At 37.1% G+C, this 70,871-nt stretch overlaps 7 protein-coding genes across 8 annotated transcripts; 6 read left to right on the top strand and 1 right to left on the bottom strand.

Annotated features, from left to right (window-relative positions):
* The first annotated feature begins 3,184 nt into the window (after window positions 1-3,184).
* LOC115964425 (uncharacterized RNA-binding protein C17H9.04c) lies at window positions 3,185-5,154 on the top strand. The gene is made up of 4 exons (XM_031083738.1): window positions 3,185-3,414; window positions 3,981-4,295; window positions 4,690-4,760; window positions 4,879-5,154. Exons 2-4 carry the CDS (start codon window positions 3,985-3,987, stop codon window positions 4,890-4,892), a joined length of 396 nt encoding a protein of 131 aa, XP_030939598.1. The 5' UTR covers window positions 3,185-3,414; window positions 3,981-3,984; the 3' UTR covers window positions 4,893-5,154.
* Window positions 5,155-6,475: 1,321 nt separating this feature from the next.
* On the top strand, window positions 6,476-9,621 carry LOC115973447 (septum-promoting GTP-binding protein 1-like). The gene is made up of 7 exons (XM_031093711.1): window positions 6,476-6,566; window positions 8,155-8,185; window positions 8,371-8,413; window positions 8,523-8,643; window positions 8,756-8,852; window positions 8,949-8,979; window positions 9,412-9,621. Exons 1-7 carry the CDS (start codon window positions 6,476-6,478, stop codon window positions 9,541-9,543), a joined length of 546 nt encoding a protein of 181 aa, XP_030949571.1. The 3' UTR covers window positions 9,544-9,621.
* A 7,728-nt stretch (window positions 9,622-17,349) lies between these two features.
* Window positions 17,350-20,980, top strand: LOC115977037 (zinc finger CCCH domain-containing protein 39). The gene is made up of 2 exons (XM_031098667.1): window positions 17,350-18,852; window positions 20,313-20,980. The coding sequence occupies exons 1-2, from the start codon at window positions 18,102-18,104 to the stop codon at window positions 20,573-20,575; spliced, it is 1,014 nt and encodes a 337-aa protein (XP_030954527.1). The 5' UTR covers window positions 17,350-18,101; the 3' UTR covers window positions 20,576-20,980.
* Window positions 20,981-27,219: 6,239 nt separating this feature from the next.
* Window positions 27,220-33,094, top strand: LOC115977039 (nudix hydrolase 19, chloroplastic). The gene is made up of 6 exons (XM_031098668.1): window positions 27,220-28,094; window positions 29,630-29,770; window positions 29,866-29,970; window positions 30,280-30,379; window positions 31,657-31,749; window positions 32,302-33,094. The coding sequence occupies exons 1-6, from the start codon at window positions 27,474-27,476 to the stop codon at window positions 32,592-32,594; spliced, it is 1,353 nt and encodes a 450-aa protein (XP_030954528.1). The 5' UTR covers window positions 27,220-27,473; the 3' UTR covers window positions 32,595-33,094.
* An 8,705-nt stretch (window positions 33,095-41,799) lies between these two features.
* Window positions 41,800-52,356, bottom strand: LOC115977040. Of its 2 annotated transcripts, XM_031098669.1 has the most exons (6): window positions 51,385-52,356; window positions 50,507-50,779; window positions 43,293-43,502; window positions 42,950-43,148; window positions 42,689-42,805; window positions 41,800-42,590 (listed from the first exon to the last, which is right to left on the bottom strand). In XM_031098669.1, the coding sequence occupies exons 1-6, from the start codon at window positions 52,087-52,089 to the stop codon at window positions 41,977-41,979; spliced, it is 2,118 nt and encodes a 705-aa protein (XP_030954529.1). In that variant the 5' UTR covers window positions 52,090-52,356; the 3' UTR covers window positions 41,800-41,976. The 2 variants fall into 2 exon arrangements, with proteins under 2 accessions (XP_030954529.1, XP_030954530.1); XM_031098670.1 differs by lacking the exon at window positions 43,293-43,502 and having other exon boundaries at window positions 51,385-52,089.
* A 3,986-nt stretch (window positions 52,357-56,342) lies between these two features.
* On the top strand, window positions 56,343-57,171 carry LOC115974251. The gene is made up of 3 exons (XM_031094513.1): window positions 56,343-56,567; window positions 56,647-56,872; window positions 56,977-57,171. Exons 1-3 carry the CDS (start codon window positions 56,343-56,345, stop codon window positions 57,138-57,140), a joined length of 615 nt encoding a protein of 204 aa, XP_030950373.1. The 3' UTR covers window positions 57,141-57,171.
* Window positions 57,172-57,706: 535 nt separating this feature from the next.
* Window positions 57,707-59,007, top strand: LOC115973456. The gene is made up of 2 exons (XM_031093724.1): window positions 57,707-58,039; window positions 58,477-59,007. Exons 1-2 carry the CDS (start codon window positions 57,707-57,709, stop codon window positions 59,005-59,007), a joined length of 864 nt encoding a protein of 287 aa, XP_030949584.1.
* The last annotated feature ends 11,864 nt before the right edge of the window (window positions 59,008-70,871 follow it).

Genomic DNA, 70,871 nt, shown 5'->3' on the forward strand with positions numbered 1-70,871 from the left:
TTTGGCTATAAATCGAGTCTTTAAGGGTCGGTTTTCTTATTCTGATCGGGTCTAAGTTGGTACTTTTTCCACGTGGCGACCACCTAGAAATCGAGTCTCTAAGACTCGATTTATATCTATATATCATTTACAATAAAAAGAAAAGATTTTGGCCTTTACACCTTCTCACCTTAACAACAAAGAAAATATTATTTTCGACGACAACAACAACAACCACAACGACAACAGCAAGGATTCCATCGACTTCTTTGAGTTCTTTAATGACCTCAGTTACTTTGAAAATATGTGTTCATCAGAGAAAAAAAAAATGGGTTGCAGTGAGATCGGAGTGGGTGGCTTCAGATCGACGTGGGACCATGGGTGGGTTGGTTTCAAGTCGGCGTGGGTGGCTTCAGCTCAGCATGGGCCGTGGGGCCGATACGCTCTTGCGGGTGGGTTCGCCGTTGGGACCATGGGTGAGTGGGTTCGCCATGTCTCGGATTTCGCAGTGTCATCCTACGGAGGAGGAGAAGGAGAGCTTGGCTGACGACGGCGAGGACGAGGAATTGCAGCAGACTTGGCGGAGAGCTTTGACGAGCTTTGCTCTGATTCGGATCTCCATCTGATCATCTCGAGTTTTAGATCCAATTCCGGATCTCGCGTCTCGTTTTTTCTATGCTCCGTTCGCTTCAACTCTTCTTCTTTGAGATCGTAGACTCCATTGAAATCCGGGTTTGAGATCGCTTCAACTCTCTTTGAGGATTTGGGTTTTCTTAAAAAAAATTTTGGGTGGATGGCTTGTACATGACTTAGACTTAAATTTTTTTTTTTTTTTTGGCTTATAAATTGAGTCTTTGAAACTCAATTTATAAGCCCTAAATCGAGTCTCTTAAACTCGAGATGCTAGTAAAAAATATAATTTAAAAACAGTGCCTACTAATTATATTGTTTGGCAAACAAGATTAATTTCCCATTTTGGCCGATTTTATTTTTATTTTTATTTTTTATAATTAGTCACAACAATGGGAAGGAAGATTTGAAAATTAGATATTTAATTATTATTTTACTGATAATAATTTAGTATTGGTATGCTTTTTCATATTTGATGTAATTCAGTTAATTGTAGTGCCAAAATCTAGTGGAATGATCAACCAATATTTCTTACGTTTATCCAATAATAAAAAGTAGTATTTCTTACATCCAAAAAAAAAAATGTATATATATATATATTGCTATTTTTCAATATATATCTAATAGAGTAATATTAGAGATATTTCAAAGTTTACTACATAAGGCTTACAAATGAACACTTGTCACACACACAAAAATATAAATTTAACATATGTTTTTGAAATCCACCTATCACATTAATTATCATATTAATTTATGAATATTTTGCAATAAAATTTGTAATAACTTTAATATTTTATGGGAAGCTAGCTACTTTTAATATATGTACCAAGTCATTGAAAAAAAAAGAATAAATAATAAGTTTGGTGGAAAAAAAAAAAAAAAAAAATTGGACGTTCCTTGATATTCATTTGTCACAAGCTTTTTCGTTCTACTTTTAGTTTTTTTTTTTTTAATTCCAAGTTTATTTCACTTTTAACAAAAAGTCAAATAAGTACATACGAACAGACACTTGGTTTGTGTGTACTCAATTAGGTCAAGTTAATCCCTTGTATCATTCCCATTTTACCATATATCTTGGAAAAGACTAAAAGCTATTTCATGATTTTCATGATCAAGAGTTGCTAATCCCATTTATAACTAAGCTAAAGGAAATACAACTCTTGCATATGAAACTAGTTTATCACACGTTGCAATCCAAGTAAGGCCTTTTCACAGAAACTCCTAGCCCACCACCACCAGGTTGATCTCCTGCCCAGCATCGGTCCGCCGCGATTCTTATTCTACTTATAAATTTACTTTGCTTAATATATATATATATATATATATATATATATATATATATACATCTATTCCCTTTTCTTACACAGTTTTAGGGAAAAGGGATTTTGCTAGCCAGACCCCATTTGTGATCTCTTGGAAATCGAGTTAGGGACAAACATGTGCAAGCCGCCAGGTAGGAGAAACAATGAAGAGCATATCATATTTCTCAATAATTATAGGATCACAACATATTCCACACACTTTGTCATAACTATTCTATGTCACATAATGTGATTGGTGCATGTTATTTTTATAACATTCCACCACTTCTTCTTTTTTTATCACTCGTACTCAATCATGTTGAAGAGTTATTGCAAAGTGTGTAGAATAAGTTGTGGTCCTACAATTTTTGCATATTACTAAATATGGTATTATCTATTATGTGCACATGTCAAAGCAGTGCCTAGCTAAAAGGCCTAGGTCGTCATGTCACAAACAGAATGTAGACATGCATATACAACGAAAAAAAAGCAGCTAACAAAGATTTGCTAATGGATGTGAATCTTCCGGGGAATGGCATTTCAATTATTGCCAAAAAGACACCCAGAATTTTGTTTTGGATGTGCATTAACAACAAGAATTTATTCCCCCGTGAATTTTTTTTTTTCTTAGTCTGCCCCTTTATGTATAACCTGTTTCACGTGGAACTGATCCTGGTCCAGCAAGAACTTTGTGAGCATATAATATATAGGGAAGGTCTATATGCCGACTTGGATAAATCCACGTAGGGAATTTTTTCTCACTCATTAGTAGACAATCTTTTTTTTTTTATAAACATTAGTAGACAATCTATACATGCTATAATCATAATTTCACACACGTTGTTTGCATTTTTTAATTATGTTTACATTTAACACATGAAATGGATGATGTATACGATGATATACACTAATGAGTGTGCAATAATCAATGTTGATCGTAAGCATGTGACGTGTGCACATAGGTATACACCCATGCTGGCTTTAGCACGTGCAAACCAGCCTTGTGAATGAAATTCTCTATAGCCACCTAGCTTTCAAAAAACAGCTCTGCCTCCCCCTCATAACACCTTGCTAGCTAGAAAATTAATATGGAGAAGGAATAATGTCTCTCAAGTGTTCTTTTCTGATAATGCATGAGGAATCGTGTAAAGAAAGGGTATGAGTGGAATTTTAGTCAACCTCTGTAAGCCCCCTCCCAAAGAATAATTCTAGTATAGCAGAGAAGTAAGAGAGAGTCTTAATTATCTAAATCTTTCGGAAATTTTTTTTTATACTTCTGGAACTTAAGGAAACAAACCATCACCAGGAAACGGAAAAGAAAATTCAGTACGCCACAAATAACACCTTAAGACCCTTACCAAGTAGTATATAAAGCCTTCCAACCCTAAACACCCAAACCACCAACTGTATTGACAATCCCTTCTATTACTAGTACAAACCAGTGCTTGCAGCAGGGTGCTACTTTAACACTACTAGTGCCAAAGCCCTTCATTTCCTTAAGGTGAGCTTCTTAATTCAGTTTATCCTTGCAATCCTTGCTAGTTTTGGTAGATGAACATTGAGTTCAAGAGCATAGGGTTTTGGAATAATGCTGCCTGACTTATAAAGTTCAAGACTTCAAGTAGCATGTTATGAGCTAAGGTGCAGTTTCAGCGGCCTAGCCACTAGGTGTACTAAATAAGAAGTTATCTCACATGCAATTAATAAGAACCCTCTTTAAGCTTCATAATCCTTTCCATTTCATTGGAAACGGTTAAGATTTTTTTTTTTTTTTTATACAAGATAAAATTCTACTCTAATCTAATTTAATTAAGTGTATATATGTGTAAAACTTCTTCCTAGAGACTTGAATCTCAGCCCTTTCCCTCATATCTTACAAGCACTTATACTTGTAAAGTAACCATCACACCAAAAGTGTGTGGTGATAGTATTTTTTTTTCCTATAGTATACATGTCAAATTATTTAAATGTTCTAATTATAGGGAGATACTTATTTCATAACTAGATACAAAGATGAATAATGGTTGATTTTACTTTGTTATCTCATTTTGTATGTTATCAATACAGAAAAATGAGCTGGTCAGGGGGAGATTGGATATGCAGTGCTTGCCAGCACTCGAATTTCAAGAAAAGGGATACTTGCCAACGCTGTGGATACCCGAAGTATGGTGGCCCCGACCCATCAACGTATATGAGCAACAGGACTGAGGTGTTGGCGGGGGACTGGTACTGCAATTGTGGTGCTCACAACTATGCCAGCCGATCAAACTGTTTTAGGTGCAGTGCATATAAAAATGATTATGCCGTGATGGGTTCTGGAGGTTATGGATCAGATTGCAGTGCCCCACCTGGATGGAAAAGTGGTGACTGGATTTGTTCTAGGTGATTTCACATACACTACTTGATTATGTTACTAATTTACTACATTATAACTACGCGTGAGTTTGGATTTTGGATTGCAATTAAAATTATAAATTATTTTACTATTCAGTTTATTTTTACTATTATTCATGAGCTCCACTGCACTTTTTGGCACTATTTATGGACTTTACTGTACTATTTCAATTAACTTTTATCTTCATCTACCGTACTTTCAACAATAATTTTTCAATTTCAACAAAATAAGCGATATCCAAACACACATGTCCAAGGCATTGACTACTAATAATTGCAGAACACATAAAATTTCAGAATTAGTGTGCACTTGCCCACTCTCTCATGCATTGCATTAACACTAAGGTCCTAGTCTAATATGAGTGCACTTTGAATTGAACAGATTGGGATGTGGAGTACACAATTATGCTAGCAGGACAGAATGTTTCAAATGCGGAACACCAAAGGAATATGGTAAGTAAAATTAATTCAGTCATTTTACTGTTTCCTGTTTCTTAACGGTTCATCACATCTTCTTAACAAATGCTACTTGTTTTCAGTTTTTTAACACATTTATCCCTTCTATTTTCAGGTGGTGGAATGTAACCAATAAGATTTTAAGAAGTTTCTCCAGTGAGATCCTCAAATTCTCTTTGCATCTGATCCCTCATTAGACACCACCTTTTTTTGTTCTACTTTCCTTCTGAAGATAATTAACCTTTAGGTCATGGTTGAGGATCTTTTCAGACCACAATAACCATGCGCTTGTATTAGAAGGGTTTCTAGCTTTATATGGTGCAAGGTGTTCTTAGATAGAGCTTAAGAAATCCCTTTATATCCTTGATTAATGGAGACACAAAGTGTACAATAACTGTCAAAATCTCTCTCCCTCTCTCTCTCCCTCTCTCTCTCTGTGCATGTGTGTAAAAGTTGATACTACTTCTGTGAGGTGGTCCAAAGAATGTGTAAACTAGTTGCCATGATCAACATATAGAAATTCAGGACTTGGTCATGGTATGGACCATTAGGGCTTTGGATTCAACTAATGCAAAAAAAAAAAAAAAACAAAACAAAACAAAAACAAAAACAAAAAAAAGGATCACAAGATATTAGAAGAATAAAAAAATATTCAAGGAACCCCATTGAGTTGTTCACTTCAAAAGACATACTTTCTTTCGGAGCAATAATTTATGATCCCTTTAAGCATCAAATCCTCCCCGGCCAGAAATAAATACAGATAAGAACCAGATGCCTTGCTTTATAAGCATAGGCGCAAAATCGAAGTTTAAAGTGAGTCAAATACTCAAATCCAACCTCCCCCGCTTTAGCCTTCCATTTTAATGATTAGCACTAAAATTTAGCCCTCAAAATTCACTTCTCCTTTGGCCATTGCATGCTAGCTAATGACAAGATTGGTATCGCGAATCTACATTTAATTATTTCCATTGTTTAGTTTTAAAAAGTTTCCATATTCCAACTAAATTAAGCTTAGAACTTAATTAGCATGTCTTAGGTTTCCCTCATTGACTAATGACAAATTTGTGTGCTCCTATATTATTGGTCAAAAAAGGTACTGCATAAATGTTATTGTCTTCACTCTACAATCCATCGTTTAGCTTTTAAAAGATTCTGGCTTCCTACTCTAAGTAATCTCTAAGTTTACGTGCTTTGCATATGTTAAGCAAGAGGCCAATATTAAATGCACTAGTTCCCCAGTGCACAGCAGGGGTTCATATGCAGGACCAGCAGCAACTTTTGAACGCCTTGCTTTTTCTTTTGCTATTTATATATTAGTTTTTCCTTTTTGGGTATCTATGTCAAGGAAAAAGGAGTCAAATTAAGGAACATATTATATTAAACTGTAGTCCTAGATTCGAACACAATGCCTCTGTCTAGCTAGGTTCCTCCATATCATCATATACGTATGTACATGATATACGTGTGGTTTTAAAAAATCAAAACAAAAACAAAAAGAGTTTGCAAAATGCATGCAACTCATGCATGTCATCGCTATTTCCTGAAACTGTTTATACTGCCCTTTGGTTGCTATTCTGATCTTGACCCTTCAAAATGTTTCCTAAGAGGAACCTCACGGTGAAGCATCGTTCTATTTTGATTAACTACTGGTGTTAACTGGCCAAGTTGAAGTAAACTTAGCAATCCAGCTGTCATGAAGTGGAGCAAGAAACATGCATGTTGGAAAACAATATCTGAACGGTATTCAACTTTATGTACAATCACAAGTTTATCTTGCTTTCTTCGTCATTTTCACTTTAAGAGGTAATCTTCTTTACATTTGCAGAAGCAATAATCATGAGATAGATGCTCTCACACTAACACAAAACAAAACTATCTCCTAAATCTCATGCATACCGTGTATCTTTTAATCCCTAAAAATTACGATCTATATAGAAACCCCATTACAAATAGTGTTCTCCTCTCCAAATACGTAGGTGGACAAGTTGGGTCAAAACCACCTATGTGAACCATGACTGAAGCAGATATTAAAAGAATTTGGTACAAGGAATAGGGATGAGAAAACACTCTCTTCATGCTAAGGTTGTGAATCTCAAGGAGGATATTTAATTGTCGATGTAATCTCCTAAACTAAGGGATTCACAATGGAGTTATCACTTAATTTTACTAAGAAGAAAACCTTAAAAAATATACCTCTTTAGTCTTTATTAATATGTTAAAAGAGTACATCAAATGCTTAAAAAATCATATGATTTTGGTCGTAAGTATAATCTGTAAATTAAATAAAGGTACACAACTTTATTTCATAATTACAATTTAAAAGAAGAACTTAAAAAAGAAAATTCAACAGAAAAACCTATTCTACATCCTAAATATTGGGTTCAGAAATTTAGTTATTAGGTGAGAAGATATTAGATATATCCACCATTGTCTAACCTAAGTTGGTCATTTAGAGTACAATGACCAATATAAACGATCCACTATTTCAACAAGCAAATAATTATAAAACTATTCAAAACAGCAAGTCGAAATAAATAACTCTATAGTCCAAGCTTGCATGAAGCACAAAGATATACAGCTCCGCAAGGAAAAGATATGAGGTTAGATATAAACATAAACTATAAATAAGCTGAGAAATCACAACATATGATGAACTTTTAAATAAAAATTTATATGCCATGTGAGCATGTTTTATAAAGTCCTAAGTGTGATCAAGATGATATATGATATGAGTGGTTCTATTTAAATCAAAACATAAAATCACTACAAAACATGCGGGTCTTAGGCCGCGTTTTTTTAGACCATGTTTGTAAAAATACGGCTACAGATGGGATAAAGTTGCATTTTTAGTGTTTATAGTCGTATTTTTGGGGGGTGGAGCTATTCCTGTGTTTAAAAAACGCAGCTATAGGACCTTCCTATTTCATTTTTTTTTTTTTTAATCTTAACTATGGCCACATTTATAGAATGCGGCTCTAGCTTGCCTAAAGCCGCATTTTATAGACGCGGCTTTAAATTTGGTCTGAAACCGCATGTTTAAAACGCAACTTTAGTTTGGGATGGGGCTGCATTTCTTAAAAGCAGCCTAAAAATTTTGCTTATAGCCGCAGGTTAAAAACGCAGCTTTAGGCTTTGTATAAATAGTAAACTAAAAACATTTTCAACCCTAGCCTCTCCCATCGCACATCAGCCTCCATCTCTCAAGCCCGATCTCAACCCTCACCCTCCATCTCTCCGATCTCAAGCTAGCCCTCACCCTCCACTTCCAAACCTTTCATCTCCAACCTCTTGACATTTCAAATATTCGCACACAGAGAGAGAGAGAGAGAGAGAGAGAGAGAGAGAGAGAGAGAGAGAGAGAGAGAGAGAGAGAGAGAGAGAGAGAGAGAGAGAGAGAGAGAGAGAGAGAGAGAGAGAGAGAGGTAATTATATTTTTATTTTTTGTTTTCAATTTTTGAATTTAGGGTTTTAAGTTTTGTGTTTAATTTGAATAGAAATTTAGGGCAAAGTTATTTAAGTTCTGATTATTTTATGTTTCTTTTTTTATTTTGCGGTTATTATATTTGAATTCTAGGGTTTTGAAATAGTTTGATTTTGAATGGTATAGGCTTTTGTTGGGTGATTACCAGATTGGTAAAACAAGCTTTTTGGTAAGTAGATTTAGTATTTAGTGATTAGCTTCATGAAATTTTAGCTTCAAAACATGATTTACTCCACCTAATATGGTTTTTTTTTTAATTATTTTTATTTTTTTTGAAGATCAAGTATGTGGGAGATGAGCAGGAAAAGAGAAACTTGGAGATGGCAGGATTAAATTTGATGGATAAAACTTTATCCGTACAAGGTGCCCGGATTTCATTGGAAATATGGGATGTGGGAGGTATGTTAATTAATTTTACTAATCTTGTTTTGATTTTGCTTTTGGTCATTATATAGTCATATTTTATAACTTCCAAGTAATATAATTTTTTGGTATATATATTTGGATGTAGGTGACCACAGATCACTGGACCATGTTCCAATGGCTTGTAAAGATGCAGTAGCAATTTTGTTTAAGTTTGATCTTACTAGCCGGACTACACTAAATAGGTATGCTTTATAATTTTTCTTGTTCTTTTAAATGAAAAATAAATCTCAATAATTATACTAATATTAGTAGAAGCTTGTGTTTTTGTTCATTTGCAGTTTTAGTGGATGGTATAATGAAGCAAGAAAACATTAATTCTGCATTAGTAGTTAATATCAGTTATTTAATATTGATGTATATGTTAGTTTAACGCATGGAAAAGGTTGTTGAAATAGAAAAGACTATAGTGACTACTCCATTAATGTTAATGAGGCTTCAATTTCTTCTATATGCCATTAATAATTGACATTTTGAAAATAAATTGCCTGATTGAGGAAAGAGAAAAAGACATGAAGTAAGATACAATAGTTTTTCTGTCATAATATAAATGTGAAAATGATTCTCCCCACAAAAGAACTTTGATTTCAAAGCTGATACCTGTGGCCTGCAAAATCAGTGCCTATGATTCCTTTAGTTGTCTTTTAGAGTTAGTGGAGCCCCAAAGTTCATGATTGAGCACTGTTATGAATATTGGATATGAATTTATATCTAATTTATATTTTCTTTTCTTTTCTTTTCTTTTTTTTGCAGACTGCAATTCCCATAATAATAGGAACAAAATTTGATGATTTTGTTAGGCTTCCCCCCGATTTGCAATGGACAATTGTGACTCAGGTAATTAAATATTTCCCACAAAATTGTTTCATTAGATAGTTTATTTTGGATATCTTTTCTAAAGTGGGATCCAAGTCCAACCCAATTTAACAAATGGGGTTTTGATAAGTTACATTAAAAAAAAATGCACTTGATTAAAAAGTTAAAAAAGCAAAAAAAGTAAAGTCCTTTAGTTAATCTTCTTGAATAAGAAAGGAATAATTAGTAAATTAATGTTGGCTAAACACTGCAGTAGCTTTAACATTATTGCGATAATATGTGATTATGTTCAACCCATATTCCACGTCCAAGCAGGAATATGAGAATGTTCTAGGAAAATAGGTGAAGACTTAAAAGTCTTCCTTTGTCGATCTTTGAGAATTGGAAATTTGACATTTGCCAAATAATTGAATAGCTATACAAAAGAAATAATTAGTCCATTACGGGTTCTTTTCCTATGTAGCAGATGTGCTCTAAGAAAAGATGAATCTTGGACTGGTGCAAATTGCCCAAACTACATTTTTTTTTATTGAACAGGGAATTTAATTATTTAATTTGATATCCATTGTTTATAGCATCGTCGGAATTTGTTCAATGCTAGTTGGATGTTTTGTAATAAGAGCTGGTCCTTGTGGCAACTTCAATATGGGGTTCTTATGTAGTTCTGTGTGTGGAATCTATGGTCGGGCAGTTGCTGTTTGTGCTTCACTGGGGAGATAAGGGCCAGTTTTTGAATTGAGTTGTGCAACTGTTCATGATCAATGTGGTAAATACAGACGGCATGATGACTGGTCTTGAAAGTTCAAAACTATTGAACATAGGTCTCTTTTTTGTTTAATAATGACTAAACTAGTTCCTTCAATCATTTTTATGACAGCTGTGTTACAATGGTGATGCATTCATGATAGGTATTGTTATCCAGGAACATCAGGTAATGGCATTAGGACAAGTTGATCTTACTCAGGTATGGGGGTTGCATTTCACAGGTAAGCACTTCAAATTTGACTAGTATTTTTCTGTTACTAGCAAATTTGCTTTCTGAATATGGTGCTGTTGGTATGAGAAGCTTAATTATGTTATAAATAAATGTCAAAAAGTTCTATTTTTGTCTATATTGTGAGTCTTGGATGCATATTCCTAGAAAGAAAATCATCACTTACTGACCATTTATTTGTAAAACAAATGACCATTAACTTTACATTTAGGTGTTTATATAATTGAATTTCTCACTTGATTCTTAATGACTGTAGTTTTTGCATGGTTTGTGTAGATGCCATGTCCTTTAGTAAATTATATGCTGATATGCCTATGCTTGTTGCAGGGGAAAGTTAGCTATAAAGATCACTGTGAAGTACTTCATATTATTTTGTATTCATATATTCAACTCTAGATAGTTGGGACAAATTCTTCAAGTTTACTTGTGTAGCTCTTGTTATGATATCATCACTGAACCAAGAATTGCTCCAAGTCATAGTCTAACTTTTTAATTTTAACTTGTTAAGGTATCTTTGGTTCATTGTCCTTTTGTTTTATCAATAAAGTGTAACCTTATCATGGTTTAGATTCTTTTTGTTTATGGTATTCTTTTTGTTTTATCAATAGAGACTAACCTCATCAGCACCACACGCACGCCTCATCAGCACCACATGCACCACACGCACTACCCATATAGCACCACACGCACGCCTCATCAGCACCACACGCACTACCTATCAGCACCACATGCACGCCTCATCAGCACCACACGCACCACACGCACTACCCATACAGCACGACACGCACGCCTCACACACACCACATGCACTGCCCATACAGCACGACACGCACGCCTCATCAGCACCACATGCACTGTCCATACAGGACCACACACACGCCTCATCAACACCACACGCACTGCCCATACAGCACCTCACGCACGCCTTATTAGCACCACACGCATGCCTCATCAGCACCACACGCATTACCCATACAGGACCACACGCATGCCTCATCAGCACCACACGCACTGCCCATATAGCACCTCACGCACACCTTATCAGCACCACACGCACCACACACACTGCCCATAAAACACCACACGCACGCCTCATCAGTACCACACGCACTACCCATCAGCACCACACGCACACATATAACTAGACACTCCTAACATGATGCTTGTGTAACTTACCAATAATAATAAACAATCTTGCACTTTTTGTCTTCTTGACCTCCATTGCTTGTTGGTCCAGAAAAACTATCACTTTTGCCCAAAACCCAAGTTTATTGGAAAGTGTGAAGTTAATCACTTAATCAATATTCTAAGACTTCTCATATGTGAGCCTAGAATCTCTCAATACATCTAGTTTTTTAACTTTAAATGGAAGATAGAGTGAAGACGAGTTTCAAACTCAAGATCACTTTTTTATTTTTTTTGCTAAATCAAACTCAAGATCACTAGCTTTAATACCATGATAAACTATCACTTATTCCAAATGCCTAAGCTGATGGGAAAGGGAAAATTTAATCACTTAATCAATATTCTACCAGCTCACTTTCTAACAACTTGAGTTTTTAAGATTGATAGTTACTACAGCTTCTAATGAACCACTCCGAATATCATTTTTTTTTTTTTATCCTTCAATTTGCTTTTGCTGTTGCTGATCTAGAGGGCTTTAAAATTGAAAGAAATGCATGTGGACATTATGATATTGCTTGACTTAAATGCATGCATGGTACTCAGTGTTCAAATTGAATGCTACCTGTATGATATATAGCTAGTGTAGGGACAAAGTTTGGAGCCCAAGCCCAAATGTATGGAATCCTGATCCAGTAAGCCCAATATAATGAATTTTGTAGAGTATGGATCAAAGAACTAGGTCTAGATGAATTGGACAACGGCTAGCATAGAGTTAAGAGTCAATCAAACACGAATAAAAACTATTATGGCCAGAAGACCTTCCGTCCGAGGAGACCAAAATTTGACGTACATATATAAATCACGATATTAGGATTGTTTAGCATGCTACAGTATTCTCTCTCGCTCTCTTTCTGCCCCCCGCTTCATAGGGGCTCTTCCACATTATATAGGTCCTTCCTGATCATCTAGACGTTACACTTGTTGATCACCTAGATCCCCACTTGAGTACCCATCTCATTAGACATCCCTTCCAGCCTTTTCTGAGTTGTGGCAGCCAAGGCAGCACTGTTCAAGGGTCTTCTCCACATTAATGTGGCCAAAAAAGTAGCTGCAGTGCATTTAATGTGGTGATGGCAGCTTTTCCTTAGATATTTTGGATTTTCTTCCCTCTCACGTATTCAGAGGGTGTACTTCAACTGCTTGAGTATACACTTGGTCTGCGTTTGTCGTGTCCAAGGAGGAGTTTCTCCTCAGACCTTCTTCCCTTTGTCTCCTATTGATGAGATTTGTAACGTAGATCATCTAAGCCATGTTTCCCTCCTCAGACTCGTTAGTGTCCTCGGAAAAGGCCTAAGGCCCAATACACTATTTTGGGCCCTAGCCCCCACAGCTAGCAAACATGTTGATTTTGGCTAACACTGTGAACCAAATGGTGCTTTATTGTTATAGGCTTGATTTCTTCAGTTACCTTTGTCAATCCCTTTTTTTTCTCTCAGAAAGATAGTTTCTTTTGGGAATGGGACTTTGTCATTCATAGAGTTTATCATGGCTCTCTCGTTTCAGGTTTTAAGATTTTAAATAAATATAAGATATAACTCTTCATGGAAGGTTTTTTTTGGGTGCAATGACAACAATTGAATTAGTAAGTAAATCATTTCCAATTGCAGTAATATATATTGCTGACACTTGTCAAATCCTTTGTATGAGTTGTATCTCATGGTGCAGATGTTACTTGTATGAGTTGTATCTAGTGGTGCAAGCCACAAGAATTGAATTGCATGTGTGCCAAGTGCTTGTGGAAATTACCCAAAGAGTAAAAAATAAATTAAAAGGAAAACAAAGAATAAGAAATTTGTGGAAGCTAATTAGTTTATAGCTTTAATAGTTTAGATTTGTGGAGGATAATTAGATTTGTCGAGCCTAAGTTTGCTTTAGGCTGCTATCATGGCACTTTTAGAGAGGGAAGGAATAAAAAAGGGATCTATTGCATCCATTTTGCATCTGTAGTAGTTCTATATGGTCACTACAACTGAAACAGGGCCATGTGCTGCCTAGAAAATAGGTGAACTTTTGAATTTGACACCTTTTCAAATGAAATTCACCAACGGGTATTGGCTTATTGCTTTGATAGTGAGATATTTTATCATAGAGGATACAAATTGTTTGCCTTCTTGGGATCTGTTGGTGGTAAGACTGGAATTTTCCATTATGAAATTTCCAATGTGTGGTATTATATATTCTTCTGCAAATTTCTATTTGATGAAAGTTGCACAAATTACAAATATTATGAATATCAGCTTGCTAAAGAGGAGAAGGCTCTTACGAAGACAAGTGAATCCCAATCATCTCATAGTGGTTAGTAGTTGAATCTTGATGAAATGGTTTTGGTGGTTCTTGGGTATGGATGCCAAATGCAATTTTTTGTTGTTGCTGTCACAAGCCTGCAGTTGTTCAACCAATGAAAATGACTTTGGTTTTATGTGGATAATGAGTTTAGAAAGCATGCCTGTGCAAAAATGTTGTCATCATCTCTGTTAATACTTGTGGAGTAATAACAAGATACCATATATATGACAATAATAAGTCATATCTGTGAAACAGCATTTATGCATTCAATTTTTTACATTAGTTTTCTTTGTTAAATGCAGCCAAGAATCATGTTATTATGTGATCATGTTTTTAGCTTATAATACTTACTAATTAGCAAGTAAAAGGCTACTGAATAACAAAGGAGCAAGACCAAGCCATCTGGCTTGGGGGGGGGGGGGGGGGGGGAATATATATATAGCCAAATTCAAAAACAAAAAAAAAAACAAAAAAGGGCTATAGCCCCGTTTTAAACGCAGCTAGAGTATGTTCCCTATAGCTGCTTTTTATAAACACGGCTAGAGTATGTCCTATAACTGCATTTCTAAAAACGAGGCCATTGGTCCTGGCCTATAGCCCCATGTGTAAAAACGCAGCTATTGGTCCTGGCCTATAGCCACGTTTGCAAAAATGCGACCATAGACCCCTCAGGCCTATAGTCACAGGTTTTAGGTCAGGGTTGTAAACATGATCTAAAAAAAACGCGGCTATAGGCCAAATAGTCTTATAGTCACATTTTTATGAGCTATAGTCATGTTTTAAAAACGTGGCTATAGGACTTTTTTTTGTAGTAAATACTCTCTTTTTTTCCTGTTATGATGCAAAAAAAAAAAAAATGTTAAAGCATGCTAAATTTCTATTTAAAGATGTATGGGAATGTTATTGTGAAGATCTTTTTTTTTTACTAAACCAAATGGGTTTGAAAATCATCGAGGAATGCGTTGTGAGTGTATGTGAACAGAATTGCCACTTATTTTTTTATGGACAAATTAAAAAAAAAAAAAAAACTTCATAAATATACTTTTTTATTGAATAATTGAATAAAATACTTCAATGAATCAAAAGAAAATAAAAGTTACACACCTTTGGTCCTAGTTACATTCTATAGAAAAGAAAATTGCAGTACTTTGAAAATATTTTTAAAATATTTTTCTTTCGTATAAAATCTTAATTTCTTAAATTAAATTCTGCATTGTACATGCATTCTACTAGTGTAATATAATATGAGGATGTAAATGCATAAAGATGTGACCAAACATATCACATCCAGATCTTAAAACATTAATATATATGTTAGTACATATTACTATATTAGAATCGTGACATTGAAAACCTATTCTAAAATATATTTTTGCATTTTTTAAATGATTGATAGTAAGTCAATAAACCCTAATTCTAAACAGATAAAGAATACTTGCATGAAAATTCCACATTGAGATTTGTTGATGGTCACAGGTGGATTTTTGGTGTTCTTCACTCTAAAGGATCACGCTTAATCTTGAACTTGTTGAAATTCCCACCCAATTAATATGATTTATTTGTAGAAGGATGATGGTAGTTGTGAACATATCTAGCTCTCCACTTATTGATTATGATGATTGATGCAAAGGATGAACCTTATGAAATTCAAGTGACTTGTGTGTGTGATGTGGTGAAAGTATGATAAAAATATGCAGAAAATAAAAAGAAAAATCATAACTATGCACTAGAGAACTCTAGCCTAAATATGTGAAAATTCGGTCCCTTTTGAGTTGGTATTGCCTCTCTATTTTTCCCTTTTTATAGGGGCTAAAAGTCGTGCAATTGATCGTAGAACATCAAATTTATCTCCCTCTTGAAATTCCAAAAAAATAATAATAATATAATAGGCACTAGTGATTATAACAGAAGTGCTTTATGAACTATGGGGGCCTTCTAAAAAATTTTATTTAGCCTTTGACTTTCTTTAATTCTTTTTTATTAAAAAAATTAGTATTTTTAGTGTACTTTGGACTCTCCTTTATCCTTGAGTAGTTTTCTTCTTCAAAAAATAATTAATTAATTAAAATAGTAAATGTTTTATCCAACAAGCTAAATTCAATTATTTTAAATTTAATTAAAAATAATTGAATTACAAAATTACAATTCTTGACACGTACATTTTTTTTTTTATATAAAATGTATTTTTATAAATTATTAAAAAAAAAAAAAAAAAAAAATCTCCCGACCACGACAACAGCAACCCTGTATTAATTGCATGGATTCCACCTCCACCAAACCTTCAAAATAAATTATGATGGGGCCACCTTTGATGAAGCCAACAAATCTGGAATAGGTGTTGTAATTCGTATAACAATCAAAGGCTTGTTATCCCTTCTCTAATTCAACCGTTACCTTCAGCATATCAAGCGGTGGAGATTGAAGCACTTGCAGCATTTCAAGCTCTTGAATTTGCTCTAGAGATTGGCATTCACCAGGCCATAGTTGAGAGGGATTCAGAGATTGTGGTACGAGCTCTAGCTACAGAGGTTTTTAATCTGGCTTCCTATGGTCTGTTACTTAAAAACTCAGTTTATCTTTCTAAACACTATTCTAAACTGCCCTACTCTCATACAAAGAGGAATGATAATAAATTGCTCACAACTTGGCAAGACTAGCTATCAATACAAATAACTGTACAGCGTGGACAGAGAATGTTCTACCATACCTGGTTGATACAGCCGTTATACATTAATAAAACTTGGATGTCTTTCCTCTCAAAAGAAAAAAAAAAAAAAACTATGGATATGCTTCTGGCTCTTTTCATAAACACTGACATTGTAATTTGCAAACGCTGCCGCTATAGGCCCGTTTCTTGCTTAGGAGTTTGGGCTAATCCATCTGTTTTTGGGCAAGTGTTGATTTAAAGCCCATACAAAATTAAAGCCCAACTGAAAAAAACAGAGAAAATCCCTGAAATCGCGATATAAAGGTTAAAAAAAAAAAACGAGAGATGCTATTTTTACAACAATTTTATAATATTTTTATAACAAATCACAAATGGTTAGTTATTATTAGTTCAAATTTAAAACTAACATTAAGATTATTTTTTTGCCCTAACAATAACAACCAGTAATAACCTGCCATTTAAGATTTGTTGTAAAAATGTTATAGATATATCATTTTAAAAAAAAAAAAAAAAATACAGTGCATACTTGGTCAGAATGACATGGCAGATATAAATAAATAACACTTTTTTTTTTTTTTGGAGAATGAATAACACTTTTATTAAGAGCCTTAATAATAAAATCTAAAAAAAATAAAATAAAATAAAAACTAACCTCCGATTAATTATGACTAAACCCGTGATCTCAGGGTTTTTGGGACGTATTAAGGGTTTAGCCGTTTAGCCCCTTCTAGGGCTTTAGCTTTTCCATTTTTTCCTCTGTTGTTGTTGTTGTTGTTGTGGCGGTTGTTGGTGACAACTTTTATAGTTTTTTTTTTTTTTCCTTCTCAAAATTAGGGTTTCTCTAGGGCGGCTAGGGTTTTTGACTCCCCCCACTCCATCTCCTGTATACACCATTTTTCCATAATAGACTTCATATAGATGTATATATATTTCAAGGTTCTTAAACTTTGTTCATAGCTCACAAGTCACAACCTTTAGAATTCCATCTTCTTCAATCTAGAGGGTCTTTCTGTTTTCTTTTGGTAAAACTCATTTTGAGGACCAATACCCATCTGGGTTTCTTCTTTTGACTCTCTAAATCTTTTGTTTGATTTGGATTGGTCAATCTTTCCTCCCAAAGTTTCAAATTCAATTCTGGGTTTTCTTGATATTTCTTGAATGCAATCTTGTTTTCGGCCCAATACTAATCTGGGTTTTCTTTCTCGTTGTCTCAAATTTGAGTATTCTTCTTGTTGAATTCAATCTGGGGTGTTTGGATTTCGTTCAGAAGATTTCGAATTTAGCATTGTTTTTATCTTGGTGGTGTTGATTGATCATTATCTGGTTAAGGCTACCTGATTTTTCCTTGCTGGTTAGATTGATTCTTTGCCTATTAATTGATTCTAGTGTCCCTTGATGCCAAAGTATTGATCTTGATCTGTTTGGTTGCAAGGAAAAAGTTTCTACTCGATTTTTGTTTGATTTCAGGCCTTGAAAATTGTCAATATGAGTTTTCCTGATCCTCACCCTCTGTTTATGATGCAATCCCAGCATTTTGCTAGTGATGCCATTGGTGTGTGGCCTCAAGCCCCAATGAACAATGACCAATTCGACGGGCATTCTCAACCTTTCAAGAGGCCCAGAAATTCTGAGGACAATTTATCCGATGCTTTGCCCTGTACACCAATGAATTCTAGGATGAACCCCCCAAATCCTCCTCCAATCAATAAAGGAACAAGCAATATTTTCTACAAGACTAAGATGTGCACAAGTTTTATTGCTGGTATGTGTACCAAAGGTTCGGATTGCAAGTATGCTCATGGAATTGAAGATATGCGTCAACCTCCACCGAATTGGCAAGAGCTTGCCGGTTTACGTGGGGTTGAAGATAGATCATCTGGAAATTGGGATGATGACCAGATGCTAATCCACAAGCTGAAGCTATGCAAGAAGTTTTGTTATGGGGAGGAGTGCCCTTATGGTGATAGGTGTAATTTTCTTCATGAAGATCCGGCAAAGTTTAGGGATGATTCAAAGAGGTTTAGGGAGAGTTCAGTGATTAGCATTGGAACTTCCGGATCATCTATGGCACACGGAAGTGTTTCTAACCAGTCTGATGGTGGTAGGCTTGTGAACAATGGTCCGGATGCTTTTCGAGTAACTACAAGGCCCTATTTGAAGACAAAGTTATGTAACAGTTGGGAGAGAGGTCAATGTCATTATGGTGATAAATGCCACTTCGCTCATGGGCAAGCAGGTATTTGTTTATGCTGAGCTTATGCTATTAACTTTGTTATTACCAATTTGTCTTTGTGTAGTATGCAATTGTGATTGATGACAAGTAATTGTTCTAGTCATCTTAGTAGACAATGAAATAAGCAATGAAAGAAGATACTAGGTAGCATGAGCCTTTATTTGCATGATGAATCAAAATAAACAAGTTTTTAACTTCTTTTTGTTAATGCAAGGTAAATATCTTAGGTTCTGAATTGAGGGACTCCACTATCTGTTGAAGTGCACAAGTTGTTAGCAATTTGTTGTCTCTAATAAAAAATTCAAAACCGTCCCTTTCAAATATCCATACCTACAGTTCTTAATTGAAAAAGGGAGAAAAAATTGTGGATTTTATTTTCAGGGCCTAGATAATCAATTCTGCAACTAACTGAACTAAGTTTTGAAACCAGGTCTTGTTGTGTTTCTTACCTTTAGATTATGTTTCTAAATTTTCTTGGTTGAAGATGAAACAGTAATTGGCTCTCTTTTCTCTTCATGACTGTGTGTTTCAGCTCTTGATTTGATTGTATTATTCCCTAGCAGAGTAAGCCACTTTGTTTCCATCTGTGGGACGTAATAATTCATAAAATGCACCCTTTCGCCTATCGAAATCAATATTCCAAGTTTACTTTCATTAAATCCTGAACAATCCTAAATTCTCCTTTTTTGACAAACAAGCATTTCTGGAATTGGTTTTCAAACATGGTTGCATTTCTAGAGCTGATCTTTAGACAAAGTTCCACTGTCCGAATCCAGTTGTTTTAGAAGGTTGGGGAGAAAGATGTTATCACTGATATAGATTATCTCCACTGTCTGTTTTTATGTTTAATTATCAGTTAATTATCTTTGAACAATCTTCTCAGGTATGATGGATGACACTGAAAAAAAAACACACACACTTGTTAAGATGATATTATTTTTGCAGATATATTGGCAAATCAGATTTTCATAAATCAAAAGGGAATAAGGCATGCTTATATTTACTTATTAACTGTCCTCTGAAGGTCATTTAACTTTTTGAAACAAGCTGGATGGTTTATGTAAAGGAACTTCCTTTGTTGATCCAATTTATATTCAAGCTTGTAATTTGTATTTCTAACACCCTTATTGAAGTGCCTATTAATATTTAATAGGTGCAAATGCAAGCTAGTAGTTGTTTGATCTGTTCCAAAAGTTATTTTCATATTTAAGGGATTCGGTTTCTAACATTAGTTAAATGACCTGAGCAACTATGTGTTTGAATTTAATTGGAGAACTTAATGCACTACACCTAAGGTACTTGATGTTTTACCTGAGTAAGAATATGCAACCATATATGCAGTACTTTATACTTATCAAAAGAGAACAATGCAGTGCTTTATAGAAGATTTTATTTACTTGGTTGAATTATTATGTTGGTTAATATTTTATTTTTCTTAATGTTTGGTTTTTCTTCAAAATCAGAGTTGCGAGTGGCTGTTGGACTTCTTGAAGGGGATACGTTGAGTACTGGATCCATTCCCGTTTTGGCAAAACCCCAATCTGTTCCTGCTAATGATGCGTCTCTAATTAAAACAGGAATCGTGCCTACTTTAACTGAAGAAGGGCAGCAGGGTAAGAAGTGTTTGTTGAAGTGGAAAAGACCCCAGAAGATCAATCGCATTTATGGTGATTGGCTTGATGATATGCCGCTAGTGCAACACCTGCCAAGCAAAGTGGAGAGCTGAGTTCAAGATCCTGTGTAGGTTGAACTAAGAAATTTTGAAGGGTCATGCTCCCAAGAATCAAGATTTTTAGGAGATTTCAAAGGGCTTGAAAGCGAGAGAATTCTTTTTCATTTTTAGTCTTTCTTCGTTGTTGGTTTGGGAACAGGTCAATAGGTTTGTTTTTTTCATTACTCCTCTTCCCCCTCCTCTTCTTTTCTATGTGAAATATAGGTTAGCAATTGGAAGTCGCTATTGTCATTAGAACATCAAATAACAGACCATCGTTGGTCAAATCAAATGTAATTCTCTCTTATCAAAGCAAGATATTGCCTTTAATTGTCATCAAACAAGAATGAAAAGCTTTACCCAACATAGGTAAGCAACATGCAGAGCACAAAAATTTATGCAGGATTTGAGTTTGATTGAGATGTATGCATGCTTCACACTTTTTACAGTGTTTGTACAGTGAAAAATGCGAGTCAATGGGAAAGCGTTTTCTATTTGCTAAGAAAAATATGACTAATAACGTAGGGTGCGTTTGGGATGAGCTGAATTTTTCAGCTTATTTTCACTTTCAGTATATTTTTGCTACTATTCATGAGTTCTACTGTACTATTCAACTTATTTTTTAACATTTTTTCTACACTTTTAGTAAAAAAAATTCATTTTCAGTTAAATAAGTTATTCCTAACATTGTAAGGTAAAAAACATTTTACTAAATGATAATTTAGTAGTTACATCATTGGGGAAGGAATACTGGGAAGCGCTAGTTGAGCATTGAGCTAGGGATGCTTTCTAAGTAAGACTTGGGAGTAAGCTCAATGACCATCCATATGGAATCTATTTATTTATTGATATATAGATAGTAAGGCAAAAAATGTTTTACTAAATGATAATTCAGTAGTTACATCATTGGGGAAGGAATAATGGGAGGCGCTAGTTGAGCATTGAGCTAGGGGTTCTTCCTAAATAAGACTTAGGAGTAAGCTCAATGACCACCATCCATATGAAATCTATTTATTTATTGTTATATTGATAGATGGAGGTGGGGGGATCTGGACTTTGGAAGTCTCCATAGAAAATGAGCTTGGTGGTATCGATTGAATTAATTGATTATTATTATTTTTTTTTTCCAATTGAAATTTTCTAATCAAACAAATCAATTTGTTATTTGGGGTTTGTTTTTCCAAAAAATCCAAAGTAAAATTTAGGAGACATTATCAAAGAATAAATGTTGGCTACAAATTTCATTGGAGCATTAGGCTTCAACCCATAATAGGAAGATGATATGTGTTTGTGGGGGACAGTTAATTAATAAATTATTAAAGTCGTGTTAATTGGGCCTGTGGCCCATCCGAGGAAGTAAAACTGTCCGAGTAGGCCCATATCAGGTTGTAAAGGTAACCAAACGAAAGGAAGAGTAGATATCACGTAAGGTGAGTTCAGTATTCGTCTGATGACAAAATCCTTCTCGGTAATATGAGTCCGAGGACGACCAGAACGCTATCTTGTTACAAACGTACTTCGGAACTACGTTACCACTAAAAGGGGGATATGTGACTAAGGGTAAGAAAGAAAAGGTAAACAAATATCTATAATTACAGTTGTCTCCGCATTAATTGTCTCTCAACCAACTCTCTGGCCGCATTAATGTGGAGGTGATGCCTGAACAGTGATGAAACAGCCTTACAGCTGCTAGTTAGAGGTTCTAGAAGGTGTTAGATGGGACATAAAGAGATCCCCCGAACCCAACCTACACGTATGTAGTGAAGATGATATCAAGAGGACAGTATATAACATGAAAGAAGACATTGAGGGAAAAAATCGAAACTTCAAAACAAAGATTACTGAGAAGACAACCATATGAAAGAAAGAATTGAACTTGTTTCAAAGAGAAATTGATCGTTATATTAGGACTAATCCATCTATAAACATGGAGAAAAATCGTTTTTCTTTTGGAGTTAACCTAGTTCTTTAATATCCACGCTCTACAAATTTATTGTTTGGGTCTTTAACGTTCGAACCCAATACGAATTTGGGATCGTTACAAATTGAGTCCTTACAGTATTTTTATCATTTTTTTTTTTTTTGAGTAAAGTGTCCTTATCATGTTTAATGTACATGATCCACTCAAAAAAATTATCTGCAATCACTTAAATGTTGTTGTTGTTGTTGTTTTTTATTTTATTTTATTTTATTTTATTTTAGAAACACTCAAATGTTGTTATTTTGAGTTTAAGGTTCCAACCAAATTTATAGTCAAACTTCATCCATTATATATATTGGATCCAATTAAGGACATACATTAATCATCAATTTTAGGAAACCTTTTATGGAATTGAAACAGCTATCAAAACAATTAGTTATCTTTTCATTTTCCCATTAAAAAGTTTCCTAAAATGTTTTATTAATATATGTCCTTAGGACATAAGTTAGTAAAACCCATATATATTTAGTATGAGGTTAAATTCTGTAAGGACGTGGTATAAAACTTATGTTTTACCCTCCAATCCCAACATACCACATCATCTTATTACATATTTAAGAATAAGTAGAACCACACCCAATTAATTATAATATCCATATATAAATCCAACTAAATTGGGAATTTATTGATATGTTATTTAATGTGGTGGAACGTATTGAATTTTAAGTAAAATGCTGATATCACAATCACTTATTGAATAGTGTAAAACATGATTTTACACCCTATCTTTACTAACTTCGGACTCATTTAATATATATAAATATATATATATATATATATGTTTTCAAATTAAACTAAACTTAATTGGATCATCCATTGATGGTCAACACAGTAAATACGTTGATACCATTAAATTTTGATGTATAAACTAAATATAAATTGCCTTATGACGCACACATGGCATAATTGCAAAATTATTACAGAGTAAGTCTAGTGCTACAAACTTCGGACTCATTTAATATAGAGAAGTGTTATATCTACAACATTTTTACAACAAATCATAGTTGGTTAGTTGTTATTGGTTCAAATTTGAACTTAACACCGAGATTACTTTTTTGCCCCAATAATAATAACCAGTAACAACTTGCTACTTAAGATTTGTTGTAAAAATGTTGTGAAAATATTATGGACATATCATTTTTCTTTAATATATATGTATTCAAATTAAACTAAAATTAATTGGATCATCCATTGATGGTCAACACAGTAAATATGATGATACCATTAAATTTTGATGTATAAACTAAACATAAATTGCTTTATGACATACACATGGCATAAATTGCAAAATTATTACAGAGTAAGTCTAGTGTTACAAACTTTTCCACAATTTTACCACAACTCTGTTACATAGCGACTCATGAATTGTGAAATTATAGACCCACATGAATCCAATATTTTATTTCCATCACTCATAAGTCGCCACATAGCAAAATTGTAACAAAATTATGGAAAAAAAAATTATATATATTTTTTTAGTAACAGTTATGAAAAAATTTGTGCCATGTTCTTATTTACATGCCATTAATCTTAGGACTTTGTTAACAGGTGCCAGCTAGCACCTATTATTGAACCAGTCTCCGAGTCCCCACCTACATAGGAAATTGGCAAAATTTTACTTTTCAGCTGTGGTCGATGTTTAGACGTGTACTTTGGTTTCTCCAATAATTATAGGACAAAAATGCCCCTTTAACACATTTCCCGCCATTTTACTTTTTATTTCCCACCCAATTTTACTTTATCAATATTTTACTCTTCATCTTCTTTCACTCTACCATTATCAAACCCACTTCCAAAAAAAAAAAAAAGAGAGAGAGATGAAGAAAAGTTCAAATGTTCAATGAAGGATTAAGCAATTATTTGCAAGGTACAATAATTTTATTTTGTTAAATTCATATTTATTTTTAAATATATTTGAATATGAGGTTAATCTTATTTTATTTGTATAATTTTTTTTTTCATTTATCCTAAAATATGATGTGGATTGTTTTAATCTTGTTTTAATATAGCACCAATGGATGAGAATTTAGTTATAAGTGAGACTCATCAAGTTGTTAAAAGGAATTTTTTAAACTTAAATGAATTACATCAAGAATGAACTATTATTTTATTTTATTTGTATCTTTTTTTTTTCATTTATCTTAAAATATGATATTGAATATTGATTGTTTTAATCTTGTTTTAATGTAGCACAAATGGATGACAATATAGTTGCAAGTGAGACTCATCAACTTGCTCCAATAAATTACTTTGACTTAAATGAAATACCTCAAGAAGGTACTATTATTTTTTATTTTATTTGTAATCCATAAACGTATAATATGATATTGATTTTTTTTTTTTTTAATTCTTGTTTTAATATAGCACAAATTGATAATGATTTAATTGCAAGTGAGATTCATGAAAGTGTTTCAAGGAATTGTGTTTAGTTAAATGAGTTTCCGAATGATGGAAAAAATAATAATACATATGAAGGGGAATTGATTGGAACGAATGTCCAATAGATGAGATAGGGGTTATTGAAGAATATGAGGATATAAATTCAATAGAAAATAAATTTGAGCCTTTTGTTGGTCAATGTTTTCTTAGTGAAGAAGAAGCTTTCATTTTCTATAAAAATTATGCAAATCGAAATGGTTTTACAATTCGAAAAGGTCGTTCAAAGAAAAAAAATGGAGAAATAGGAAGACGTAATTTCTTTTGTTATCGAGAAAGTAGGCAACCACTAAAAATGATGGATCCATCTAAAGAGCAACAAAATAGGAAGTCTTTAAAATGTGGATGCAAAGCTCGTCTAACTATTGTATTGCAAAAGTCAATAGACATTTTTCTGAAAGAATAGCATGTTACTATTTTTGTTGTAGATCATGATCATGAATTGTTGTCCCCTTCGAGTGTACGATTTCTTCCAACCAATCGAGTTACCACTAAAGTTGATAAAAATTGCAATCTCTTATACAAAGAAGTTGGACTTTCAGTTAGAGAAATAATACGTGTCATGGAACTTAAGAAAAATGTGAAATATGGACATCTTCCATTTTTTCAAAGAGATATTCGTAATTTTTATGTGAAAATGAAAAAGATGCATGTTGTGAATGATGCTATGGATCTCTTACAATTTTGTAAAGTTACTAAAGAAAGGAATTCTAAGTTTCAATATGCATTCACAACGGATGAAGAGAAAATGTTAAAGCATATTTTTTGGTCGCACTCTTATAGTTTTGATTGATATCAAAAATATGGAAATGTGGTTGTTTTTTATACTACTTACAAGGTAAATGCTTATGATATGCCTTTTAGTATTTTTGTTGGTGTCAATAATCATGGAAAGTCGATTCTCTTTGGTTGTGCACTTCTTTGAAATGAAAAAACTAGTGTTTTTCAATGGCTAATGAAGGTACTCTATTTATCTTATAAATTTGTACAACTATTTTTCTATTTTATTTAATTAGCGTTTTGTTTCTTGGGTGAAAATGATTTGTTTGTGTTGGAATTCTTGGTGTTATTTTATGCTTGTTTTGCATGGAATTGAAAATGGAATTTTGGGTTTTGTATAAACTATTAGATGAGTGAGAACTGAGATTCTTCTTTCTATTTGTATGTGAAAGAAGCAAAACCAATTAGAAATTTGTGAGTAAATAGGGATAAATATTGATTGTTGTTTCAATAAAAGTTTACTTATTTATATTATAATAAAAAAAAAAGAGCTAATGGGAGTTGTTGTGTTTTTAATTGTAGCATGGGGTGTAGTTCAACACCCACCGACCCACCCACGTATGACCCTTTATTTTCTTTTCTTTTTCTTTTTTCCTCTTTTTTTCTCATCCACCCATTTCTTCACAAGTATCCACTTTCTTCATCTCTTTATCTGCTTTCCTCCACACTTTTATCTTCTTTCTTCTTCTACGCTTCTCTATTTTCCACCACGCACACACATCTTCAAAGAACCCACTCTCTCAAATTTCTCATCCTTCCTCTTACATGCCAATTGAAAAGCATTAAGAGTTAATTTTTCTCAATTTCATCCAAGACCAACTCTTCTCTCACTCTATAGCCCCAAAACCAGATTGGAATTGAAGTTAGATGAATGCATCGGAGCTACTCCTCGTCATCTCGACCCAATGGTGTTAGAAGATTCAAATCTGATGTTAGAATGAGATCAGTGATGGTCAAATGGGGGTCCTTGTCCATACCCAGATGTTGTTATGATTTTCTCTATATACCATTTTTGTGTATTTTGTGGTTATAGAGTGGGGATAAATTTGAGAATTCATAATAAGGCTGAAAGTAATTTAGAGATAAAGAACACGTTTTTTAAATTTTGAGTTCAAGGGCATTTTGGTCAAGTTGCAAAATAATTTGACTTTCTCTATTTAAACTGTCACACATTTAATACATGGGAAATGTTAACAAGCACGGCGTGGTGCTTGTTAAGTGCAAAAATGACAAAAATTTTTGTCAAGAAAAGTAAAAAAAAAAAAAAAAAAAAAAACCAAATATTACCTACAAAACTGAAAAAATTGACCTAAACTGCAAATAAAGATAAAAATTTTGTCAGAAAAAATGTGCCTGATAACACAACCCTTAATACATATTCAAATTTGTATGTATCCCTAAAAAAACGTGAATGATTTATTTTAAATTTTATCACATTAACGAGTATTGTACAGCACCAATCTAATCTTAAACTAAAGGCACCCTTCACAGGGTGGAACCCACGGTCCGAACCTCGGTCTCATTCCCATGCAACCCTGGCTCGACTGAGACTCTCTCTCTGGTGAAGCAAAGTCGGTGGTCCCCAAAAATGCTCTCAATCAGGACACGAGTCATTACTCCAAGCCTTCTAGTCATCACCTACCTCAGCTCCTACATTTCCTCTCTCTCTCTCTCACGGTTCAAAGCCAAGCCACCACCAATGGCATCAAGATAGTCATGTTCTTCTCTCTCCTCTCTCAAACCTCACCTCTCTTTTCTCTCTCTAAAAAACTCTCTTTTCTTCATACCTTAACCAAAACTCTCTCTCGCCTCACCATAACCAAAACCATATCCACATCCACCATGGCTATAAACTTGAAGCCCCATGCTTTTGCAGGCAACCCTTTGAGATCCAAGACCCCAAAAGCTGAAGACCCATTTGCACCAATCCCAGCCCTTGAGACCCTCAAGACCCAGCTCTTAGATTCCACCACTGAGCACCATGTCTCTCCACCTACTTTCAAGGTCCTACCTTTCAGAAAAGGCAGGCCCTTGGCATCTTCCAATGGTGGGGTTGGTGACTTGGTACCAAATTGGAATCTGGGTTGGATTAGTTTGGCTGATTGTAAAGATTACTTGGCCAATTCTGGGGTCCAATTGAATGGGGACTCCTTGGTTTATCTGGGTTCCAGGCCTGAGGATGATGTTGTTTATTGGGCTATTGATGTTTCTGATGAGGGTGGTCTGGTTACTGAATTTGCTACCAAGCAGCTCAGTTTTGTTGAGGTTAGGACGCTAATGGTAGCCACAGATTGGGCTGATTCCGTGGCTATGGGGGAATTGGCTATTGCTGGACATGTAAGTGGTTATTGTTCTTTGAAGAGGTTTGTGGTTGATTTTGATTTAAGGTACTTTTATTGAATGGTGACATGTTGGTGATAATAGTGTTGTAAGCTGTTATTGTTCTTTGAAGAGGTTTGTGGTTGATTTTGATTTAAGGTACTTTTATTGAATGGTGACGTGTTGGTGATAATAGTGTTGTAAGCTGATTGTTAATGTGTTTTGATTTGTTCAATCGGTGATCTGATTGGAATTTTCTTTTGTAGACCTGCAAAAAGTTGTGATGAGCATTAGCTTTAGTTTAACTTATATTAAGTTGTAGTTCACCTGTTGATTGGCAACTTGTCAATGTGATTGTTTGTATGTTTGCTTGTTCTTACAATTAGAAATTTACTGTTGGTCCCTAAAGTTGAACACATAAGTGATTTTAGTCCCAAAGTTTAAAGTTATTGCTTTTAGTCTCTAACAAACTTAAAGTTGTCGCTTTTTGTCTCTAATAAATTTAAAGTGATTGCTTTTAGTTCTAAAAAAACTTAAAAGTGATCAATTTAATCCCAATGGAGTGATGATGTAGCATTCTTTAGTTTGGCCACCTAGGAAGGACAGACATGGTACGGGTACGGACACGGTATGACACGGTGACACGAGCAATTTTTAAAAAAATTATAACATAAAATGGCTGGTATGACACCAGTATAACACAGGTTCGACACTCTAAATGAAGTGTCCGTGCTTCCTAGATTGGCCATAGCATCTACAGGACTAACAGCGATTACTTCGAATTTCAGGGACTAAAATCTTTTAGAGGCTAAACTGTATAGACCAACAATGTATTTAAGCCTTTTTACAAGTTTTATGAATCTCAACCAAGCAAATTTCTGTATGTTTGCTTGCTCACTAAAGAGCAAGGTGAGGCTATGGGTTCAAGACCCACGGGTGTCATTTGTAACTTACTAGTCAAGAAATAATATCTGTAGGGAACTTACCAAAAAGACTTATGTATGGGTGGGATCAATCTTAAAATATGTGCAAGTACTGTTTTGAATATTTTGGGGAAAGAGAGAGACTGTAAGTGACCTCAGTTTGATATAAAGAGTTCAAGGAACCCAAGCAGATTTTCCTGTGTATTAGGGCTGTGCCCCTTCAGGTGCTTCTTTATGAAATTTTTTATTATTTAAAAAAAAAATTCCTTCAAAGAAGAGGAACCAAAGGGGAATTGACTTGTACAGCTACTGTTTGTGCACGATCAATACAAGATTACACTATTTTTTTTTGTAATGTTCTACTCTTAGTTGCTTCCCATGACCATTTCTTGACATACTTGATTAGCCTGTCAAGGATCCATATCCGATCTCAAAAAGTTTTGAGACCAAAAGCTTTGGTTGTTGTTGTTGTTTTGTTAAAGCTTACCAGATTAGCAGGCAATGATGTCACCTTACTTTTTGTATTTTGCTAGCTATTGTTTTACATTGCCTGTTATCTTCCTGCATTATTGCATAGTTAAACGTTGCTGAGAGCTGCACATATTTTCTCTGGTCTTGGGGTTTTATTAGGCCAGGGCATTGCTAGAATGGCATAGCATATCAAGATTTTGTGGACACTGTGGTGAGAAAATGGTCCCCATAGAAGCTGGGAGCCGAAAGCAATGTTCAAATGAGTTATGCAAAAAGAAGGTTTATCCTCGTGTTGATCCGGTATGATTATGCTTAATATCCTTTCTTATAAATACCCCAATAAATTGGAAGCTTCGAGTGTCTCATTGGTTTCTATGGCTTAAGTCTTATTACAGGTTGTCATTATGTTGATCATTGATAGAGAGAATGACTGTGCACTCTTAAGCAAACAATCAAGATTTGTACCCCGAATGTGGAGTTGCTTAGCTGGTTTTATAGAGGTATGTGCTTGGACAACTTTTAGATGTTGCATGTTCAGAAATTCTTTTATGGGATTCTAAAGCTATCGTTACATTGATGTGGTGCTGCTCCCATACAAGAGAGAAAAGGGCAGGGGGTAGAAAAAGAAGATTGACATGAAAAGATAGGTCATTTGACCTGAACTGGGACACTTCTTAATATCTCTGTGACCAAATCGTAACAATAATAATTAGATAACATTCAGGGGTTTTTTTTTTTTTTTTTTTTTTTTTCTTTTCTCAATAAATTAGTAAAAACTTCATTAATTTGAGGCTTTTTATTATCTGTAGCCAGGAGAAAGCTTGGAAGAGGCTGTGAGAAGAGAAACATGGGAGGAGACTGGTATTGAAGTAGGAGAAGTTGTATATCATAGTTCACAGCCATGGCCTGGTATAAATTTTGCAAAATGCATTTTTCTTTCTCATATATTCCCGCTTGACACTATATTTAACACTTTGGATGCATTATTTTACATCTTATGGCTTTCTGTCTTTGTCCATTATCCATCTCATAGTCTTTTGTGCCACTCATTTGCATTTTAAATATATTACTCCCAGTTTTGACTGCCTTTTCCCCTTTTTAAACACAAAATCACAAAAATCAAGAACATTTGGTCCTATGACCATCTTATGTAAATTTAACCTTTAGTCTAGTAAGTTCTCAATTACAGAATGCTTTAGTCCACTTGAATATAATCCAAAAAAGCAAATAACTTTTATCATTAAAGATAATCATGCTTTATTTGTTGATCATTTCAATTGTACAAAAATAGGGTTTTATTTACATATTTATTAATATCCATATTTTCATTAGAACTCCAGAACTTCAAACTGAAATATGGATCTTACTGAGAAAATTTCATTCCTTTGGGTGTGAGATTCCAAATATCCAAAAACTTAAAATTTTGTTTTAAATTCCTCTATTTTATTTTTCTTTTTTTGCTAAAATCTTCTGTATTCAAACATACAGAAAGATGATTCTGAGAGGTATTTGCAATATTGCCCCTCTGGTTTTGTAGACAATTCCTCATAAGTAGCCTTCTGAATTTTATGAATTTCTCATTGGAATCATTTGTACTAGTTATCTCAAGATTCTTCATTTTATTTTGATGATTTTTTAATAATTATATAAGTTTGAAAATTTTCTGAACTACAGGTTTTAGGGCTTTGGAAATATAGTTGTTATTTTCTCTAATTTTTCTTATCCTTTCTTTTTTTGACACATAAGCAGTCAAATTGTCCTCTCAGCATCATGAGTTAAGAGATACTTAATAGTGTTTGTCTATCCACAAAATCTGTTTCTTTTAGAATTCCTGTTGATTTTTGTGCCATGGAGCATTGACTACCTAATTGTCCTGTCAGCATCATGAGTTGAGTAATTTTTTTTTTCTCTCTTGCTATTATGTTGATAAGAGAACCATAGGCAACCTAATTTTCCTGTCAGCATCATGAGTTAAAAGATACTCATAGTTGTTTTGTTTATCCAAATATCTATATCTGTTAGAATTTTCAGTTGATTTTTCGGCCCCTCTACTTTCTGCAACAATGTATGAGATTGATGATTTCTGGTGATATACATATAGTGAGTTAATAGTTTATACAAATCATTGTATAGATTTCAATTTTTGTTTGTTGATTTATAATTCTCTTGTTTTGGTTTTTTCCCAGTTGGGCCAAGTAGCATGCCGTGCCAGTTGATGGTTGGGTTTCATGCATATGCAAAATCACTAGAAATAAATGTGGACAAGGAAGAGTTGGAAGGTATGTTGAGACTGAGCATCTTGTGTGTTTAAATTCACCATTCTTTTTTATTCTTTTCCCAGGTGGTCGGTCTTTAGCTGTGTCTTTAGTTTTTATTAAATAGGTAAATGCCATTTTAGTTTCCTGAGGATAACTGGATAAGTTTTCTTGACTTCATCAAACAAGTCAGCTTAGCAATAAGGCAAGAAGTATCATGTAAAAAAACATAATGTTGTGTTGAGAACAAACCTAGAATCTACTCTATAATGCAGGGATTTCATTTATCTGGATGGGGGCTTCTTTAATTTGTAAATGATGTGCATCATCTTGCAGCAAATCATAACTTTCTTATCACCCCCCACAACCCCCCCCCCCCAAAAAAAAAGGCGAAAGAAAACTGTAGGAGATCAAATAAAATGAGTTGCATAGATGCTGAATATTGTTTCATGGATTTGAGGGTGAGGTTTGCTTTTCCAAGGCATGCTCATGACAGTTTTTTGTGCTCTTTTTGCATTTCTGTTGGACATGTTGAAAAATTAAATCTAAAAATAATGTTCACTTATATTTTCCTAGATGCTCAGTGGCATAATAGGGAAGATGTGAAAAAAGCTCTGACATTTGCTGAATACCAAAAAGCTCAAAGAACAGCTGCAGTCAAGGTAGAACAGATGTGCAAGGGGGTTGAGAAAGGACAAAACTTGGCTGCGGATTTCAATGTGGAAAGCGGTGAACTTGCAACCATGTTTGTCCCAGGGCCATTTGCTATCGCCCATCATCTCATATCTTCCTGGGTCTACCAGGATTCATTCAATGGTGTTGAAGCTCATTTAAAACTACCTAGAAGTGGTTCTATGTCGAGTTTGTAGTAGTGGTCAACTAATTTTTAAGACAACACAAAAGCTAGCATCCTACATTCAAAATAATAGTCAAGAGTCTTGTATCATCGTAGTTCAGTCCTGTATCCTGATTCTCAAGATGGTAAAGGGTATTTGGTGCCTCAATCCCATGGAATGTTATTACGTCGATGTTGTGAATAATACTACCTCCAAAATGAGAAAGTGAGAAAGAGAGAGAGCAGTGTTGGTGCTACCAACCTCCCTCATGGTGGCTGGTGGCATGTATTGCATCCATTAAGGTCGAAGGTGTGATAGTGAAAGATGAAGAGCAGTTTCTTCCCTTCATTTAATTTATTTTCTTATAGTTGGCATACTGTTTTCTTCTTATCCAAAAATAATTCAAGTATGTATCTTGTTAATTGTTATACATTTGAATCATTCATGTATATCATGTTCGAAAGCTTGTTATTTAACACTTTTCAAACTGATTCGATTGTATCTTATATTTTTTCCAATTCAAATATAAAAGATTAGCTCGAGTTTGGTTTGGGATTATGCTATCTCTTTCTTCTTATTACTTAGCAAAAAAGAGATTTGGAAATTACATGTTAAAATAACCAACTGCAAACGTCAGTGTTACACCTAGTACAACACCTGTTGTATCACAATCTCCCTAGAAGTGGGATTTTTTTTTTTTTTTAACCTGAAGCACGAAATAATACTAATCTTCTCTCTCTCCAAAAAAAAAAAAAAAAAAAAAGTAACAACTCTGTGGAATACGCTTTGCATGAGTGTAATAATCAACAATGGGCTGGAAAGAGATTGACTAGTGATCATAGGTTATTATCTTGCAGTTTATGTTTTCATCATAAATGTATTATCCTTAACTTCATGATGAATTGGGGATTGAGATTTGAGAGCTGAGGCCAAGATTAAACTGAGACAAGTTATAATAAACCCCAAGTTGGCTTCCTTAGTGTTGATGCCCACTTTGGCAAGGAGGCCCAATAACAGGAAGAAGCCCAACAATATGAGGGGAAAAAAGTTAGTAAATTGAGAAGAAAACCATTAAGCCCGAATGGCAGGAATAATGAACCATAGGCCTAAAAAAATAGCAAAAGGGTCTCAAGAAAAGCAAGTGGACCCAAATAAGCCCAGAGAAAGAAGTGGTAAACCTATGGGCATTATGAGAAATAGAAAGCAAGCAAGAATAGGCCAAAGAAGCCCAAAGTAAAGAATTAAGTAAATAAGGGGATGGTGGAAAAGACCATAAACCCCGAAAGTAAAGGATATGGTAATTTGGGCCGAGAAAACTCAAAAGACTTAGCAAAAGCCCATGAGAATGAAGAATTGGAATGAGCCAAGAATGTCCAAAAGAATGAAATGGGCCAAGAAAGCCCGGAAGCGATGAAATGGGCCAAGGAAGCCCAAAACAGCATGAGTACTAGTCCAATGATAATGCTGGGCTACTAGAATTGAGCAAAAGAAAAGCATATAGCAGGCCCAAAAGAGGCTCATCAAGCATAAGTTAAATAATAGCATGGCAGGAATAACTGGATGGCATGACAAAAGTATTAAATGACTCGCAAAGAGGGCAAGGAATGGATTAGAGAAGGAAAAGCCCACAATCAAGTAAGGCCCAGCCCAAGAAAGAAGTAAGACATAAAGAATGAAAGCTCAGAGACTCATTCACGCCACAAAAGGTCAAGAATGAGTAGCAGAATATGCAGACGAGCCCTCAGGTCATGGCAAACGCATGAACAACAGACAAGTCATAGACACACATGGAAGTGGGGCACGTATAAGGCTCAGGCACCACCAACTTATACCCAACCAATACAAGAGTGGTGGGTCATGGGTCAAAGGTAAGAGAGGGTATGGTCTAGTGGTAGGGAGAAGGGGAAAGCTTATTCTGGGGTTTCCGTTCAAACTCTTTTGGGGGGAAATGTCATACTGGGATGATATGCCACCCAAAAGAGGGAAAGATGAGTTGGAATAACTAGGTGCATGACATGAGGAATAGTGAGAGAGAATACCCACCTTTATTCGGATGGGAATGCCACGGTGAACAAAAAAACAAAATAAGACTCTTTGTTTGGGAATAAGATGTGGCACGGCCAGCACAAGTAAGTGGTGATGGCTAGACAGCTGACAAACTAGTGGGTGGTCTAGGAACAACACCCACACCAGGACAAAAGCGGTTAAGCGGTGTAAAATAGTAAAAACCCAACATGGCAAGTAGTATAAAAGGGGTATCAACTGTGCATAGAAAAGAGGAAGAACGAAACAAGAGAGTGAAAGATAGAGCAGAAAACTTAGAAAGGAAAAAAAAAAAAAGGAATTAGAAAGAAAAGAAAAACAGAGAGTAAGCAGGAGTGTGATAGTGGGCATGCACCAATAGGTTATTCCCTTCTCTCCCTCTAAAAGCCTACCCTCTAGTAAGGATTAAGGAATCTGAGGATAAGCTATTTAAGTCCATTCTCTCAAAGTGGGTAATTTCTGTGGCAGGATTTTCCTGTGAGATTGTCTACATTGAAGAGTGGTTCCTTTCCTAGACTTAACTCCGTAGAGAAATCAAGCATGGCAAACTGACCATTCTTCCTTTGTTTTATTGATTAAGCATTAGTGTGATTTCCTTTCTTTATTGTAATCATCTTATTTATGTTGCATTTATATTACCGCATTGCTTCTTCCTTTATTAAGATCATCATTTAGTATTTTCTGTGTTTTGACTGACAGTAAGCATATTCTTTTTTTATTGTTGTCATATTATATTTGCCTGCCATGACTCTTTTGTAACAATTTCCTCTGCCATGGGCATGTGACCAAGGTTTTAGCGAAGGGGCTTTAGTTTGCGCATAAGCTGGCTTGGGGTGTGTTGCAGTCAAGCCAGTCCTGACTCTCTTACCCAGAACCATTAGGCCATAGCGTGGCAGGAGGTAGCCCGGCCCACAATTGCGAAAAGGCCCACCACATTTAAATTGGTGACTCTGCTGGAGAGTTGGGAAAAAGACAGGAAAGTAGACAAAAGCCCTCGCAAGCTATGCCCCCAAGATCAAAGACAACGCAAAACATAAGTACTGTGCCCTCGCAGGTAGAGTCAAGGCCAACAATGTCCCACCAACACCAACCCAACCAGGCGAAAGGTGTCAATAGAGTAGAGGCTAAACCTCAGCAACAGCAAAGGATCCCTACTGATAATGCCAACATTTTTATCGAGGTGTTGCAATCATTGCAACATTCGCAATAGCAGATGATGGAAGAAATCCGTCAAATGAAGGCAGACAAGACAAAGGAAAAAGGAAGCCAGCATGACCCAGAGCATGCAGCATACAAAGAGGAGGCCTCAGTTGGAGGTGCTTCGTAGAATGCAGAACAGCGTTTTATCACTATGGCCAAAGTTGCAGCGCTCTTAGAGCAAGAAAAGGCCAAAGCGCCAAAGGAAAGGCTTTATGCGAGAAGACCTCCTTACCCACTGAGAATACTTAGCAAGCCATACCTCGAGAGGTATGAGCCACAAGTTTTTGCACAATATGATGGCAAAAGGGGAAGTGTCGTCGAGCATGTGAGCAAATTCATTGATACCCTTGGCCCTTACACGGCAGACGAGGACCTATGTCTTCGAGAATTTTCCAAATCACTGTGTGACCGTGCGTATACCTGGTACACCGGTTTGAAACCAGGGTCAATCTAAACATGAGATGACATGGTTGATGTATTTTGTATTAAATACTTTCATAGAGAAGAAACAGTAACGCTTGCGACTTTGCAAGCAACTAAGTAGAAAAGCGGTGAAGATTTGATGGAATAGATCAAAAGGTTCAAAGACATAGCACTCAATTGCTATGACCATTGTGAAGAAAAGACATTAGTAGAAATGTGTATGGGAAACATGATTAGGGAGTACAAAGCTGTTCTAGAAAATCTTGAAATCTCCTAGTTCGCACAGCTATTGCAGAAAGCTAGAAAGACTGCTCAGTTAGTGAGATCAAGTTCTGACAGGAAAAACACCCCATAAGCTATGGCAGTATCCACCGATGAAAGAAAGAGGAAATTTGACGGGAGGGAGTACGATACCCCTCCACCACTACCATGTACCCCTAAGGAGTTGGATGTGCTACTAGATAAATGGATCGTAGATGGAGTTTTAAGCCTAACCAAGTTTCCAAATAGCACCCTGAAGAAGAGCGGAGAGACCCGCGTTTTTGCCACTTGCATAATTTTGTGCAACATCCTACTGCAGAATCCTGGGCACTCCGCAGACTAGTGCACCGAAGAATCAAAGAAGTGACTTAAAGTTGTCCCAGCCAGAAGTCCAAAGAAACCCACTCTCGAACCACAAAGGGAAGGGTATAGTAGTAGTTTTCATTTGTGCAGATCCAGGGGAAGACGAGGGGGAAAGGTCGGCCTCGCCTGCTACAGCAATTATCACCTTGCAGAAAAGTTTTAGGTTCAAGAACTTGTTTGATCAATTGGGACTCATAGCAAATGAGTGAAGGATAGCCACAGAGGCTTTGGTGAGTATTGCCTCCGGGACAGGAATAGAATGCTAGACATCAAAAGTCACGAATGACAAGGCCCTCTTACAAGAAGCAAATGAGATCACTTTCAGTGATGAAGATATGGAAGTAGGGTACTCAGATCACAAGAGGCTCCTTTACTTGGCAACATCCATAAATCCAATCCCCATCAAGAGAGCCTTGGTGGATACGGGCGCTTCCGTGAACCTCATCCCATTTAGTACCTTACAAGCAGCAGGAATTTCAAAAAGAAAGATTCAGGGATGCCCAATGGAAGTAACAGGATTTGGGAGAAGATGTGAATATACCGCAGGCTACATTCAACTATGGCTAAAAGTGGGACCAATAGCCCCTTTGGCCCGCTTCCACGTGGTTAAAATGGACGTCTCATACCACGTGCTATTGGGAAAACCGTGGTTGCATAAGCACCAACTGGTCCCATCCACTTATCATCAATGCATGAAAGGAAGGTGAATGGTAAAATGATATGAATAGTAGCAAATCTGTCACCCTTCGAACAAGCGAAGGCTCATCTAGTAGAAACTATGTTCTATGATAAGTGGGCACCATCCGAGAAAAGCTCAGTGTCAAAACCATAAAACACTTTTGTGCCTAGGTGGGAAGACGTTCAAGATGACCTAGAGCCCGATCTAAGGAGACTATTAATGCAAAAAAAGAAAAGGAAAGAAGCGCCTGCCTTGGAATCAGACGATGCACCACAATGCGTTAGGGTTTAGACCCCAGATGGTAAAATCGTCTACAAATTATGAAGGTGCGCAGGGCCCACATGCGATATGCAAGAGAGCCCCAGACAAGGATTGCAGCATAAAAGTTTGGTGTGCTGCGTAGCTCAAGAAAGTTCATAAGAAGAAAGTAATATGGAGAAAAAGGAGGGAATCACAGCAGAAGATGATAAACAAGTAGCAGCAGAAGAAAGATTGGAAGAAGTTGACATGGGAACCAATCCACAGGAGCTAAAGCCCATCTTAATTAGTTCAAAATTATCAGAGGAAGAAAAGTTAGAATTAATATTGTTGCTGAAATAATTCAGGGATGTTTTCACATGGGATTATAGTGAGATGCCTTGGTTGGATCCCGAACTAGTGGTACATATGCTAAACTTAGATCTCAAGGCTAAGCCAGTGGCTCAGCTTGCCAGAGTGTTCCACATTGAAATAGAAGAGCATATAGTAAAGGAGGTACAGAAGCTGCTGGCCGCGGGTTTTATTAAGCCCATCCAGCACCCACGTTGGTTGTCCAACATTGTGCCAGTAAAGAAGAAGAATGTGTAGATAAGGTGCTGTGTAAACTTCAGAAATCTCAACAGGGCCTGCCCAAAAGACGAATCCCCGCTGCCAAACATGGACTTGTTGATAGATTCTGCAGTAGGAAACGCCATGTTTTCCTTCATGGATGGCTTTAGTGGATACAATCAAATTCGAATGGCGCCAAAAGACGCGGAGAAGACTGCTTTCAGGACTCCCATAGGCAATTTCTACTATACTGTGATGCCTTTCGGGTTGAAAAACGCAGGCGTAACCTACCAACGTACCATGACGGCCATATTTCATGACATAATGCATCGTGAGCTAGAAGACTATATGGATAACATAGTTGTGAAGTCAAAAAGGTGAGAAAATCATGTCTAAATACTGAGAAAGGTGTTTGAAAGTTGCCGGACCTTCAAGTTAAGAATGAATCCCCTCAAATGTGCCTTTGGAGTATCTTTTGGGAAATTTCTGGGTTTTCTGGTCCATAGCAGAGGAATAGATGTAGACCCAGCCAAAGCCACAGCCATAGCAACTATGAAGCCGCCTGCCACGGTGAAGGAACTGAAGAGTTTTCTGGGGAAAGTCTTATACATTCGAAGATTCATCCCTGGTTTAGCATCAATCACTTCGACCTTCGCCAAGTTACTCAAGACGGGACAAAATTTCGAGTGGGGAGAGGCACAGCAAACGGCCTTTAGAAGGTGATAGCAGATTATGACAAACCTTCCTACGGTGCAAGCCTTGATCTGCAAAAGGCCGCTACTACTCTACTTAGCCACCAGCTTATATGCCATAAGCGCGTTGGTCACCTAAAAAGATGGAAGCAGTGTTGAGCAACCAATCTAATACATCAGCCGCGCTCTAAAAGATGTGGAGACTCGTTATCCTAAGGTAGAAAGAGCATGCTTGGTGATAGTATATGCTTCGTAGAGGCTACGCCATTACTTCCTAACCTATGAGGTATGGCTGATGATGAAGTCTCACGCAATCAAGGCTCTGTTGTGACAGCCAATCCTCTCTAGAAGGATATCCCAGTGGTTATTATAGTTGTCACAGTATGATTTGAAGGCAGGAATGCTTAAAGCAGTAAAAAGTTAGCCTATAGCAGAATAATTGGCACAATTCCCAGGAGAAGAGGAATTCCCGCTGGACGATGAAGTTCTAGGGGAGGTAGCCATGGCAGACGTAGTTAGAGAACACTAGGTAATGAAGTTTGATGGATCCTCGACTACCTACTCAAAAGGCGCAGGAATAGTCCTATATCATGAGGGGGACGAGGCCATGGCGTTCTTGTTCATTGGAATTTCCTTACTCAAACAATGTCACGGAACATGAGGCTTACCTTACCGGGCTAGCTATGGCCCTCGAAATGGAGGTCAAGCATTTAAAGGTATTTGGTGATTCCAACCTAGTGGTCTGCCAAACCAAAGGAAGTTTCTCTTTGAAGAAACCCAGCTTAGCCCTGTACAACACAATGGCCTAGAAGATGGAGGAAAAGTTATCAACATTTGAAATAGAGCAAGCTCTCAGAAGTAAAAATCGATACGCAGATGTGTTGGCAGTATTAGGGTCACAAATAGCATTTGAAGGAAGCAACACTAGAGTAGAAGTCAGCAAACGAAAGGAGTCTATTATTGAAATGCTAAAGGAGAGATTCCAAGAAGAAAGATGCAAAGAGGATTGGAGGATTCCCATAAAGGAAGCCTTGATGAAAGAAGAAGATATGGTAGAATTGGAAGCGTTGAAAGACTATGCCCTGGTGAAATGAGAATTGTACTGCAGGAAGTCAGGAGGGATTCTGTCGAGTTGTGAGGGGCAAGAAGAGGCTCAAAGAAATTTGAAGGAAGTACATGATAGAACCTGCGGGTTCTGCGGAAAAGTCAACCTATACCATAGACTCCAAAAGGCGGGTTTCTATTGGCCAAGCATGGATAAGGACGTGGACCAAGTCTAAACTCGATGCGAGGCTTGTCAACTTGCAGCAGAGAGGGAGGAAAGCTATGTTGTTTTCATTAGTGAGGATTGGAGGAGCTTGTTTGTGCAATACCTAACAGAGGGCGTCCTGCCGCAGAAACATAGTGAAAGATATAAGTTTAAAAGGTTGGCAACACGCTACTTTTTGCACGACAGAGTCATTTTCGAGAAAGGGTATGATAGAGACCTGTTACGATATTTGAGTCCCGAAGAAGCAAGGGAAATGATAAAGGAGGTACGTGCAGGAGAATGCAAGAGCACCAAGGAAAGAAAAAGTTGTACAGATGCCTGCTATAGATGGGTTATTACTGGCCCACCATGAAAAGAGACACAACAGAATTTGTGAAGAAATGTCATAGCTGTCAAGTACAAGCCAACTTGATTCACACTCACCCACAGAACTTACATAGCATGGTCACCCAATGGCCCTTCCATACCTGGGGGCTTGATTTGGTGACGCCAGTTAATCCACAATCATGTGGGTATATATGGATTCTAGTGGCTACAAAGTACTTTACCAAGTGGGCGGAAGCAATACCACTCCGTAAAGCCACAAGAGGGGCAGTGGAAAATTTTATCAAGGAAAACATAATTGTCAGGTTTGGAGTACCTCACAGAATTATCAGTGACAATGGCACACCCTTTGTTAACAGTGAGGTGAGGAAAATGCTAGAGTTCTACCAGATTAAGCACCACCAATCATCGCCCTATTACCCTCAAGGGAATGGGTAGGCAGAGGCGGCAAACAAGACTCTTATAAAGATCATCAGTAAGATGAACCAGGAATATACTGGGGGATGGGCAACGCACTTGCCAGACGCACTTTAGGCTTACCAAAACTCACCAAAATCAGCCACAGGGTTTTCACCCTTCTCTTTAGTCTACGGAACAGAGGTGATGAGCCCAGCTGAAGTAATGACTCCCTCTTTGAGAGTCATGCAAGTATGGCTGAAAGAAAAGGAGAAGGAAGTTTTTGCGGCAGAAAGGTGTGAAGACCAAGAAGGACTGGATGAGAAAAGGGAAGAGGCTCAAGAACGCAGTCATAGATATAGACAGAGAATGACTGAAACTTATGGCAGGATGACTAGAGAAGGGAAACTTGTACTAAAGACAGAAGACCACGTCAAGCGAGGTATGGCAGGATCATCTAAGTTCTCACCAAAATGGGAAGGACCTCTTGTGATAAGAGAAGCACACGCAAGTGGGTATTATCATTTGGCCTAGATGGATGGCAAAGATCTAATGGACTCTATCAATGGCAAATGGTTAAAATGATATTACGCTTGAGGAAGAAAGACATCATGTAGCCATCCCTCTTTCTTTTTTCTTTTTTCTTTTTTTCTATTTAGTTAGTTCCTTGTTTTCCTTTTTTCCTTTCCTCCAAGTGACCATGTCACAAAACAGTATTATAGCATTCTTCTATTCAGAATGTAATGAAAAAACTACGAAGTATTAGCAAAAGAAAGCACATTGTATCATAGTCAAAGCAATACTTGTAGCAAAAGCAGTAGCGAATGTAGTATTATAGTTTACAAAGGGGGAACTATGACAGTCATGTCAAACTTGCCAAATAAGTACTGTAGAAAATAAAAAGTGTACTAGATAGGGAAATAAGGGAAATGAAACAAAAGGGGGAACTACATGATCTCATAAAAGTCCAGAAATAAGGGTCTGATCTCCAAAGCGGTTGGGTCCAGCAACACCAGAAAGTAGGCGCTCACGACGTCCCTCCAAGTCTGTCACCTCCTTCTTCAAAGCCTCAATGCGCGTGTCTATAACATCCACAGTAGGTTGAACCTTCTTCATGAAGAAGGCTCGAGCAATCTCTCGCAAATGGTCCAACATGAACTCCACAGCAAAGCCCACTCTAATCAACTCCTGAACTGCGGCTCTCCACTGCAAGATCTTCTCAGCAGAAATGGTATCGATGGAGTTATGCTCGATATCATTCATCACGCTCCCCAACAACTTCAAGAAATGCTCTCTTGCAGAACGACCGAAAAGAAACCCCCGCATGAAGTCTCCACGGCTCCTATAGATTCCCTCCAAATGGGGAGCGCATTCCTCAGGAACCCTGAAGTCATGAAAATCAACATAAGAAGACCTAGTACCCCAGAAGTCCGCAGGATCAAGATCGTTGACCTCGGGCTGGTCAAAGCGGGTGAAGAAAGCTGCAGCCTCGCTCGTGGGATCAGGAATTGTAGCAGAGCTGCTGTCTACCTCAAACTGAGAGGGTGCAGTTACACCAGTAAGAATTGGACCTGAAAGAAGACATGGAATACGACATAAAGAATGGATGAAATGAAGGAAACCAATCTATGACAGAGATAAGAAAAGAGATGGAAGAAAGAAAACATACCAGGACCTGTAGAAGTGAGGGCTGCAAGTGTGGCAGAAACAGGAGTTGCAGGTGTGGCAGGAATGGGGGCTGTAGGCATTGTGATATCTGCTACAGTCTCAGGCTCCTCAGGGATATCTGTGGTTAAGGGAATAAACATGTAGAATGAACAAGGATTGCATTAGAGAGTTATGCATATATAAAAAAAAAAACGGGGGGGGGGGGGGTGGGGGGGTGGGGAAGGATGGGAAAGAAAGCCTAACAAGTGCAAGGAATGCTTACCTAGAGCCTTGGTCTCGTGCTCACCACTGTCCTCCTTGTCGGAATCTGAGACCCTCTTCTTCATGGTAGGCTCATCATCAGAATCCTCAAGAACTTCCTTAAATCTCTCATCAGAAGACAGATCTGCATCGGGCCTACGAATGGCAGAACTAGGAATAGATGAAGGAGTGATCACCAGAGAAGAACCATCCTTTACTACCTGAGATAAAACCGCAAAAGGATCACTGGTTGAAATAACAAAGGGCGTAGTAGGGGAAGCACTCTTAGTCTGAAAAGTAGCTACAAGAGTAACTCCCTTCTGAGGAATAGGGGTCTCGGTAGGAATGGAAGCAGACTCACTAACCCTCTCAGTCTGGGCATCCTCCTCTATAGGACTAGGCTCGGTGGAAGGGATGGGGGTCTCGGCAGGAGCCCCCTGTGCAGCAGCAGAAGCAAAAGCCATGGCTTTAGCCACCACATCAACCCCATCAAATAAACCCTCCATGGGTGTGCCTATAGCAGCAGAGACCTCCTCAGTCGTAGGGTAATAAATGGAGCTAGGCTCGAGGTCAGCCTGAAGAACACAAAATAAAAGAAAGGGGGCAGAATAAAAGAGCGCATGATAAGTGGTGATGCATATATATATACAAAAAAAAAAAAAAAAAAAAAATGAGGAAAGAAAGAAATGGGGCACATAATGACATATGGCAATGAGAATACATGCAAAAGAAAAGAACATACTCCAACTCGAGCTCATCAAGCAAGATGAGGCGGGTGACAGAAGTATCCTCCTTATGCTTAGACTGCAAAAAAGAGGGGATAACAAGGAGGGAAATAAGCAAACATGCATATGGGGTTAGCCGCAGGAAGATCCTATGAATAAGAAAAAATAGAGAAGAAGCAAAATTAGAGATTACATACTCTCCTCTTAATGGTGGTAGACGAAGGAGGTGGAGACGTCTTCCTCTTGCTGCCTTAGGTCTTGCTAGAAGGAGGAGCATTAACGGATGGTCGTGAAGCAGCAGACCTAGACTTGCTTGCAGTAGGGCGCCTGCTAGAATGGATACGAGCAGAAGGAGGAGGAGAACTCTCTAAGACTATGTCACCTATGGGAAGAAGGTCACCCTCAAAAGGGACAATATCAGAACAAGTTTCGGAGGAGTTATCACCTTTCTTGGCAGGCTTAGGCTTGGTGGAAAGAGACGTAGAGCCTTTTTTCGTAGGTATGGGAAGGTTCATCACCTTCACTCTCTTCTCCCAACCCATAGGGAAATCACCAGCATACCAATACCACCACCCCTTCTCCTCTACATTCCACTCAAATATAGCAGACCGACTCTACTTCCTAGCATATACCACCACAGACTTGGTGGGAAGAAGTAACCGACGGTTGGCAGAAATGACTGCATGAAGACCATTAGGAGGAATGAGAAAGAACCCATGGCTGCCCAACAACTCCTGCTCAAATGAAATCATCACAGTCTGTTAGTACCCATGCATGGTTGCAGTGCAAATACTCTCTCTCTCTCTGTGAACCTGGAATGGTGACTGCTATAAAACGCCTGTTCCAAAATTCAAAGGCACTATGTCACAAGAATGGCCGAATAGAAGTAGTGGACTCCATGATAGTAGAAAAATCATCAGGAATATCCTGATCCAACCTAAACTGCCTCCTCACTCTATCAGCAGAATAGTGCACAAACCAAATCCCCTCATCGGCCAAATAAGGCAACCACCCAACATTGGTAGCTACCAAGTATGTGATACCCCTTTCATCAAAACCAGTCAACGTGGTAGTGGTCCTAGCAACATCAACAAAAGAACTTATAACCGAATCAGTACACGTATAATCAGGACCCAAATTCCTATATGCTCTCCAACAAAAACCTACTCCTTTATCAAAAAACTCCATAAAAGGATGCCTAAACAGCATCAATCCAACCCAATGAAAAGCCAATGGAAAATCAGACACAAAACGACCATAGAAATCAGTAATGACCTCCAAACATGAATGGTATCTCTCCTTGGCAAAACGGACAGGCCTACACTTCGCTAAATGCCTAGCACAATGCTCCCATAACAAATGCTGCTAGATAGTGCTATGGCCAGAAGTGGTGACTGTGGCAAGAACTCTCCTACTTCTCATCACTCTGTAAAATATCTAACTACACATACAAATGACCCAAAAACATAGGGGCCAACGGTAGACTCACCCCAGCAGATATCTTGATAGCTAATCAAAAATAAAGAAGCTTTACAACATAATGAGAGTGAGATTTAAAGATGAACTAACAGAGCCAAAATGTAACGAAGGCCGCACGGCGAGCCGCATCAGAAGCCTTGGAAAAAGCCTTAACCCAATATGACAACTTTGCATTACCACTCATTCCCTTCCTTAACTCAACCTTCATGGCCTCCTCTTCCGGAGAGTGCTCCAAAGCATCGTGGTCAACATCACCAAGAATGGTCAAAAGCAGTTGGTTTTCACATCTTCTAAGGTCATGGTGATCTTGCCATAGGAAAGAAAGAAAGTATAAGTAGCGGTACACCATTGGCGGACCAAATGGCGGAGATTGAACAAGTCCCTATAGTTAGACAAACAACGTGACGAGACAATGGCCTTCAACATGCCGGTCTGCTGTAACGTCGCCATGAAACCCTTGTCGGACAACTCATCGTCTACCTATTCTTTCCAACCCAAAGAGGTACCTGACCCAAATTCGAAGAGAATGGGCATAGGGAGTGAAGTACCTTGGTATATGACGAGATCGGGGATTGAAGAAGCCAAAGGGGCCCAAGACACCTTCGTGTTGCGATGGCAAATGGAAAGCCTTACGCGACCCGATGGCGGAGGCAAGCACTTTCCAAACACCTTCAGGAAATGGGCATAGGTATCATACCAAGGATCAATGAGAGGAGCACATACACTATCTGGGTCACGATGTCCTTCTTCCTCATCGGAGTGCTCCGATTCGAAGTGAGGAGCGTCTTCGCCTACGTTTTTGGTGGCAAGATCGTCGGAGGCAATTTCTTTTCCCTTATGGTAGGAAGAACCTTCGCCTTTCACCGGTGACATGGTAGGATGATTGATCGGAGTGGATGGGTGAAAGTGTTTGAGGGAGAAGACGCAGTAAAGAAAGGGAAAATAAAAAGGTGTTTTGTGTTAGTGACGTGAAAGGAATCTGCTTAGGTACTAATGACATTCACGCTGACACGAAATGATGCAATGGGTCATCCATTAGATAAGGCATGGTATTAATGAAGCGGAAGCTGTGTTTCAGAATAATTGCTAAACTGGGAAATTCGAAGAGACAGCACTGTTCACGGAGAGAAAGAAAATAAAGCGGGGCCCACTATTCGAAAAAGCCAGCAAAAAAAGAAAAGAAAAGAAGAAAAGACAAAGAGAAGAGAAGAAGAAGAAGAGACTCTTTATTCGCATATGAACTGCATGAGCACTTCATATGCTTAGGAGGCTGAATGTTGATGCCCACTTTGGCAAGGAGGCCCAATAACAAGAAGAAGCCCAACAATATGGGAGGAAAAGAGTTAGTAAATTGAGAAGAAAACTATTAAACTCGAATTACAAGAATAATGGACCATAGGCCTAAAAAAATAGCAAAATGGCCTCAAAGAAAGCAAGTGGGCCTAAAGGAGCCCAGAGAAAGAAGTGGTAAACCCATAGGCATTATGAGAAATAGAAAGCAAGCAAGAATGGGCCAAAGAAGCCCAAAGTAAAGAATTAAGTAAATAAGGGGTTGGTGGAAAAGCCAATAAACCCAGAAAATAAAGGATATGGTAATTTGGGCTGGGGAAGCCCAAAAGACTTAGTAAAAAAAGTCCATGGGAATGAAGAATTGGAATGGAACTAGGATGCCCAAGGAGATGAAACGGGCTGACGATGCCTAAAAGAATGAAATGGGCTAAGGAAGCCTAGAAGCGATGAAATGGGCCAAGGAAGCCCAAAACAACATGAGTACTAACCCAATGATAATGCTCGGCTATTAGAATTGAGCAAAAGAAAAGCATATAGCAAGCCCAAAAGAGGCCTAGCAAGCATAAGTTAAATAATAGCATGGTAGGAATAACAGGATGGCATGGCAGAAGTATTAAACAACTCGCAAATATGTTAAGAAATGGATTAGAGAATGAAAAGCCCACAATTAAGCAAGGCCCAGCCTAGGAAAGAAGTAAGACATAAAGAATGAAAGCTTAGAGGCTCATTCATGACACAAGAGGTTAAGAACGAGTAGCAAAATGTGTAGACGAGCCCTCAAGTCATGGCAAACGCATGAACAGCAGACAAGCTATGGACACATATGGAAATGGAGCACGCACAAGACTCAGGCACCACCAACTTGTACCCAACCAATACAAGAGTGGTGGGCCATGGGTCAGAGGTAAGAGAGGGTATGGTCTGGCAATGGGGAAAAGTGGAAAGCCTATTCTGGGGTTCCCGTTCAAACTCTTTTGGGGGAAATGTCCTGCTGGGATGACATGCCACCTAAAAGAGGGAAAGATGAGTTGGAATCACTAGGTGCATGCCATGAGGGATAGTGAGAAAGAATATCCACCCTTATCCAGATGGGAATGCCACAGTGAACAGGATGTGACACGGCAAGCACAGGTAAGTGATGATGGCTGGGCAGCTGACAGACCAATGGGTGGTCTGGGCACACCAAGACAAAAGTGGTTAAGGGGTAAAATAGTAAAAACCCGACATGGCAGGCAATATAAAAAGGGCATCAACCATGCACAAAAAAGAGGAAGAACGGAACAAGAGAGTAAAAGATAGAGCAGAAAAATTAGAAAGGAAAAAAAGGGGAATTAGAAAGAAAAGAAAAACAGAGAGTAAGTGGGAGTGTGATAGTGGGCATGCACCAATAGGCTATTCCCTTCTCTCCCTCTAAAAAACTATCATTTAGTAAAAATTAAGGAATCTGAGGACAAGCCATTTAGGCCCATTCTCTCAAAGTGGGTAATTTCCGTGGCAGGATTTCCCTGTGAGATTGCCCACATTGAAGAGTGGTTCCCTTCCTAGACTTAACTCCGTAGAGAAATCAAGCATGGCAAACTGACCATGCTTCCTTTGTTTTATTAATTAAGCATTAGTGTGATTTCCTTTCTTTTTTGTTATCATCTTATTTATGTTACATTTATATTACTGCATTGCTTCTTCCTTTATTAAGATCATCATTTGGTATTTCCTGTGTTCTAACTGATAGTAAGCATATTCTTTTTTTATTGTTGTCATATTACACTTGCCTGCCATGACTCTTTTGTAACAATTTCCTTTGCCATGAGCATGTGACCAAGGTTTTAGCGAAGGAGTTTTAGTTTGCACACAAGCTGGCTTGGGGTGTGTTGCAGTCAAGTCAGTCCTAACTCTCCTACCCAGAACCATTGAGCCATAGCATGGTAGGAGGTAGCCCAGCCCGCAGTTGCGAAAAAGGCCCACCACACTTAGCAAAAAGATTAGTGAACACTTTGAATTGGAAAGTGTATATATATTCTTTAGAAGACTCTTGGAAATAATTCATGGAAAGCATTCTGGGAAAAGAAAATATATGGACAACTAGTATTGGCCTATTGGGAGTACGTGGCATGAGCAGCGTAAACAACCATTTTGAACATGTACTTTGCATCTTTGGTGGACACAAAACAACAATATATGACACAAGAAGGAACTATCATTTGAAAAACAGATCTTCCAACCATGAATACACAAACAATTTGTACATATTTCCAATGATAATGCTAAGTTCTCTTATGCAGTTTTCCTAGAGCTTTTGCCCATGTGAATGTGGGTATCCACTCTTTTGTTGTCTATGATGACTATTTCAATAAGACAAGGGTCTATGTATTAAGAATCCAAATGTTAACAAGCACCTCACCAGTGCGTGTTACGGTTGTACTAAGGTGAGTCTTATTTAATAAAAAAATTAGATAAATAAAAGAAAATGACATAAGAATGGTCCTACATGTTATTATTATTATTATTTTTTTCTTTCTATAAAGTAGGCCCCATACTGAAAAAACCCATACCTAAAAAAAAAAAAACACAAACATAAAATTACAGAAAAAGACAAAAAAATTGTAAAAATAAAGTCAACGCTATGAAGAAAATTATTGAGATTATGCTATTAAACTTTTCAAGTGGACAAATGTTGTGTTGTGGAATATCTAAAATGGGGTAGTGGACAAACAAAATGGGAGAGAGTATATAATATAACACCTGGAGTTTGTTGTAAGAAAAATCCAATGTGTGCTTATAACATATCAATTTTTTCAATGTTAAATAAGATGTGAAATATGTGGGCTTAAATGAACAACTTTAAACACTACATCAATTAAAGTGAGAAAACTTACCTGATGAAGATATTTTAAAGTAAATAATTAGTTGAATGAAAAATGTCTTAATTTTTTATTTTATATCTTGTATTTTTGTATAAATTAACTTAGTTTCGTTAGCTTATTATTTTATTCATTTTGTTTATGATGTAAAAGTACAACTATGGCTTAAAAATATGTTTAAAAATTTGTATATTTTATTTTAAGATGAAAGTAAACTGATGCAAACAAGCCAGGTCCTTTAGGAGACCAAGACCATTTCTTCTGTTGTTGATTAGGAATTAAACATGACACCATGGTGTACACTGTACACTATACAGCTCTGGCAGGACATTATACCTTTCGACAAACACTTATCAGGTTTTTCTTGTATTAAGGAACTCAAATTGAGTTTTCTTCTTAATTTTCCTTTTTTTTTCTTTTTTTTTTCTTTTTTATGTTTCTCTAATTTGGTTGTTATCTTTTTATTTAATATTGATATTTACGTTTGCATAGAATAACTTCTACACTAAACAATACTAAATGAACTTTTTAAATTTTAAATGGGTTAAATACTATTTTTGTCCCTAAACTATTGAAAATGTTTTACTTTTCATCCTTGAACTTAAAAATAAAAATAAAAATATTTCTTTTTTTCATCCCTAAACTATTGAAAAATTTTCTTTTTTCATCCCTACTTTTGTCTTTAAACTATTGAAAAAAAAAAAATACCAAGTTTAAGGATAAAAAATGAATTTTTTAAAGTTTAGGGATGAAAAACAAATTTTTGGTAAAATTTAAGAACCAAAATAGTATTTTACCCAATTTAAATAGAATGAGTATACACTATATAAGGGTGCATATAAACCAATTCAGAGTAAAATCAAACTATTTAAACAGTCATTGGTACTAATAAGCCTCATCCCCCTAGTTTATCAAACTGATTAACTCCAGGTGTATTAATCTTTCAAGCAAGTCATACTCAACGATGAGTTCTTTTATCTTTTGTTCTCTTCATCTCACCAAAGTGAGAGAGACCAACTAAGCCATGTCTTAAACACAGAGCCAATCACATGTCCAATAATCTTTGGCATGGTCTTTCTAATTAGTACCATGTTGAATTCAACAATACCCATCATGGACACAACAAAAGCTCAGGGCACTGCTTTTTGGTACACTTATATTCCAACCATGATAACTTGAGGAACATGTACATATTTTCATTGATGAATGCTAGGCTTTCTGATTTACCTTTTCTGTAGATGTAGCCCATCTTATAGTTGACCTGGCCAAAGCATCCATGGGGTCAATACATTTCTTAAGAAGAGGATCATCATGAGGCAGAAGACCCTGCATTTCATCAGAAGCAAGGATTACAGTGTTCACAGCTCTCACCAAAAGAACTTGGACAGCAATTCTTAAAAGATTCCTAGCCCCTGTAATGTCCCTTCTGTAAAATGCTTCAATTGCTGGAAGTATAATGTGATGCATGGTTGCTTGGTCTGGCAACACAACCTCAAAACCCTGCACATTATAAGTTAGACTAGTTAGTCATTTTAAGCACAAAAAGAACACAGACTTCAGTGTGGTGACTCCATTGAAATTATTACATAGTCTTAATGACCCCTGTTCTTTTCTGTCACATAACATTTAGTATTTGATATTGGTATCATTGTCCTTAAAAAGAACTTGCATGAAACAGGCTTTTATGCGGTCAACTAATAAATCATAACCAACATGTAAACATAAGTTTAGTTGACATCTTTTCACTTAAATGGAGACAACCCATTCACAGTTAAGATTTTATTTCCTGGATCTAACAATGTACAGTATACCATATCATTTAAAATTTTAAAGGGCATGATATTGGATACACCTTTAGATTTGAAATACTTAATTTGAACCATGAAACGGGTCCATTTCAAATGGAGAAGATCTCTTTTCCGACATGTATGTGGCCTCCATTTAGTTGTCATACTGCAAGGTATATAGCTTGTAATTATTTGGTAAATCACTAATTAGCTCAATTGGATTGAGAAATATATGATTTAGACAAAAAAAAAAAATAGTCAAGACACAGAATTCTAGCATAGAACTTAGAAAGGGCCTGAGGTAGCAAATTAGTATACCTGACTTTGTAGTTTTTCCTGATAAACACCAGCCTTTAAAGTTGCACCTGTAGCAAGCACCCCAATCCGCACATTACTTCCAGCTTCAAGTGGCCTCAAATCTGCTTTGCTGAGCTCCATGGCAACACAGTCACCTACGTGAAGGAAGGGTAGTGAACATCCCTTAGAAACCTCACTGTGCCACACATGTGATAGATGGCATGGCATGACTATGCAACAAGCTCCAGATTGCTCAAGAAACAACCTTTTTTGCTGCAGATCCCGAACTATATGGCCATGATTGAATTGGGTTTGAGCATTTCTATCATTGACTGAATGAAATGAGCTAAGAACAGGAAGCTCCTTACTTAATGCTGGGTCACTGCAGACAACAAAAGGTACACATTCTTGTCCATCTTTAGAGCTCCACCGGACAAGCTTTTCCAAGAAAATTAGAGTAGAATAAACAGATACCCCTCCAATGACACCAATTGTATTTGGTTGTCTGAGCAGGGAATTTGGGGTCTGACTTCTTTTTAGAGCCATACCTGACCCCAAAATTTTCTTGGATTCAATTAAATTTTCACTATCATCAGTTTGTATGGAGACTGAAGATATTTGTACAGCTACAGATAAATTTGATCTTCTTCTGTACGGGGTTTTATTCATACTTACTCTACCTAGAAGAACTGGTGGGCAATTCAATATGTGGAACAAGATTGTCATGGACAATAGCTAGTAACCTCTGATATCTATACTATTTCTGTATATATCCTGTGAACCTCACCGCTGAAGCTGTAAAATCTATCAGCCACTAAATATCTCTCACTTAGTCACTTGTGACCAAACCTAGCTCTTGAAAAGTTGACAATCCACTCTAAATTAAAACACTAGCTATTAGAGATATCAGAATCATATTTTCTCTGTATGTGGCATAAGCACTGCAGTAAGCAACTGTATAAGTTTTATATTATAAGCACATAATGTTAACTTTGGAGAACTCCTATACATTCATATATCATATCGAATGTCCAATAGTGAGAAGTTTGGAGGAATCTACACAATTATTATCTTGTCATCTTGTGCCTATGCTGCACCATCGGCATCCTTTCAAAACGCAGATAATATTAATAATTTAAGATGTACGTTATTTCCAAAAAATCAATAATAAGACAAATATTTGTTACATTATTTTTTATCCTTGTCCCACAGATATGATAAGGATGGCACGGTAGGAGGACCCAAGAGAGTAACACTCACCAACAACTGCTATTGACGGACGGGAAAAATAGCTTAAAAAATTTTAAAAAGAAAGTTGCTTTGAATAACAAAGTGTAAATCCCCTTGCATTTTGAGTGATCAATCTACTGTACAGCAAAGATATCTTGGGCTAACTTGGGAGGCAAAGCTTGGGTCCAGTATCCATTAGGATAATGACACATGGTCAAATATGGACACAAGTAACCATCTTAATGGGTGCACTAAACCCAAACCAAGTCCAATGTTGAGAAGTTGTAAAAGACACATAGCATGAGAAAGTTATTTTGCAATATTGTGATGTGTTATTGTATTTTCTTTTTAATTGATGGAATATATAGGATTTGAAACTCAATGAGATATATATTCTTTAATCATCGTGAGGTCAAGATACCAGAATTAAATCTCTCATTCTAAAGATGTTAAATCAATTGTTACATTAAACAACCAAACATATCTTTGTAGTCCACCAATGAATGAACTATTGATGCCATGTTTGATCCTTGACAATGGAGAGAGACGTGATCGATAGAACCTGGACACGCAAGCATTTAATCGAAGGAATATTATGAATTTTTAGGTAGACAATAGACAAATGTTCAAAGGTATTTCTCAGTCCATTTAGCTAGATATATAGGTTATGAATCAGTCAGTCTCTTGTTCTTATCAAAGTAAAAGGTAAGAAACAATTGTTTATGTTCCAATGGTTATCCTCGTTCGTGACTCGTTAAAATATACCCTGCAATATTTTTTGGCTCCACAGCTACAGTGCAAAACTACTAGAATGCACAGCTACTTTTGGATGTGCACTGTAGCTAAAAGGTAAAAAAAAAAAAAAATATATATATATATATATATATATATATCTTGTGTTTACACTGGTTTTGTCTCTCTTCTCGTGTCTCTCCCAATGTCCACCATGTGTTCACACTACTTTTGGTTGTGGTTGTGTTTTGGTGGTTGAATGAAATATTATTTTATTGTAGTGTTTATATTATTTTATTGTGTTAAAAGCTAAAATAAAACCACTATTGTTGGATGTGAGAAGATAAAATAGATAAAATGACTTTTTGTGGTACTAAAAAGCTAGAAATTTGGCTCTACTGCTGTGGATGCTCTTAAGGACTATAATAAGAGCTCAGTTGCATAAAGCCTGGTGAGTCATACATCACTCATGACCCTAAAATGGCTTATTTTTTATTGGAAGAAATGATAAGGAATGAAAATAGTCATATTACTGCTCTCAAGCTTATCCTAGTCTTAACATGTCTTTCAGCTAAAATTAGCTTTGAGCTCCATTGGTTAATTATTTGTCTTGGAATGTTGTTACTTGGAGCACTAGAATCTTCTAATGGTTTTTCTCTTTGAAAATGATGTATAATTATATTAACAAAGATAGGTATTCTCATTTGTCTTGTAATATCCGAGTCTAATAAGTCATTATGCCTGCAGAGAAATATGTTGTGCTAATATGGTACAGCGTGGAAGATAAACACCGGGGATTAACATGGAATCAAATTCAATTTAGGTTATAACTTATAACTAATCAAACTTAAGTAAATGGATATTATATTATATGTTATTAAAAATTGTATTAGACTATTATTAGTTTAATAATAAAAAATGTATTAGTTACCTTTTCATCTCTATAAAGAAAATATATTGTATAAGTATGGACTACGGAGGAATTTTTTTCCCAAAAAATAAAAAGAATATTCATAATGATCCATTAACTGGTAAAACTCTCTTATTATTAAATTTATAATAATAAAAAAAAAAAAAAATAAATAAATAAAAACCGATTTGAATCACACCTGTACAAAAAAGAGAAAAAAATTATTGATATCATAGTTGGATCGTAAAGAGTAATCATAAAAAAAAGACAGATCGACGTCATAATGATTGAATAGAACCAAAATTGAACCAAATGACCTCTCCGACCAAGTGCACACACAAACAGCAACCCAGTGGCTACTAATAAGTAAAATCCATCTTCAAACTGAGGGTGCATTTGAATCGACTTCAAACCAATTTCGGAAATCAATTTCCGGAAAATTCTGCGTTTGGCTGTTACGGAAAACATTATTTTCCGGAAATTGATTTCCTGTTGACCGAAATTTTCACCTTTGACCACGGAAATGAATTTCTGCCTTCATTTTCACCTCAATTCATTTCCGTGTCTTGCAAAACGCAGAGAGAGGGAGAGAAAAAACAGAAAACACAACACGAGAGCGAGAGAGAAAGAACAAAAAAAAACAATCGAAGAAAGAACGAGTGAGAGAAAGAACGATTTCCAGACCCCGAATCCAGAACCCAGATTTCCAGCAACGATTTCCAGCAACCAAACCCCGATCGATCCAGCCACCCAGAGCTCCGATCCGGCCAACGAGCGAGAGAAAGAACGATTTCCAGCAACCAAACCCCGATCGATCCAGCCACCCAGAGCTCCGATCCGGCCAACCAAACACAGGAAGAGCGAGAGCCAACGATCCACGAACCGACACCGATCTACCTCACACCGGTCACGCCGAGCTCTGCCAAGACGACCACCGCGCCAAACGCCGCAGACCCACGGTGAGTGACAGCTCAAACTCACACCGATCCGCCACACACTCACCTCACCTCCGACCCACACGTCCGATCCACACACTCACTCACCTCCGATCCACTCACCTCACCGGTCCAGCCCATCCTCCCGATCCGATCTCTGAAATATATATATATATATATATATATATGTATATATTTATTTAGTTGTTTATTTATATAAATATTTATATAATTATTTACATGTTTTTATTTATTAATTTTTGTATTATACATTGTTTATAACTGTGTATTTGTGGGTAATGTATATCAAAATTTTGGGACTTTTCTGATTGCAGGTTATTTATTAATTTTTTCAATTATCCATTGTCGATTAAACTGTGTATTTGTGGATTATGCATATGAAATTTTGGGGCTTTTTGATTGCAGGTTATTTATCAATTTTTTTAATTATCCATTGTTTATGAAACTGTGTATTTATGGGTGATGCATATATCAATTTTGGGGCTTTTCTGATTGCAGGTTATTCCCAATTGGTTTGTGGTCTGAATTTTTTTTTTAGAATTTTGGGGCTTGACTGGTTATGCATGATTGGTTTTTGCTGTGATTTTTATTAGAATTTGGTTAGTTGGGTTATGTGTAGAAATTTTGGGGCTTCACCCATGCTTGGTGTTATTATGTTCTTGCAGACCAATATGTGTGTGTTTAAACCTTCATTGAAGGTGCTTTGGGTATATAGGTGATTATAAATAGAATGTAATGTGATGGTATTGTGCTATATCAATGTGCAGTTATCAATGTGATGGTTTGGATGTTATATGTTTGTGGTTGATTTTATTTATAGTGTAATCAATAGCATACTTGTTTACATACCTCTTAAACTACAATGTTTGTGATTTTGTTAGATGAAGAAAAAAACTAAAGCCGCAATTCTTGCCTCAGTTGCATCTGTCCTCCTTGTGGGGGTTGCATTGTTAAAGAAATTACGACGTAGACGTAGAGAACTGCCTAGGGCGCCTTATGTTAACCATGCCGTCGAGAGAGAGGAATACATAAATAATGTTTTGCATGGAAGTGAGAGACATTGTGTGAATCAACTTAGGATGAAGCCTATAGCTTTCCACCACTTATGTCACACCCTCACTGAGGGGGAGCACGTACGTAAGATTGTTCACATGTCTGTTACGGAGCAAGTGTTCATTTTCTTGCACATTATTGGTCATAATGTGAGGTTTCGTGTAATGGGTAGTCGGATCTATAGATCAACTGAGACTGTTCATAAATACTTCAAGGTTGTCCTTAGGGGGGTCCTGAAATTATATAGAGCTCTAATAAGACTGCGTAGCGAAGATACACCTCCAGAGATAAGGAATAGCAGAAGGTTTTACCCATATTTTAAGGTAAATATTGCGACTTGTGTGTTTTTGTAAATTGTGAAGATTTATGTAATTTTAAACCATTATGTTTGTCGAAAATTAGGATTGTGTTGGAGCAATAGATGGTACACATGTTCGTGCATCTGTGCCACCTGAAATACAAGGAAGATTTCGTGGTCGCAAAGATGGAACCACGCAAAATGTGTTAGCTGCCATTAGTTTTGACTTAAAGTTCACTTATGTGTTGGATGGATGGGAAGGCAGTGCACATGATTCACGTGTATTAAATGATGCATTTGCTAGGACAGGGGGATTTTCAATTCCCAATGGTATTACACGATTACTTCACCCTTTTGGTTTGTTAGTTTAATAAATATTATGTGTTTTCCTAAACATAGTAGTGATTTGGTTTTTTTTTTTTTAATATATGTAGGTAAATTTTATCTTGGTGATGCTGGGTATGGTAATAAAAATGGAATATTGTCACCGTATCGAAGTGTACGATATCACTTAAAAGAGTTTAGTGATCGTCCTCCTGAGAATGCGCAAGAATTGTTCAACCTCCGACACTCTTCATTGAGAACTACCATTGAGTGAGGGTTTGGAGTGGTGAACAAACGTTTTCGAGTGTTGGATGCAGAACCATATTGGTCTTTCCCAACCCAAGTGAAAGTAGTGTTAGCGTGTTGTGTGGTTCATAATCACATTATGAGGGTTGAACCAAATGACCATATTATGGAAGATGCAATGAACCAAGTAGAGTTTAGTGACCACCAACAAGAAACACAATCCCGTCGGGAGTCCGTCGAAGATAGTAGATCATGGAATGCTAAGAGAGATGAGATATGCCAAGCCATGTGGTCTGATTATATCAGGAGTGGAGAGTAGTACTTTATTTAGATTTCTATGATTGTAATGTGTTTTTTCTTTTTGTTTTTTTGTAAAGACAATGTATGTAATATAGACTTTTGGTGATGTAATGAAAAAGTATTTTTAGCATTACATTGTTATTTGATGGTATTACATTGTCATTTCCATAGTTAGCATGTTCCATTCTGTTGTGCACATTCATAAGCGTGATTGTATGTGTGTTTGATTTGTTATTCATGTTCCGAGCGTAATTACTAAATGCTACTCTCACTATACTATTTTCATATGTAGTAATGTCAAAGGGCAAAGAAAAAGTTAGCGGCAGCAAGCAATTTAGGTGGCTGCCACCTATGCATGAGATGATGCTAAAGATACTTACAGAGGAGGCTGGAAAGGGCAATAAGCCCTCTAATACTTTTAGGGCCGGCTCCTTTGCTCTTGTAGCGAAGGAGATAACGACCCATTTCGGGGTTGAGTGCCACCCTGTATTTGTGGAGAACCGGATGCGGACTCTAAGGTCCATGTGGGCAACTATTCAAGAGTTTAGAAAGAAGAGTGGATTCGGTTGGGACGAAAATCTGAAAATGATAACTTGTGACGCTAAAACATACCAAGAAGAAGTTATGGTATGGCTTCCAACTATATTTTCTTAATACTTTTTTTAAGGTGATTTTTTTAATGGGTTTTTTTCAGCTATGACTTGGGAATAATAGGAAATTAAGGACCCACTGTTTTCTTTGATCTTTCTATTTAGTTGCTAGGAAGAAGTGAATGAAAGAAAACAAAGTTTTTAACCAAAAGATTTGTGCTTGCTGTTGTGTTTTTTTTCTTTTTTTTTTTTAATTGGGTTCTCTTAGCAGTGAAGTGTGCATAATAGTAACATAATGTATTTACTTGTTTCATCCTTATTTGAGAGTTTTTTTGCATTACTTGTTTGATTACTGAGAAAATGTAGGAAAAAGTATGGAGTATTTGCTTTAATTGTTATTGCATAGTCTTTTATATTGAATTTATGAGTGAAGTTATTATTGCATTGTTATATACGTTCTTTTCTCCCTTACAGGCACATCGGAAGCATGCCGAGTATCTGAACAAAAAAATTGAGTTTTACGATGAATTAGCGATTGTGGTGGGAAAGGACACAGCCACAGGTGGCTTTGCTAAGTCCGGAGTGGATATCGAAAATGAGCCAGATAATGGGGATAGTGCAGAGTTTGTTGCAGATAATGTGAAGGAATGTGTGGTTGAAAAGGGGAAGAATGCAAATGAATCATCCACCACTGGGTCGGGAATTTCCAAGTCCCGCAAAAGAGGGCGTGCAGCTTCTAATGCTGATGATAGTGTGTTGACTGATCTGTCTGATCAACTGAAGGAAATAGCTGTCGCTCTGAAAGAAATTAATCGGGGTCCGGTAGATTATACAACTTTGTATAATGAGGTAATGGCTATGATGACGGATGGATATAGCGAAGATATGCTCGTTACTGCCTTCGATCATCTTTGTGAGAATGAGAAGACGGCACGTGGATTTTTAGCCAAGAATGCTAGGTTGAGGAAGCTGTGGTTAGATGGTTATTTTTTCTCACAAATTTGATTTGCTTATTTCATGTTGACTGTGATGGTAGATTTAGGAATTAACTTTTGTTGTAGTATTAATATTGACCTATCAATGTATTATATATGTACTCTTTTGTATTATTGGGACGATACAATTGCCCAAATTATGTATTTGTACTGTTCAGATACCACAAATAGGTATCATTTTCGTATGCCATTGAGGTGTAATGCCAATGGTGAATGATTGATGTGGCTGTTTTTATATAAATATTATGGGTATATTCGAATGATTATGTTTGATGTTGAACCAAATGACCATAATTTTTGTATTGTTACAGATATGTATAGGGAATGCAGGTTCTTGAATTTTATCTATAAGAGCAAAATATAGCTTCAAACTAGTTATTTTTAAGCTCTAGCTCCAGCTTGATTAACACCATGGTTTTGGTGGTGTTGGTGCCTATCTTCTTTGCGTTTATTGGGCTTAGGATTATGCTTCGGCTCAGCTACTTTTTCCTTAATAGCATTGATCTTCTCCAATTCCTCCAAAACTTCATTCATGGATGGACGATTTTTTGGGTCAGATTCTAGATCATTTTCCGTAAAATGATCCAAACTATTTTCCGTAAAGTATTTTCCGAACCAAACATGGGAAAACGTTTTCCGTAAAGTATTTTCCTTAAAATATTTGGACGAACCAAACACTGGAATTAATTTTCCGTAAAACGATTTCCGTAAAATATTTGGACGAATCAAACACCGGAATTGATTTTCCGTAAAACGATTTCCGAGACAGCCAAACACCCGAATACATTTTCCTTTTCCGGAAATTAGCATTTCCGGAAAATATGTATTTTCCGGAAAACGTTTTCCAGCAACCAAACACACCCTGAACTTCAAGGTAGGCTAGAAATTTTTACTCGTGTGGTCCCCCACCGCTTGTTAATTGTTATCTCAAAGAAGTTAGAATAAATCTCTCACACGTTGAAGGGTAAATTTTGTCTGCTTTTAACTCGTACTAAGAGAGTAACTTAACATGTGTTTTTAAAGTAATGGTTAAGAAAAATAAAATAACTTTCTTTTATATTGAAAAGTAACAAAAGTAAATAAAAAGTTTTTTTTTTTTAATTGATAGTGGCATGATAGCCTAGAAAAAGTTAATAGAGGGAATAGCTTGAAACTGTTTGATTAACCGCCACCAGGTCCTTCTTATATATCTTTATCAACCAACAGCTTTCCTGGCTCTACTGCATTCAAGCATGTTTATGTGCTTAATTATTAGATTGGGAACACAACATTAACCAAAAAATTTGGAGCATTTGAAGGAGTCATTTTAGCTATCATATTAATTTGTAGCTTGAGAGACTGAGATTATATTGTGAGATTGACGAACTGCAACAATCCACGATTGCAAACCTTGATATGAAGAATCTAATTGAGCATGACAACATAATATTTAGTATTCTCAAAAAATAAATAATTGAGCATGACAACATATTTTTGGGGTGGTGGTGGGGAGCGTGGGGAGGGTGAGGGGGGTGGGGTTATAAGCAATTTTAACGATCCCTGTATGTAGACTTTTTTTTTTTTTTTTGGGTTGAGAAAGTCTGTATGTAGACTTAAATCTAGCAATTTGACAATAATGGTTTTTAACCTATCTATACAATAATGCAACATCACTGTCATCATTTACGTCACTCAGTTTCTGTGGCACCTAAATCTCTTATACTTTGGTAAGTTTTATTATAAATAATATTTTTTTTTTTTGGAGAAAGTTATTACAAACAAATTATTACAAAGAGATGTCATTTACCAAATAAACCTTAAAAATAAAAATAAATAAATAACACTTACGTCAAAGGTTGATTCTTTCTTCTTACAAAAATGTTCTTGTTAGTCAAAAGGGTCTCAAGAAATTTCAAATCCAACAGAAAGATATTTCTTATTGAAATGAAGAACTTATGGGTCCCTCTCACAAGAGAGAAGAAGTCTATGAATCGTGCAAATCGACGTAGTTGATTACGTATACAACTCATATAATATGAGCAACAAATAATTGCGTGGTTAATAGCGGTAAAAATGACGCATGAGAGGCTCTGGTGGTGTAGTAAAGGATTTCTCACATTCATATTATTTAGAGACAGACTATTTTGGGTTGATAAAAAAAAATGATATTAGTAGTAGGCCAAATTATAACTAGTAATAACCTACCATTTAAAATTTGTTATAAAAATATTATAAACATGATATTACTTTAATTTTTAAGATGAGATGCAAAACTTACGTTTGGGTCCATTTGCTTGCACTAAGTGAATGAATGGTTCCTGCCGTATGGTGACAACTTACAAGCCCAAGCCCCCCTCCCCCCTAAAGACTCTAGTAATGAACATGGGATTTCCTAATGGGGTAAGGGTTGTGCACTAAACCAATTAAGATGTTGACATATGACAATTATTTAATGTGTCCAAATTCCAATAGGTCCAATGCACAGATGGACCCAAGTCAATTCCATCCTAATGATCGGTTGGTCTTTCTACCAAGCGTAAGAGAAATGTAAAATATTGACTCTCTCAAAATTTAAAATTGGCATCTAAAATTTTTGAACTAGTCCTATAAATATAAAATATTGTGGACGTATCACTTTTCAAATTAAAGTGGCAAAAAAAAAAAAAAAAAACCCAAAGAAAAAAAAAAGAATGAATCTAGTACAAAAAGCATAACAAAAAAAAAATTCTCCATTGGCCATTCCTCAGTCCATAGCTCTCCAAATATTAGCAAAGCCCGAAATCTCCTTCTAACATATTCCAAATCCAAGAACAAAAACAAAACAAATCTGTATCATACAACTATTTTGTCATTTTTGTGTGCATCCACGAATGCCGTTTCCTTGGCTCCAGGCTCCTGCTCCTGCTCCAATTAATTCCAATGGAAACCATTTGTATCTCTCTGTTTTTGCTATTATGTACTGTCATTCTTTTTTATTGCAAGTTATGTTTTGGGGGAAGATACAATAAAGCTACTAGCTAAATATGTGGTTAAAAAGAAAGTAGCTTTTTATGTGTCGTACAGCACTTAAAAAATGTGGCAAAAGGTGAATTGATGTTTGTGTTTTTGTTTATAATATATTATTATGTTGTATATAAAAATGGTATGGTTAAGTTTATAACTTAAATTATATATACATACTGACAGATGTAATTGTATTTTGTATTATTATCTTGCTTCAAACTTTATTTGGTCTTATTTGGTTAGCTTTTTTTATGTGTCCATTACATCTGAAACTCGAATTTTTCTTTTCCCATTTTAAGTATCAAAATTATCAAAAAAAACTCTTGAATGACTCTTTTATAATTTATAAATGACTTGTGTTTAATTTTTATGACATAAATTACTTGCTTGGGGTCTTCCATTTAAATTTTTTTTTTTAAATAAAAATAAAACTTTAAGAATTTTGTTACATTTAGCTCCCCCCCCCCCCCCTCTACAAAAAAGTTCCCGACTCCGCCAGAGAAAATTTTAATTCCTGTTCAAGCCTAAACTAAAGCATCAATGGGTTGAAACTCGAAAGAGGTATGAGAGGGAGGACTATATCCTATTGTAAAGTCTAACAACAAAAAGATAATAATAATAATAGTAACTTTGAGATTTGAGTGGCTGCTGATATATTGACAGTACTGGGAAGCGCCAAGCATTTGATTTTGATGTCACCGTCGCACTCGCACACCAGATGACAGGTCCAGATCCAACAAAACGTCTGGATTTTGAGTGCACTGGCATGTCCCCCTCCCCCCACCCCTGTTGGTGTTGGTCAGGCACTTACAAACAATAAGTTTCATGATAGACTTACTTTAGCATTTAATCACCAAATATCACATACCCTACTCGCACGTCTCTCTCTCTCTCCCCCTCATACACACCCCGAAGAGAGAATTCGAGTTGTCATTTGAGCAAGTGGGGGACTTCATTTGAGTTGTAGTACGTACCCATCAAAAAATAATAATAAAATGTACATCAAGCTGATGTTGACGCACCAGGTATAGTATAAGGAGAATATACTCTGGTTTCTCTGAACTAAGGAAGCTCTGCTCTCTCAGCTCACTTAGACTGTAGAACGTTTTGTCCCTTCTAGTAAGGTGTGAGGTCCCTACGGCAACAGTGTTACCTGTAGGTTTTTTTGGGGGGTTTCTGTATTCTTTTTTGGGATGGGAAACACGAGAGAGAGTGATTTGGATACGTGACAATGGAAAGTCTTACTAAGCATTGGAGCAGTGGCGGCACCACTCAGAATCTAGGGTAAAAAAAAATTTATACTCCCTCCGTTTCACTTTGTTTGTTCTATTTGAAAAGTCAACATGTTTAAGGGAATATTATTTATTGTCTTGTCTACCTTTTAAAAATGTATAAGTTTTCAAAAGTACTCTTAAATAAATTTATTAAAAAATTGAATTAGTAAATTAATAGGGGTATAATAGGAACATTAGTAAATTAATAACTTTTTTTTTTAGAAACAGGACAATATTTTGGGACATCCCCAAATAGAATAGAGGACAAACAAAGTGGGACGGAGGGAGTATATAATAATTTAAATTTTTTTATTTGTTTACCCTTAAAAAAAATAGAAACACCTCAGGCAATATCAAGAACACCCTCAAAATTTATATGCCAAACAAATTTGAACTAAAATCTAAAAAAAAAAAAAAAAATTGAAATAGAGAATTTAAAAAAAAAAAAAAAAAAGTCCAACATCAATCCTAAACAAATGCCCAACAGGCCTAAGAGCATCTACAGCAGTGAAGCTAAAAATTTAGCTTTTTCACTCCACCAAAAGTTACTTTATCTATTTTACCTACATACATGCTCCAGCAGTAGATCTATTTTAGTTTTCAACACAATAAAATAATATAAATATCACAATAAAATAATATAACCACTACAATAAAATAATATATCTCACTACCAAAAAAAAAAAAATCCACAGCACCAACCACAACCACCTCTACCATCAGCCACAGCCACAACCACAGCCACAACCTCCACCACCAGCCACCAGTCCACAGTAAGGGAAAAAAAAAAAACCAACCCAAATCTCCAATCTTTTTCCTCAACCCAGATCAAACAAAATCACCAATCACAAACAAAATAAAAATAAAAAAATGCGGCACAACCACCACCAAGGCACCAATACAGCATCACCAACAAACCCACAGTCACCACAAAACAAACCCACAGCACACCACAAAACAAACCCACAGCCACAAACCATAAATCGGACTCACAGATCACAAATCAAACCCACACCGATATGACCCACCACCACCACCATCTCCACCATGACCCCTGAAATCCAGCAACCCAAATGCCGAAACCCACCAAACCCAAATCCAGCTACCCAAACGTCGAAACCACACACCGATCTCAACCCCAATACCAACGCACACCGGAGCACAACCACGACCCAACGGCGGAGTGTAGGTAAGGGAAGTCACTTCGATCCACGAGGCCGGAGCACAACCACGATCCACGAAAAGCCACTTCGATCCACAAGGCCGGAGAACAACCACAACCCAGCGGCCGGAGCACAACATTGAGAGAGTTTGCTTGAGAGAGTTTTGAGAGATGAGATGAGAGCTGAAAGATGGAGTGACTGAGAGAGGCAAGGTGTGGGTTTTTAATAAAATAATCGGGTCGGTAGAATAAAATAAAATTTTTTTTTAGCTCTCATGAATAGTGCACATCTATTTATAGATGTGCACTGTAGCAATAGAGCTAAAAAAAATAGATTTAGCTCCACTATTGGAGCATCACTTTGGTGTTTGAAGAGCTAAATTATAGCAATATACCTACACAGCTGCAAATGCTCTAACCCAAACATATTCTCAAAAAAAAAAAAAAAAAAAAAACCATAGAAGTACCAAATGGCTCATGTCACCTTGAGGCCTAACACCACTTTATTGGTCATTGTTAACATTTAGCTGGTTATCCCTTCGTCTGTTCACCTCCCTTTTTTTTTTTTTCTTTTTCTTTTTTCTCTTCTTCTTATCTGTTGTTTAGACAACAGTTGCACCCCCTTGATCCTTTTGTTTTGTGTGGTTCTTGTAGTCTTATTTTGTGTGTACTGACACCACACGTGTAGACATTGATATTTGAAATAAGTTCGAAATTTCAATGACGTCTTTTATTTCAAATTTTCAACTATTGTCACTCACTAGTTTTATATTTTTATTAATTAATAGGCTGATATGTGAGCTAGAGATAAACAATAACTTGCCACTCCAGTACTCACCCACCCACAGTCACATAGAGGGATATTTTTTTTTTATATATTATATAACTACAATGTTACACACTAAAATATATTTACGTTGTTGGTTTCTTTCTTTTTTTTTTTTTTTTGATGAACTTGTTGGTTTCTCTAAAGTATATATTATTATTGTTGTTATTGACTAGATGAGTGACATAAATTTATCATTTTAAAATTATATATATATATATTAGCGGTAATTCCGAAACAGTACACCGGTATTGATCGGTATCCGAAATATATCATACCACTAGCCAAATCGGTATAGCCTCTGGTATGGCATTGACTTCCTTGATACGAATAGGCGTAAGGCATTGTCATTGATAAGCCTCATCAGATGAGCTCGTTGCCATCCCATAGTAGCTTCTTCAGTTTTCTTCTCTTCCTCGTTGTCACTCTCTTTCTTTTGGCATTTCTGGTCTAGGTTTCTAAACAAAATGTTAGCAAAGAAACCTGTAAGGACACGATTTGGTGACGAACCTAAACAGTATTGGGTTCGTACGTAAAAGGCCCAGACAATATGATTTGTAGAGCGTGGGTGTAAAGAGCTAGGTTAACTGTGGTATCTACCTCCAAGATTTTCTCTCAAGACCATACAAGGTTTTCCTTCTTTTTCGTTGGTATAATCAACGTTTTTTTTTTTAAGTCCCTAGTGTTACTCTCTCTCTCCTCCTTCTTACTTCTTTCTCTTCAGTTTTATGTGTGTTCTTCTTTTTTCTCGATCCCCTTCTTCATGTTCTTCGTTTAGTTTATATACTCCCCTTCGCGATCCATCCTCGCCGAACACGTGTAGATTGTGTCCGGGGGATTTCTTTCTGTCCCATCTGGCACCTCCTGGAACTTCCTATGGGCAGCTGTAAGGCTGCTTCCCTACTGCTCAGGTATCACCTCCACATTAATGCGGCCAGAGAGTTGGTTGAGAGGTCATTAATGCGGAGGCAGCTATAGTTTCAGATATTTGTTTGCCTTATCTCTTTCATCTTTAGTCGGCTACTCTACCCTTTGAGATGACCTAATTCTGAGATCTGATCGCGGTGAGACCACGTCCTGATCGTCCTCGGACGCGATCGTCCTCGGACGCATACTGCCGAGGAGCATGACGTCCTCGGACGGGTATACGGCCTCGGATGGGCCACTGGCCCAACAATCCTCAACCAATTCTGAATCCTATGGGCCTATCAACCGAATGATCCCCACAATAGCCCCTCAAAATCCTACTTTTCGACTCCTCAGGAGAAAAGGTGGGTTTTGACGTCATGAGCCTGCACCTGTGCGCGTTTCGGGGCATGCCCCTGACGCTTCAGCGCCCCGATTTTGGCAGCATTAAATTCTGACAACTCCCCTGTCTCCCACGTTCGACGGTTAGATCCAAATCAAACGGTAGGGGGTTTCTCTTGTTTTGTGAGCGGGAATTTCGCCGCTCACAATCTTCACATGACTATAAAGGCGTTCCCAAATTAAACCTGTACCTTACCCTTAATGGTTACGCGGTTCCAAGGCCTATACACTGAACCTGCCTTCTTCCTGTCTTCACTGTTCTCCTGGCGACTACAAATAATCGTACGTTGTCCGAGGTCCTTCCTTTGAACCTGTAAGTCCTCTCGAAGCTTTTACCATTTTTATTCAAAATCAAAAAGTTTTTTTTTTTTTTTACTAAGTTTCTTTAGAAAAAATGGGGAAACAGAGGAATCCCTTTCGGTGTCTCGTTGACTCCGAGGAGGGTATTAGAAACTTCCGCATGAAGTACAATATCCCACCAACGGTAGGGATGAGGTATGCGGCCCAAGGGGAGTGGGTTGACGCCAGGCAAACTGGGGAAGTGGTTATCCCCATGATTGCCTTTATTGAAGGAGGGATGACCATCCCCATGGGTAGTATCACTAGGGGTTACCTTAATTTCTTTAGGCTATCCCCCACCCAATGCGCTCCCAATATGTTTAGGATTCTGGGAAGTATAGACGCTCTGAATCAGAGAATGGGTCTAAATCTATCCCATCACGACGTGAATTGGGTGTACAGCCTTCACCGCCTAGCTGACCAGGACTACTATCTCAAGTCGAGATATCCTGAAGTAAGGTTGATTCAGTGCCTCCCTACTTCAAATAAGCACCTAAAAGAAGATTTCCTCATTTTTTCTGGGGAATGGCATGATGGTCTATCTTGCCCGACAGTGGAGGGAACGCCAGGTGGGTGCGAAGTTATAGACCTATGCTACTTAGCTCATGATCACATTTTAATCACCTTTATTATTTTCGCGTCTCACAACTTTTAACTTTAAAATCAACGGTCTTGCAGATAGACGCTACACGAAGCCCAATCTCAGATTGGTCAATAAAGCGAGCCTAGACAGATTATTGAGAGCTGAAATATACGTGAACGAGGCTGATGGTCAGCTACGAGCAGCACATTTAATTCTCGGATATACCCCCCTTTCTTTTGGCTTTCAGGCGCCGAAATGCGTGATTAGGGCACGCGATCCTCGGCTTCGCCGTGTCAGTGTTGCCTACGAAGGATTCATCGTTCCAAAGGGTATTCCACTTCCCGAACACACACCTCTCACAGAACCTCTTTCCGTGGCCAGCGTCTCAGCGGGGCTTTCTTCACCCTCACCTTCCCTCAAGAAAAAGGGGACCAATAGGAGAAGGAAAAGGGAAACAAGCAAGCAAACCGTTGTAACAGTATCGGAATCCACGGATGATTTTGAGATTTTCGATTAGCCCTCAAACCCCGAGGAAAGTTCTGACGAGATGGGGGTAAAAAGGATACCCCAAAAAAGCCTAATTGAGCTGATAGAAGGTCAACAGGGAAAGTCTACACCTGCCCCAACAGTACCATCCCAGGTTTCATCTCTTCCAGCTAGGTCTCCTCCTCCAGTCCCCCGCCACCCTCCTCAATCATTTCCGCAAACAGCACCACCAAGCACTGCCGAGCCAGAGAAGCGCAGAGAGCAGAAAGGTAAGGGGGTGGCAGATGCGAGCAAATCCCGTCCCACTCGAGAGGAGGATGTCCAACGAGCGGCAAAGCAGCAGAAAACCAGACAGCCCTCTATGCGGGGCCAAGAGAAATCCGATTCCCCACATCCCGATTCACAAGCGTGGCTGCCAGTTCCTATGCTCGGTGGGGAACCCCAGCGAGACGATGCCTCTGTAAGGGATTATAATGGCGGCATAGGGTGTCATGTGGCCTCGGCCATAGAGGAGGCCTTATTGCTCCCAAAGGATATGGCTGAGCTAAAGAATGTGAGGAAGAATCAACTCATCCTTGACAATAAACGATATTTGGGCATGGTGAGAAGCTATCTTTTATACTGCTTCATTCTGTGACTGTTACTTACTAATGCGCACTTTTCATTAACTATAACACTAACTCACCCCCCCTTTTTATTTTTTACAGATCATCCAAAATACCTTCAAGCTAGATGAGATGCTCAATGCTTGTTCCAACCAGCTAGATGGTGAAAGGAAAAGAAGGGTAATGGCTGTTCAAACCTTGTCCAAATCTGAACAGGATCTAACCGTCGCAAGGAAAAAGCTACAGGTCGAGGAAGAAGCTCGCAAGAGTGCTGAATCGTCATCAGAAGGCTACCAGAAGCAGGCCGAGGAACAGGCCAAGCTTCTGCGCGAAGCGAATGCTGAGCTGAAGAAAACTCAGGAGCAAGTTCTTGTCCTTAAGAAACATCTAGAAGAAACTCAGAGGTTAAGGGAAAGAGCCGAAAAGCTTAAAGAACAAGCCGAGAAAGCAAAAATCGAGTCTGAGAAGGCAATGGGTGAAGCCGAGCAGAGGGGCTACGAAATCGGGATAGCTGAAACTGAGAAAGCGTTAAGAGCCGAAGTTCTGGAGGTTTGCCGCATCTTCTGTGCGAGAACCTGGAGCGAGGCTCTTAACCGTGCTGGGGTTGAAGCCTCATCTGAACTACATAAGCTAGAGAGCGTATATTACCCCGAAGCGATACGCTCCTCAGCTCTTCAACCACACCAAGCTGATACTCCAGCCCCAGCTATTAACCCCAGCGAGGAGGTTTTACCTCGCAACTCCCCTCCAGGAGCTTCTCCAAACAAATCCACCACTGCTTCGAAGACATATACGGTCTCACAGGGTTTTCAACAAGAATTGGACTCCACAGTTCAATCGGCTGGGGGCATCATCAAGAAGTAAAAAGATGGAAACTGCTTTGTAATTGTAATTTAGACACTTAGTAGAGGACTTTCTCGCTTACTTTCTTATCATTCTGATGGTTCTAAGTTATCTTTACACTTACTTACTTTGTCGTTGTAATTTTGGATGGATTCATTTCAGACGCCTCTTTTATTGTACTCCAATCTTGTATTCGAAGCTCTCTCTTTCTGACTCCTTAACGAATGTTCATAGGGCATTACTTTTACTAAGATTATGATTTAGAAAACTCATCACCACTCTTTCTGCCATTTAATAATTCAATGCACAACTTAGCAGGTAAGTTTCTACCGAATTAGTGGTCTAAGGATTTGACATAACATAGTTTCTGTTTAGCAATTCAGTATGAATGACAGGATGTTAATTTCCACTAAGTTTGCGATCCAGGGACCTGGCATAACTCAGTTTCTGTTTAACAATTAAGTATGAATGATAGGATGTTAATTTCCACTAAGTTTGCGATCCAAGGACCTGGCATAACTCAGTTTCTGTTTAACAATTCAGTATGAATGATAGGATGTTAATTTCCACTAAGTTTGCGATCCAAGGACCTGGCATAACTCAGTTTCTGTTTAACAATTCAGTATGAATGATAGGATGTTAATTTCCACCAAGTTTGCGATCCAAGGACCTGGCATAACTCAGTTTCTGTTTAACAATTCAGTATGAATGATAGGATGTTAATTTCCACTAAATTTGCGATCCAAGGACCCGGCATAACTCAGTTTCTGTTTAACAATTCAGTATGATAGGATGTTAATTTCCACTAAGTTTGCGATCCGAGGACCCGGCATAACTCAGTTTCTGTTTAACAATTCAGTATGATAGGATGTTAATTTCCACTAAGTTTGCGATCCGAGGACCCGGCATAACTCAGTTTCTGTTTAATAATTCAGTATGATATGACAGGATGCGGGACTCATAGAATGCATATTTGACGTAAGTTAAAAGAGAATATTTGAATTAAAACTTCTTTACTAATAATAATACCTTCTGAGATTATTTACATTCCAAGGATGGAGTACAGGTTTTTCGTCTAGATCCTCTAGATAATAAGCCCCTATTCCAGCTACAGAAGTAATTCGATACGGTCCCTCCCAATTGGGTCCTAGTTTTCCCCAGCTTGGATTCTTAGTGGCCCCCAGGACCTTTCTCAGCACCAGGTCGCCTATGGCTAACGGCCTCATCCTCACATTGCTATCGTAGCACTGCTTGAGTTTGTGCTGGTAGTAAGCTAGCCGAACCATCGCGCTTTCCCTCCGTTCTTCAATCAGGTCTAAACTTTTTTCCAACATCGCATCATTATTACTCGAAGAGAATGCACTGGTCTTTAATGTCGGGAATCCAGTTTCCAGCGGAATAACGGCCTCGGCTCCATAGGTCATGGAGAAAGGAGTTTCTCCCGTCGAACGCCGGGGCGTTGTCCG

Source organism: Quercus lobata, chromosome 2 (assembly GCF_001633185.2).
Source record: "Quercus lobata isolate SW786 chromosome 2, ValleyOak3.0 Primary Assembly, whole genome shotgun sequence".
NCBI lineage: Eukaryota > Viridiplantae > Streptophyta > Magnoliopsida > Fagales > Fagaceae > Quercus > Quercus lobata.

Bases quoted from the DNA above. Each gene is read 5' to 3' on its own strand.
- LOC115977037 (XM_031098667.1), top strand. From the start codon at position 18,102: ATGAGTTTTCCTGATCCTCACCCTCTGTTTATGATGCAATCCCAGCAT. The intron at 18,853-20,312 runs GTATTTGTTTAT...CTTCAAAATCAG, and splicing joins CTTCGCTCATGGGCAAGCAG to AGTTGCGAGTGGCTGTTGGA.
- LOC115977039 (XM_031098668.1), top strand. From the start codon at position 27,474: ATGTTCTTCTCTCTCCTCTCTCAAACCTCACCTCTCTTTTCTCTCTCT. The intron at 29,971-30,279 runs GTATGTGCTTGG...TATTATCTGTAG, and splicing joins GCTTAGCTGGTTTTATAGAG to CCAGGAGAAAGCTTGGAAGA. The intron at 30,380-31,656 runs GTATAAATTTTG...GTTTTTTCCCAG, and splicing joins TAGTTCACAGCCATGGCCTG to TTGGGCCAAGTAGCATGCCG.
- LOC115973456 (XM_031093724.1), top strand. From the start codon at position 57,707: ATGTCAAAGGGCAAAGAAAAAGTTAGCGGCAGCAAGCAATTTAGGTGG. The intron at 58,040-58,476 runs GTATGGCTTCCA...TCTCCCTTACAG, and splicing joins CATACCAAGAAGAAGTTATG to GCACATCGGAAGCATGCCGA.
- LOC115977040 (XM_031098669.1), bottom strand. From the start codon at position 52,089: ATGACAATCTTGTTCCACATATTGAATTGCCCACCAGTTCTTCTAGGT. The intron at 43,149-43,292 runs GTTAGTGAGTCT...GTTTTATCTCAG, and splicing joins AGGATGCCCAGACTGAGAGG to GTAGTAAAGGATGGTTCTTC. The intron at 42,591-42,688 runs GTATGTTTTCTT...GTCTTCTTTCAG, and splicing joins CCTCACTTCTACAGGTCCTG to GTCCAATTCTTACTGGTGTA.
- LOC115973447 (XM_031093711.1), top strand. From the start codon at position 6,476: ATGCATGTTGGAAAACAATATCTGAACGGTATTCAACTTTATGTACAA. The intron at 8,414-8,522 runs GTAAGTAGATTT...TTTTTTTTGAAG, and splicing joins TTGGTAAAACAAGCTTTTTG to ATCAAGTATGTGGGAGATGA. The intron at 8,853-8,948 runs GTATGCTTTATA...GTTCATTTGCAG, and splicing joins AGCCGGACTACACTAAATAG to TTTTAGTGGATGGTATAATG.
- LOC115964425 (XM_031083738.1), top strand. From the start codon at position 3,985: ATGAGCTGGTCAGGGGGAGATTGGATATGCAGTGCTTGCCAGCACTCG. The intron at 4,296-4,689 runs GTGATTTCACAT...TGAATTGAACAG, and splicing joins GGTGACTGGATTTGTTCTAG to ATTGGGATGTGGAGTACACA.
- LOC115974251 (XM_031094513.1), top strand. From the start codon at position 56,343: ATGTCTGTTACGGAGCAAGTGTTCATTTTCTTGCACATTATTGGTCAT. The intron at 56,568-56,646 runs GTAAATATTGCG...GTCGAAAATTAG, and splicing joins GGTTTTACCCATATTTTAAG to GATTGTGTTGGAGCAATAGA. The intron at 56,873-56,976 runs GTATTACACGAT...TAATATATGTAG, and splicing joins GGGATTTTCAATTCCCAATG to GTAAATTTTATCTTGGTGAT.